General features: G+C 38.9%; 3 protein-coding genes across 5 annotated transcripts; all 3 read left to right on the top strand.

The window, feature by feature from the left end:
- The first annotated feature begins 12,772 nt into the window (after nt 1-12,772).
- Nucleotides 12,773-15,788, top strand: LOC143859608 (Ran BP2/NZF zinc finger-like superfamily protein). 2 transcript variants are annotated; one of them, XM_077370270.1, is made up of 4 exons: nt 12,773-12,929; nt 13,494-13,877; nt 15,200-15,310; nt 15,394-15,788. In XM_077370270.1, exons 2-3 carry the CDS (start codon nt 13,507-13,509, stop codon nt 15,276-15,278), a joined length of 450 nt encoding a protein of 149 aa, XP_077226385.1. In that variant the 5' UTR covers nt 12,773-12,929; nt 13,494-13,506; the 3' UTR covers nt 15,279-15,310; nt 15,394-15,788. The 2 variants fall into 2 exon arrangements, with proteins under 2 accessions (XP_077226385.1, XP_077226389.1); XM_077370274.1 differs by lacking the exon at nt 12,773-12,929 and adding an exon at nt 12,957-13,103.
- A 20,779-nt stretch (nt 15,789-36,567) lies between these two features.
- On the top strand, nt 36,568-39,701 carry LOC143859600 (zinc finger CCCH domain-containing protein 12-like). Of its 2 annotated transcripts, none has more exons than XM_077370262.1 (3): nt 36,568-36,763; nt 36,966-37,784; nt 39,241-39,701. In XM_077370262.1, exons 2-3 carry the CDS (start codon nt 36,983-36,985, stop codon nt 39,486-39,488), a joined length of 1,050 nt encoding a protein of 349 aa, XP_077226377.1. In that variant the 5' UTR covers nt 36,568-36,763; nt 36,966-36,982; the 3' UTR covers nt 39,489-39,701. The 2 variants fall into 2 exon arrangements, with proteins under 2 accessions (XP_077226377.1, XP_077226381.1); XM_077370266.1 differs by having other exon boundaries at nt 36,907-37,784.
- Nucleotides 39,702-40,988: 1,287 nt separating this feature from the next.
- Nucleotides 40,989-63,067, top strand: NUDX19 (nudix hydrolase homolog 19). Its single transcript, XM_077354968.1, has 6 exons — nt 40,989-41,618; nt 42,771-42,911; nt 43,029-43,133; nt 45,738-45,837; nt 59,578-59,670; nt 62,488-63,067. Exons 1-6 carry the CDS (start codon nt 41,160-41,162, stop codon nt 62,772-62,774), a joined length of 1,185 nt encoding a protein of 394 aa, XP_077211083.1. The 5' UTR covers nt 40,989-41,159; the 3' UTR covers nt 62,775-63,067.
- The last annotated feature ends 419 nt before the right edge of the window (nt 63,068-63,486 follow it).

Below are 63,486 nucleotides of genomic sequence, written 5' to 3'. Positions count from 1 at the left end.
AATACGGCTGTGTTTCCAGATATCGCCACCTGTCGTCCATGCATGACCAGAGCCCAATCATCATGAAGAAAGACGTTGGAAAACGGCAAAGACCACACAATCATGACACGTGTCACCCTCCCGCCGCCCAAGCCTCATCATCAGAAATTATGGAAGGAAATGACCGCCAAAGCGGTGCGCCTCCTCGTACCCCGGAGCCCTCGTAAATATCCTCATCATGACTTCGCCCGAACAAAACGTTACTCCCTTGGCCCATTCAATGGACCAAAGGAGTAAGGGGGAGTTATGATAGGACACAAATACGGCTGTGTTTCCAGATATCGCCGCCACCTGTCGTCCATGCACGACCAGAGCCCAATCATCATGAAGAAAGACGTTGGAATACGACAAAGACCACACAATCATGACACGTGTCACCCTCCCGCCGCCCAAGCCTCATCATCAGAAATTATGGAAGGAAATGACCGCCAAAGCCATGCGCGCCGGCGAAGCAGGAGGACGGCCCAATCCTGCAAAAGAAGATTTTCTCTCCATAATGATGAAAGGGGCCGCGCGCCTCTCTTTAAAAGGGAGGAAGAGGAAGAAGGGAGAGAGGCCTTTTCGCTAAAAAAGAAGACTTCACCCATTCTCCACTCCGGACACCGGAAAAAGAGGCGAGGCAACAACAGAGGAGGCTAGGAACTCAATCCTACTCTCCCTGCTAGTCCCCTCCGACCCACTCACTCACGCACCTAGAAAAGATTCCGCACGTTGCCCCTGGTAACCCTGATCGAAACCCCTTCCCCCTCTCGCTGTTATTTATATTGATTGGTCGAAGGATCTGACTTGGGAGTCGAAGTGGTCGTCCGGGACCCACCCCGAACCCCCTGACCCCTCTGTTTGTGATTGCAGACCCCGCGGAGGCCCTCTACCGACCGCGCAGTCGCAGACCCGGATTCAGACGCCATCACCAACATCATTACTGTTCTTAGCAAATGTTCCTGTGATCAAACTCTAAATGATTAAATCTCCCCATCTCACAATTATACTGCAACGGATCTATTGAATGGTCCTCAATCCATCCTTCTCTACAATAAGATTAGTATAAGTTGAAATCATTGTGGTCCGAGAAACGGCATTACGATTCAGACATTTTTTCAAACAGTTGGCGTGCTTCCTCTTTTAGACCTAACTTCATGTACATGTTTATGAGATTGTTGATTATAAAGGATTTTGGTTTGAACCCATGTAAGAAAAGGTGTTGATGGACGAGTTTCCCTTGTTCAATTGCTCTATTTGGATGCAACATTTGATGAGTTCCCAGTAATGTGATCACGACTGTGTGCACAAATTATGTGGTTTTGGAGGGATTTTATGGCGTTGATGGCCATGGGGAGGACCCTTGGGTGACAGAATTTTGTGAAGTCGTTGATCAAGGTAGAGGGAGCTTTGGGTTGATTGATAGAGAGGAGAGTGTGAGAGAGGATAATCGAAAGTGCTTTGAAGGATTCCAGGAGACATCACATAGGGGACTGAGAGATTCTGAAATTTTATTTCTTTGTAGAGAGAGACCTTGAAGCTTTGCAGCGAGAGACGTGATGCAGAGGAGAAGCTGAGGGTTGCGGGATTTGGAAGCGCGAGAGAGATCGGAGGGGGTTCAGTTGAAAGGGCATTTTGGTCATGTTTGGAACAATTCTTCCATTGTAACTTGCAACCAATTTTAGCCGGTTTGAGAGTGTGAAAGCGGGTGTCCGCAGAATTAAGAGGGGCGTAAATATCAGCTCCCTTAACAAATTCGGGTCTCCGCCCCCCTCCTATCTACAAAATGGAATAAGTTGATTAGTTTCCTTAAAGAGTACAAAGATATATTTGCTTGGTCCTTTTGTAATTATCCTAGGGTTAGATGAACCCTGGGATAATTAAACGTGTCCCAGGATTCATCTAACCCTGGGATAATTACAAAAGGACCAAGCAAATATATCTTTGTACTCTTTAAGGAAACTAATCAACTTATTCTTGATTTCTAACGGGGTTCATATTTCTAGGAAAGATGGGCAGGTTAGTGTCTCTATATAGATTTAAGAAACATTAATTAAGCATGTCCTGTGTCTAGCTAGCCGTTATGGTCTAGATCAAACAAATTTGTATTTAACTTGAAGGAAAACAGTTCTAAAACAAGATTTTGTATTGAAAATAAAGATGAAAGCGGAATTGACCAACTATTTTGTCTTTTCCAGTGTTTTTTGCACTAATTCCTTGATCGGACTTCAAGCTAGGGAAGGTCTTAGGCTTTGAGTTCCGAGTTCTTTAAGTTCCGAGTTAAGGTTAAGGTGAAGACTCATCTTATCCAATTAAAGAATCTATTATGTAATGTAGTCAAGTCCAATCCTTGCGGTCAACATTCCGTGGGAATTCAAGCTCACTTCCTTGTCATCTTGTGCACGAAGCGTCACACCATAGAGTTTTGTCTTTATTTTCCAAACCAAATGCCGTTTTTCTAGCAGCCCTCTAACTTTAAATATTAAAGTAAAAAGAAGACAATTGTAGGCTTAAACAATAAAAAAATATTAAAATATGAGGTCCCCAAACTAACAGACTTTAGTTAGAGTTTAGAGAGGTCGCAACTTATTGGCCGTGTGGGCTGTTTTCTTTTTCATACCTATCTCTTTGTTTGGCATAATGAATTGACTCAAGCTTGCCATTTTGAACTTCTTATTCCCTAACTCTTTGAATTGAGATGTGCCAAAAGTTTGACGCAGCAGGTTGGCATGTAGTTGTGCCTCTCTTTGTTGGAAGACCTAGGAGGAAACAAAAGATGTACTCCTTTGCCAGAGCAGTTACTGGAGTTCGTCACTCGCATTATTGATACATACCTTGGGATGGTTCATTTTCGGCCACCAGGCGGATCGGGAGAAAGGTGGCCGGGCTCTGTAAGCTGGCTCTGATGCGTACTGGCTGCCAAAAGTCTCTCAAATAGGCCCCTCCTTTTGAAAGCTCATACAACTTCCTTATCAAAGTGTTATGAAAATCCACCAGGCAAATATGATTCGATCGTGCACAAATTAAAGTAAAAGTGAAAAAAACAAGCAGACCACAAGATGAACACCACGATTTTACATAGTTCGGCCAAGCCTACATTCACGAGCTATAAACACTGTCTTCCAATATGAGAAAAACAATATATAAGGATTACAATGGATTAAGCCAGAACCCACAAGCCTGCAACCCTTTCCTTGCTTCTCTCACCCAAGGTGGTACACAAGAAAAACCCGAGTAAACCAAAAAGGGAAAAAAGCCCTACGTTATTCTTTGCTGTACTTGGCATAGATTTTTGTTTGATAGTAGCTATGTCCTACTTGCTAGAAACATGGAAAATGTTTGAATAGTCATTCTTTCTATGGCTGCGGTTGACCCAACATTCAAACCACGTGCAGAGAAATACTCGTTAGGGCCATAGACAGTGTGTAAGGGAGAATGACCTTCCACGAGTCCTTCTGAGAGTACTATAAATTATTGAAAATTTCAAAAATGCAAAATAATTCGAATGTGGGTTCTTACAAACTAGTTTTATACAGCCCAGATATTATATGGTGTGTGGCAGTATAGTCTAGTATTTCTTAAAAAGTACAAACCGTCCATTTGCTCGGCCACAACCTAGCTGCATGAGTGGAAAAATAAAACTCTATTGGGTTAACTTGTCTAGTATACATATATCTTTTAGAAACCCCTCGAGAGGAACTTAAGAAACCCGCTTCCCCTTCTCTGTCGTTTTCTCTCTCTCTTCCATTCTCTTGTTTTGCCGCATAAGAGAAATCACATACTCTCCTTTTTATACCCTAGGTTCTTCCTAATACCTAAAAAAAGACTTTCTATTTTTGTTCCCACCGCACAAGGGTATGGGGAAACAAGGCAACTTTCCCGACAATCTCCACCTTGGATTGTTTTCCAGCCACCTAAAGATTTTTCGTTGATATCGCCACGAGTCCGTTGTTGATGTAAACCATTATTGGCCTTTCAATGTACCAGCTTCACACCCTCGAATCATCTTGATTCAGACTCTTCCTGATTTGATCAACATGGCCAATGCACATGTGTAGCTGCCAACCCATTGACTGACCCGGTCAACCTTGGAGGGAGATCTCGATCAATCCTGCCCCAAAGCAGGTATTGTCGCCTTCTCAGTATTGTCTGCAACTTGGAAACCCATCTCTGCACAAACTGCGAAAGAGACCTTGTGCATGCTCGTGCAACTTTATTTCCAACTATCCATTGCAATCTTAGGAACACTAGTCACAATGTCCCCGACCGGACGATATAACCTCCAACATTTATCTCCTTTCATCAGAACCATACACCCACGTGTGATTTTCATGGCTCCACCTGCAACTGAAAACCTGCAATCCATAGACCCCAACGGGCCAAGTGACACTAAATTCTTATGTATCTTTGGGACATACGTCACACCACCTAAAGTATGATCTACTCCTTCGACCATCTTGATCTTCACCAACCCAACTCCCATGACGTCACTAGTATACCCGTCACCCAATGATACTACACCTGCCCTTGTCTCCTATAACTTATCAAAATATTCCCTCCTGGGGCATACATGAACAAAACACCCTGAATCTAAAATCTACTAATCATGAGGATAAGTGTGATTACCTATGGAGACTGAGAGAACATCTCCAACCTCTTTGCTATGCATCCCTTACGATCATCACCGTATTTGTAGCACCATTATCTGACGGGTTTGCTCGCTTCGGACAATCCCACTTGATGTGGCCATGTTCCTTGCAACAATAACATTGCACGCCTTTCCGCTAACCCTGGATCTTCACCTGCCTTTCCATAATCCCCTGTCAGACGACCTTCCTCTTTAATTTTCACCATGAACAACCAACCCATGCTCTTGACTCCTATCAAGAATATATTTCTTCCACATCTCATTCGATATGTATGACGCTATGACTTCCTCTAACTTTACTGTATCCTTTCCATACAATAAGGTCGCCACCAGGTTATCACAAAAATTAGAAAGCGAAGTAAGAGGCAAAAGGGTCTTATCTTCTTCCTTCAACTTTTCATCAACCTTGTGGAGCTGATCCAAAAGCCAATTGAACACAGTAATGTGTTCCATATGATTCGCACATTCCTGCATTTTCCTCCCATACAACTGTCACTTCAGATACAACTGGTTGGCCTAGGTTTTTGACATGTAAAGCTTTTTCAACTCCTCCCATAATTTAGGCGCTTCATCTTCTTTCATAATGTCATCTGCCAGACATAACCGAATAATGCTGATCGCTTTCGACTCAATGTCTTCCCACTTGGCATCCAACATCTTCTCCGGCTTTCCATCATTTCCCTTCAACACCTTAGCCAATCCCTATTGAACTAGGATGTCCTTTACCCTCATCCACCGTAGAGTAAAACTGCCTTTTCCATCAAACTTGTCGTTGTTGAATTAGGTAGAACTCTATTTTACTACCCTCAAAGATCGCTCTAGCCATGATCCAAGGATCACTCCACCGGCCTCGACGATCTGTCCAACCACAGCTCTAATACTACTTGTTCAGCAAATCCAATGGGCAAATCCTATCCGATCGTGCACAAATTAATGTAAAAGTAGAAAATAAAACAAGCGACAAGACGAACACCAAGATTTTACGTGATCCGGCCGTGCCTACATCCATGGTTTTAAATTTCGACTCAAATCCGAAATTTCTAAAACTTATTAAATACTTTTTTGAAATTTCAACCGAAATTCCCCAAAATTTGGCTGAAGTTTGGGATAATATAAACTAATTCTATTTAACGATTTGGTCAAATTTCGACCGAAGCACCTTCCGAAACTGAAATTTGAAACCATGCTTACATCCATGGGCGAGAAACACGATCTTCCACTATGAGAAAAATATTATACAAGGATTACAATGGATTGATCCAAAATCCACAAACCCTCAGTAATGATGACTGGGTCTCTTTTCATACCCAGGCCGATTGAAGAGGAAACACTGAAGAACTCAGGTCAAGGTATTCATTATCACGCTAAAACGAATAGAGTAGTGCTCACATGAAGAGCAGTAATGCCGCGGGCCGGGGCACGTAGTCATGAAGAGTGAAGTAATTCACTATCTTGAAAGACTAAAGCTGTGCATCCTCAGGGTAAAAAACTGGACATTGGCCGAAGTATTTGGGTGGTAGTTCCCAGGATGAGTTGAGCATGGGTGATGCTCTATCAAAGACCGTGGTACAACATGATGAGCTCGTGTGATGCACTAGTTGTTGGCTGGTCAACCCGTTATACTAGCGAGTGGAGTGAAGTCAATGAGTTTCGACCAATTTTATTTTCATAGCCTCACGGGTCCCCTCGATGCCAGTACACAATGGTCCAATTGAGAACATCTCACGGAGGGGACCAATTAAAACGCACCATATTCCACTATGCTTGACCATAGGTGGGCAGCTGGCCCTAGATTACACACCAAGATTTAAGTGCGAGGGAGATTTAGGGCGTGGGCAAAAGCATCCTATGCGTAGGGTATATAAGAACCACAGACCATGTAAATTGTAGACATTTTATGAGCAATGCAGAAATGGTTGCGCCTAAAAAATGTAGTATTGGTGGGGTAGAGAACTGTGCCAAGAGGGTGACATAGAACACCTTCGAGCATAAAAAGACGGGGACAAAAGAAATTAGATGGGCCAAAGGAGGAGGGAATTTTATGATTGTCATCACGTCATCAACAAATCCACTCCCTGTCACGTGCGTACAAAATATATATATATATATACATACGTACATATATATACATCCCTTGCTGGGGACTTTCGTACGTTGGCATTTCGTGGCTGGCTGTTGCAAGAGAGAGAGAGCCCACAGCCACAGGCTCTCTTGTCTTATTTATTTAATAATAATTCATCTGAGATGCCTGCTCTCTCATGCAACAGCCAGACCCGAAATGCCTTTCTGCGAAAGTCCTTAGCAAATCCCATCAAGTAATAATAATAATAACAATAATAATATGGAAATGATGAATGCGCCCCTTTTCATTACTTGGGAGTTGGGACACCCAAGTGCACTTTATCTATGATTGCAGAGAGGCAGTTGTACCTCACATGGATGGGTGTCCCAAGCATGGTTTAAAATTTCGGTCTCAATAACCGTTTCGGACCCAACCGAAATTTAGGTGAAATTTGAAATTTCCGTCCGAAATTTGGTAATTTGGTTCAAAATTCTGGACCGAATTTCCGAAATTTCAGACTGAAATTTTGTAACTCTTTTTTTTTTAATAAATAATGGCATTTAATCGAAATTTCGGACCGAAATTACCAAAATTTTGGACCGAAATCCAAATTTTCAGTCCGAAATTTGGTAAATGGCGAAAAATGAAATTTCGGTAAATTCCGGTTTCAGTGGATTTTGGTCGAAATTTAAAACCATGGCCCCAAGTAATGAAAAGGGCCGCATTTATCATTTCCCTAATAATAATATATACATGTAAGCACCTTGCAAATTATTCCATGTCTTTTAAGAAAACAGACATATATTAAAATAATAAGATTATAGTATACCTGGAAGATGTTGCATTATAAATGGATATGCTTCGTGTTTGTGTGAAACATTTCTTTTGATGATGATATTATTTGAAGGGAAATGATTTCTGCGCTCTAATGTTTTGATAAACATGCCCTCCAATTTTTTGTCTTGTAGTATTTAAAGGGCTGTAGGAGGAATATTACGGTTCTCAAAAATCTTTTAAAGCCTTTAAATACTACACGACAAACATGTGGAGGGCATGTTTATCAAAACATTGGAGGGTTGAAATCATTTTCCTATTTAAAGTATGTAGCAAGGGAATGTAAGCCAATATTAAAAAAAAAAGAAAAAGATCTACTGATATTCGCACTAGCATTGCAATTCCCAAAAAGCCCTTTGCAGCCAACTAAAAAGAAAAGACAAGGTGAGTTCACTGCATTATCCAAGCATGGTAGTGCCAATATCAGTAGCCTAATTAAAAAATATATACATACTTACGTATATGTATATCTTTCCACATTTGCATTAGAGAGAGAGAGAGAGAGGGGGGAGTCATATTTAGGAAAAGGAGAAAAAGAAGAGAGAGAAAAAGCACGTTAGGTCATAGAAACCTTGTTGGAGTTTGGTCATGGTCTTGCATGGAAGCATTTCCCTAGGAGAATCGAATCTATCCCTCTCTCTTTTTCCTCTTTTACAGTTTGCCACGGTCCTTTACCGACCCCCGAGAAAATGGAAGGCATATCATCTTCTGGTTTTGAAATATATTGCCATGAAAATCTTTGGCTTCTTCCTTTTTGCAGAGGAGGAAAAGTAAAAGCAGGCTACTCAAATGCATATACAAGGGTCAGAAAAGGGGGGCGAGAAAAAAATGAGAGAGAGAGAGAGAGAAGGAAAGAGGAACGAGAACAAAAGACGGTCAAAACCATCCTCGAAGACTTCCATCATCAGCGCTTCTGTCTTTATCGGAACTCACCATTTATTTTTTTCACTTTTGAAGGTTTTATATGCGGAATGAAATGAAAATAACAAACAAGGACACCAAATGATGCTCCTCTTCAAATTTCATGCGTTCATTCAAGATGTAGCTATAACAAATACCCATAAAGCCATGCATATCATTTTCTACCTTACAAATCCTATAAAAAAATATCAAGTAGAGAACTATCTTTATAGAAAGTAGTGTTAGAACTCGATTTTTTCTCTTTTGAGGCAAGAAGGATCTAATCTGCGACATCAGTTTATCACAGAGGAATTATATCTATATATATATATATGGTGTCTACAGATATTTTTCCTATGAAAAAGTAGTTTACCGCATAAGTATATGTGGCGTCTAGTGGTTTGATGATCCAAACATTCATCTGCCTTGCTCCTATAACAAATAGATCAAACGATCTTATCCCTCAGATTTGCCAATAATTTCATACCCTGTAATAATAATGGTTAGGATCGGTCACTTGAAAGAGATTTGGGGTTTGGTGAGGGAGCAACAAGATTTGGATAATTTAAAATGATTTGCCCCACCCCATCAATGCATGAGGTTTAAAATGGAGGACCCCACGATATGGATGATCTTGGGTGGAGATTGTAGGATCCACCTCATCAAAATATGAGGTGTAAAATGGTGGGCCCACGTGATGCGTAGGCTTGGGTGGAGATCATGGGACCCAACCTATCAAAACATGAGGTAAAATGGTGGGCCCCAACAGTTACATGGGCTTGAATGGAGTTGGTGGGACTCCCACTATCAAAGCATGGTACATAATGGTGGGCCCTCTCCTATACATGGACTTGGGTAGAGATATTGGGACCACTCATAGGTTTAAGATGGTTGGACCCACCATATGCATGGGTTTGTGTAGAGATGGTGGCCCCTACCATATTAAAACATGAGGTGTAAAATGATGGGCCCTACCCATGCTATGCATGGGTGTAAAATGATGGACATCATCTCTTTTTTTTTGGTAGGTATGAGGGGCTTTATCTCATCAAAACATGTTTTATGAAATGATGGGCCCCACCCATGTTGTGCATGAGCTGTTAAAAATCTACCATAGAAAAAATTTCAGTACATAAAAATGACAAAGGAAAGAAATGAATAAAATCCATGGAAGGAAAACTAATGACAGAGGAAAGAAATGAATAAAACAAAATCTGTTGAAAAGTGAGCTTGTGTGGCTGCTCTCTCATGCCGTAGCAGGATGCGAAATGCCTTTCCGTGAAAGTCCCTAGCATATCCCTTACTAAGTATTATAGATGTTTTATGTGTGCGGGATGTGTTTATGCACCTATGTTTGTATCGTCCAAATAAAAGAAAGTGAGTGCATAGAATTTAGACAGAGTTATGATAAATGAGGAGAAAATAATGGAAGAAAGTGATAGTTACTAAAACAACCACAAAATATTATCGACATGAATTCCCATTTTCACACATTTACGGCAAAAAGGGCTATAAAGGCTATATTGATCAATGCTACTTTTGTCAAGTTGTTAAATTAGGGTGTTTTTTTATACCCTTTTGACCTTAGACGGTTTAGGGAAATTTAGGCAAGCAAGTACCACAAGGAATATTCAAAATTGAAAAGTAACGGCTATTTTTCCCGGGTAGTGACCGTTAGGATGTGGGTTGTGAAAGTATAGTGGAAAAGAAATGTGATAGTATCGAAAAACAAACATTAGAGATAAGAATAAGGTGTGGGTCTGTGTTGAGGTTTCATTGTGCGGAATGTTCAATTTGTCTGGTAAGAGGATAATGAATGGATTCCTTCTCACCCAATCATGGCTCAAAATGCAAGTAACTGTGCCACGTTGTGTGCACGTGGACTCAGATTCTTTTTACCACGTTAGCAAGTGTGGGCCCTCTTGCCATGGTCAAAGGGTCGTTCTAAAGCCCACTGATAAGATGGGTGAGGACATCTCATATTAAATGTGTTCTACTGTGAGGCTGCAATCTCTACTGCATTGCTTTATGGTGGGGACTGGGACATTGGCCTGGCTCCGTTCAAATTGGCTTGGCTCAAACCCCTTACTTATTTAGTGTTAAAGAGATAGAGTTTCTTTGGAGAAGAAAGCTCACTATATTACCTTTTTATCAAAACTAAACCGTGTGCCTGCCTAAGGCCTAATTGAGACATTAGGAGCCAAGCAAACTGTTGGCTGTGCAGCTATATATAGACATGTTGTTGAATTATTGATAAAATAAAGAAATACAGAAATATGGGTGTGGATTGCACTTAGGAGAATAAATTGTAGGGCATTTTCACAAGTGCCTTTGGTGTCGAACCTGACCCACCTCCAGTGGAACATTGTGAACCTAAACTTCAATTCGAACTACTCGGGGAAGGTAGATGCGCTCCGTGTGCATGTGTGTTCGAGGAATCATGCACGTGTTATGTACAATAATCGTATGTGTTAGTGATAAGACTCAACAATGTGTATGTGTATATGTGCATGTATAGTGCAAAATTGGCCAAAGTGGTGGGGCCACACAATTGGGAAGGGGTGTTAAACAAAGTGAATGTCCTAAAATGTCTCAAAAACACCTACTATGGAACCACCAAATCAGCATTGATATCCTTTCCCTGACAGAGCAACACAATTTCAGTCAGAAATGGTCATATATTTCTCCATTCTTCCTTTCTTGTAACTTGGCTATGTAGGACCACTTGTCATTCAATAGAAAATTTATCAAATTTCTATATAATATGAGAAAACGGTTCCTACACACATGTGTAGATAAGTTATCTACACACTAGCTTAAAATAGAGTGGGGGCCACATTATTTGAGTGATCCAAACCATTCATTTTTAAGGCCCTCACATAGATAGGGTGTCCACGAAAAATCAAATCCATTGGATCATCCTAACCATTCGAACTGTGGAGGCAAAAAATGGACTAATTTGTGAAGGTTTAAAGACATCCATTTTACCTCCACAAATCGTAGGGTTGGGATGATCCTATGGATCTGATTTTTTGTAGACACCCTATCTATGTGAGGGCTTTTAAAATGGATGGCTTGGATCATCCAAACAATGTTGGCCCCCACTGTATTTTAAGCTAGTGTGTAGAGAACTCTCTACACATATGTGTAGGAACCATTTTCTCATATAATATATAGTGTTTCAAGTATCGGCTTTGGAGCAAAACACGGGTCTTAGTAAACTTTGTTGATGGATTTCACTACCATATTTTGGTAGTGGCAGTACTCAATCGTTTTACACTTTTTAATTAGCTTCTTATATTTAAAATCAAAGTGAGTAGTGCGATTATCAAAATATAGCAATGTGAAGAAAGATTTGAAGGGAGTCATATAAATAGAGGTGAAATTACGTATGAGTGTGATTGCATGAACTTAACTGTTACGTGCCTAATCGACCGTAACAGAATTAAACAAAAAATAAAAGAGAGAAAAGGGGGAGAGAGGTTGATTCGAGGCAACCGGACCTCCTAGTGGTTCAAATCGAGATGAACTATGACTCTCCTAAACAAAGTTTCCCTTGTTTGCTGTAATTTTCTTCTCCTTTCATTTCATTGAATCAAAGAACTTAAATACAAGTACAAAAGTGTGCCACATCACTAACTCATTTGCCCACTTCTATAACCCACTACCACAAGCTTTACCGGCCACTAACATGGCACATAATGAAACTAACACCAACAACCTTACATAAGTAACTACATAATAACTTCTTTGCAACTACAACACATACACTGTAAAGAGGTATATATCATTAAGGGTGGTGTAGCTCCTCCTTGGAGATTTTTGGCGTTATTTGATGAAATTGAGGATTTTGTTGCGGGTTCGGCTATTGTCTTTAATCACGTTTGGAGGTCGGCAAACAAAAAGGTGAATGTGTTAGCCAAGCAGGGAGTTGAGAGGGAGAGTATTCTCTGGTTCGATCATCTTCCCCGTAATATAATTTTGTTATTTTTATTGTATCTTTTCTTCTTCTTCTTTGTTTCTTCTTTCTTGTTTTTGTTCTCTGGGTTGCCCCTTCTCGGGTGCTCGGATCCCTTGTCATTTTATTCTAATCAATACAAATCGCTATTTCAAAAAAAAAAGGTATATATCATTAACCCTCTCTACATGTTCCAAAAGAAGTGTTATTGCTTTTTATTTTTATCTTTTTTTTTTAATCTTTGGAATCCTTATGAAATTTCCTTTTCATTATTCCTTGTTTTAGATTTTTGTGCCCTTACTGTTCAAAGGAGAGCGGGTGAAGAACACGAAAAAGAACATCCATTGCCCTCAACAAGCAATCCCATTCTCGATTCTTGAGGCCGAAGCAAGTATAAAAGGCAACCCAACCCACACACCAAAATCACACACGTCTTCTACAACCATATCTTCCTCTTACTTACCCTTCTCTCCATTTCTTGCTTCCCTAGCTACATTTCCTTAATTAAGGTATGCTCCTTAGCAATCCCTACTTCTTTGTTTCCTTCAAGCTACTTCCCATGGGCCATTAATCTCTAGGCTAGAAATTTGTTTTTCTGGTGACGCACCCCTGCTTGTGACTGCCATAAAACAAGTTCAAGCACTACAGTGGTTGTTCTTTGTTGTTACTTTTTCCTACTTCAAGTAACTTCCAGTGAACCAGCTTCTTATCAACTTTCTATTATCATATTTTGTTTTTTACATTTGGTCTTCCTCCTCTTTCTTCATTTTGGGTCCAGTGTGTGTCTACCATGATTGGGATATGATGTTTTGTTTCATCTGGGTCATCCTTTGATCTTTAGCTTTGTGATTATTGCCTTAGCCCAAATATCTTGTTAATGAAGTACTAGTCTTGAAGAGAGAGAGAGAGAGAGAGAGAGAGAGAGAGAGAGAGATTAACCCAAATTCAACGACCTTACTTGAATTTGGGTGAATCTTGCTAGTATGTTTAAAGAAGAAAAATAAAAAAAGGAAGTTGTATATTAATTGTAAAGAGGAGAGTCTGTAACATAGTACTTTCTTTTGAAATTTCAGGGTGAGAGAGAAGATGAACAGGCCAGGAGATTGGACTTGCAGGTCATGCCAGTACTTGAACTTCAGCAGGAGGGACTCATGCCAACGTTGCGGCGATCCAAGGTCCGCTGAGACCCGCGAATTTGGGAGCTTCGGCGGAAGGAGTACCGGGTCCATATTCCCATTTAGTGGGTCGGACGTCCGGCCTGGTGATTGGTATTGCTCGGCAGGTAACTGTGGGGCCCACAACTTCGCAAGCCGATCAAGCTGCTTCAAGTGTGGTGCATTCAAGGATGAGTCGTCGGCTGGTAGCTTTGATGGAGATGCACCTCGATCGAGAGGCGGTTTTGGCGGTAGTGGGGGTGCCCGCTCCGGATGGAAATCCGGTGACTGGATTTGCACCAGGTAATTCTCATTTTCTGTTTTTTTCTTCATTTATTCTATTCTATTCTCGAATCAGAAGAGAGGGATCTCATAAGAGGAATATACAAACTGTGCATGCTTATATATATAAAGTATATTAGGCCACGCTTGGATACCTCATGTTTTTGTATTTGGATTTGGATTTGAGGATTGGATACAAAATACATCAATCACCCTCATGCTCATGTTGTACAAGAGAGTGATGCAGGGGGGACGTCTTGTTGTTGTTGCAGCAAGGTCGAGGAGCAGTGAGGGTGAAGATAATAGTCACAAATACAGATTTCCAAATCATGTCTCGCAAAAAAGATTTGAAAATCAGATTTATTTTTTCTTCACTGTTGTAGCTGATTTGGAAATCGAAGGATCCAATCTAGTTCCAAATCTCAACTACAAATGTGAGAAATCCAAATCTAAATCTTGTGGTATCCAAACGTGGCCTTACTGAATTTATTTTGCATGGCAGTATCCTACTAATTTTTTTTTTGTTTTTGAAAATGGCAGTATCATACTGATTAATTTTTAGTTTTACCAATGTTTATGGACAAAAGATACTGGGATATTGCGAATGGTAATGTAAACTTATTGTTTTCTGTTTACTCCTTTTGGTTTGGTAATTATTTTACTGTTTTAGTAGTTCTTTTATTTCTTATATGGCTTTTCTTTTCATCTTTTATTTTCTTTATTATTTCTAGTTGGGTTTTGCTGAAGAGATTAATCTTTTTTGAATATTTTTAAAGCAAAGATGAAAACAAGAAATACATACAGAGACACTTCATGTGTGGACACATTAAATATACTCATGAGTACTGCCTAAAATACCGTGCATGATACTTAATGTTCACATATTGCCTACACGCACTTCTCTATCTCTGTGCGCCCATGACTATTGTTTTAAGAGTTTTATATTTCCACCCAATTGTTTGATATTATGCCTTGATTTTAAGCTCTTCTCATTGGGAGTTACAATTCCCAAAAGCTACCAATAGTAAATCCAAGAAAATTACGGAAAAAAAAAGAAAAAACAGAGGAGGGGACAATATTTAGAGAAATTATATGGTGCCTTTCCCTGAAGTCCCATGTGGGTGGTACAATAAAAGTACCACCCTTGATGTTTGATCCAACAGTAACTCACTTTAAAAAGTGAGCCGCTGTTGGATCAAACATGTACCGCCTTTTAAGTGAGCTGTTGTTGGATCAAACATCAGGGGGATGGCAGTACCGCCCGCACGGGACTTGAAGATCTGGCACCATATAAAAACTCCAATATTTAATTGTGAGAGCTTATATTCCTGCATGTTCCATAGGTCGGGCTGCAACGAGCACAACTTTGCAAGCAGGATGGAATGCTACAGATGCAATGCACCTAGGGACTCTCGAAATTAATCTTCATGTTCACCATATATCACCATTTTTGGGTAACTTTCTATATTCTATAATGACGTGTTTCTATAATGTATTCATGTTTAGATTCTAATAAGATTCATGGCTTCCATTTCAGGCATTGCAGTCTGCTGAGAAAGCCAAAGGGACAAAATCATATAATATCTCATGTTATTTACTTCTTTTGCTACAGTCGTTCGTTTTTGTTTTTTTGTTGTCCTTTTTGGTGCTAGGGAATTCTTTGACCATGCATGGTTGAAGACCCATCTTCCACATAGGTTTCTTTTCCTCAGCATTCTGTTCAGTTTGACAGTTTTACCACCATTCTCCCCTCTCCCTCCCTCTTGTCAACTAGCATAGCTATGTAGTGGTGATCCAGATGTTCTTAATCTACTTTCAAGTGTCTTGTATGTGGAGAAGGGCTTGTCGCTTATAGAAAAATGCAGTGTATCCTTAGCAAAAGCTTATGAAAGACCCTTCTCTTCACTATTAATAGTAATATATTTTGCTTTATCTTGAGCTTCAAAAGATGTTGCATAAATCTCTCTTTCTTTCTCTGATGGGATTTGTTCTAACATCCATAATTCACAATGTCTTTTGTGTGTGGCCCAGGGAATGTTTGACAATGCCTTTTATGTTAAAAATGTCAAGCAAAGTTGCACACTTCTCCAAAGCACTTAAAAAGAACCAGCTCATGGGCCACCATTAGACCTTTGGATTCAACCAATGCAATATAAATAATAGATCTAAGATTCAAGGAATATCTATGAGTAGCTTTTACTTGAAAAGGGAACTGGGAGAAATTAATAATGACTCCCCTAAGCATCAAATCCCTAACAGAGAACCCATTATAAAGATAAGAATTGATGGGTTGATTGAAAAGTATGTGACGCAATTTTCGTTCCAAAGTCGAGTGAAATTCATAATTTTTCCAGTTTTTCTTTTATTTCTGTTTTTTTTTTTTGGGTGGTTAAGCAAGGATTCTGAGGGTTCATCAAATGCCTTCTTAGGGTGTTTGAAGCTAAGATGAAAATATCATTTCTCGGTTTGTAAGACCATGAGGCCCTTGTATAGAATCATGAAGAATGAAAAGGAAAAAAATTAATTAAAGAGCTATGCAGAAAACTCATAACACACGCGGCTAAGTGCACTCAAATAGTTGCTTACACATGCAACCTCAGCATTGGTTTTTGGAACCGTAATTTCTCATTGCTTGGGATGGTGTCAACTAGCTAGTTCTCCACCCTTTTCTGTGAAGCTGGATGTAACCAACACCCACTAGATTTATATTTTCATGTTAAGGGTTCCACACGAAAGCGAAGATCCCACATTGGAAAAGTGAAAGAGATGAGGATAGGCTTATAAGGGCTTGGGCACCCTCCCCTTAACAGCTAGCTTTTAAGGGTCAGTTCCACCCGGGTCATAACATATAGAATTACAACATTTACAAAGTGGTCAGGGTTTTACTTTTTAACTGGTTTTGGACTTAGTCTGTTCACATAATCTTAAATGAATAGGGCCTAAGAGTAGGGCCATATATGGAAGGTGATCCTGCTTTTATCATTAATGTTCTAAATGTTGGTTGGAATTTTAGGGATTTCGGATTATATGGATTATACCTTTGAATTTATTGAGAGTATTGTAATATGTAGAATTTGATAATAGTGCAACAATATATATCTGTTGAAATAAAGAAACAATAGAGAGTGACTTATCAATGAGTTGAGGCATGAATCTTAATTCGTTGTCCTTGAGACAAGTATCGCCCCCACATATTACGAGTCGCGGTGCTGATTGGGTACTCTAGCATGTGTTTCCAGGATTCAATAACTCCGCTCTACGGGTGTGCACTCACACTACTCGAATGCCTAGCGAATACGCTGAGAAAAACGACCAGAAAACTTTGCAGGAATAAACAGAAACAGAAAGAGAAAACCCATAGAAGAAGGCACTGTATCCATTTGGATACCTCTTTGTTTCCAAAATGTCTCTTAAATAGACACTCAACAGACACACCTTTTATTAATGGATGCGATTAGGAAAGATTTTAGAACGTTTCCTAACGGGCGCACTTAAGATGCGGTTATCAAAAATGAAATAATGATAAAAAGAAAATTCAAATAAATAATAAAATAAAAAGAAAAATTTTACACACAAACACGCGTGCCATGACTTGACCCGGCACAACTCGGCGCGCTCCGTAAAGGTTTTCCGTCAAATTCCATGCTTTTTTCTCTAGGTATACCCAACCTTTAGAGATCCAACTCCAATATGCATGCCCCATTTCATCTTCTCATACTTCCAATGTGGGACTAAAAGTCTCCACCAAACTCAAGAATAATGGAGGGATATTCAAATTTGGGCTTTAAAAACCATAGAAGCTCAAAAGTGCACAAGGGAACCAAAAAATAACAAAGAAGCAAAAAGACAAAATAGGGCATATATTATAATTTTGAATTATAATAAGACTTTCTCCTTTATCCAAAGGAACAGTCAACACTAAATGATAAAGCTGCCTATGGATGGAAGTTAGAAATTTAGTATTAAGTAATACATATCATGGAGTTGTTTAATGTTAATGTCCGTTTTTTTTGTTTTACTCTGCACTTAGTTTAACCCACATTATTTTCATCAAAATGGGTTATTCCAAGGCTTCTATTCTTCTAACAATATAATTGTAATGTTACTCAAGACATTCACAACAACATTGGCATTGGATTCTGTATCCATTGAATTAGCCTTTTCAAGGCTTCCTCATTGACCTCATGGCTATCTTATATCCATATCTTAATGGTCAAAAAGCATTGCTACATTCAATAGTGGTTCCTCATTCACTACCTTAGCTTTATCAAGATTCTGGTATTCCTTTAAGCTGGCTTTATGTTACTTCAATTGCTTTGTTAATGTTAGTCAAGTACCTCATTCAAGTGAAGTAACTCTATAGGTGTAGGATTGGCGTATGGGGTCCAGTCCCTTGGACATGATGTCCTAATAGTTATTGCATATGTAAAGAAAGAAAGAAAAAAGGAAAGGAAAAAAGTGAAGTACTTTTTAATTACTGATATTTTCCATTTGCACTACCAATGTCGCTTGATGGAATCTGATGACAGGAAGATCAAATCAAGGTTCATTTTGGCTTTCTATTTTTATGGGAAGGAATCAATATATATCTTGAGATAGAATTTACTGCCTAAGTAGGGTATAAGCTCTGCTTGGATTGATCTATTGAGAAGATTTGATTTGGCTGCTGTTACTCATTGTGGTTCGTGGTTGTTGTTGTTATTGTGTTGTGCAACCATTATATCGGAGCTGCAAGCTCGTGATAGCCTTTCACAATTAAACTCAAGCCCAAATCTTATAGTAGATTAGCAAAGCTCGGAAGTCTTTAAGAATTTGAATGAGGAGGTGTGTTCGGCAACTATTCTTTTACCGGATTTTCCTCATTTTTAGGGGTGGAGAATGACAAAAGCCAAAAAAATCTCAAAAATCATGTTCGGCTGCATGACCTGCTAAGGTCCGTTTCAAAATTTTCTGCTACTTTTTCGACTAAAAAATAGGATTCCTCGAAGCGATAAATAATCGTTTCTAAAATTTCTCATCACTCCGTTTCTGCCCGATTCTTTAGGCGAGAATGAGAAGTGTTGCTGAAATCTCGAGTAGAAAGCTGGGAGAATTCTGTATATGTACTAGTAGTGGCCTAGAAAACTCCACTATAATATTGGAGAGTAAATGTTCTACACAATGGAAAACCCGGACCTACTTTCCTCCTTGGGCATCATGCTAGCACTACTTTTTGAAATGAAAAAACTAATAAATAGAAATCCTTTAGCCTTTATCGTTGAATACACACACACACACACACACACACTAGTGGGACAACCCGTACGTGCATCGAAAAACTTGGCTAGAGAATGGTTGACAACAGCATGAAATTCCCTAACCCGTAACCTTAACTTAGCAGAAGAGAAATGGAAAAGAAAAGCACAACACATCAGCATCCTGAACAAAAACCATAGAAATTTTAAAGATCTTAAACCCTAACCTGAACTTAGCAGAAGAGAAATGGAAAAGAAAAAAACCACATGATCCAAAAACCCCCTAATTCACATTTATTTATTTTTGAGGAACTCAAAAGTCGCATAGACTGGAAAAAATGTTCAGACTAGAAAAAGACATAAAAAAGATTGCCACCTTCGGCCATTTTATAAAAAAAGATTACCACCTTCAAACCTTGTTAAAAATAGAAAAATTATGACAATTAAAAAAGAACTGAGGAAGAAGAAATACTTACTCAAGAGAAGTCGATTCCGATAGAATTATCTCAAAAAGTTGGAGATTCCAAGAATGATTAACCATCATAGTCGTGTTCATGTCCTTTTCTCCTAAAATGTCAATACGAACGATTAGATGTAAATTAATGAAAAAGTTGTCCAGAAATTTTAAACATGGTTAGAAAATGCATAATCGTGTCTGGCCCTATAACCTTCATTTATTACAAAAAAAAAAAGGAGTAAAAAAATAATCTAAGAATGATGATACAAATTGTTCCTAAACATCATTTTCCCTTTTTAACTATCCCAATATACATACATGTATCATCATCAACACATGAATCATACTTTCATAGAATTTTTCTTCCTAACATGAGAGTTGATGCCAAGAAGAGTTTCCAATGATTTGGCTTTCTTGTTACTCACTCTGCCTGCTTCCTTCAATAACTCAGCCAACCTTCTCTTCTGAATGTTTACATCAGAATTCAGTTCCCATGATTTTGCTCAATCATCCCAACGACATTGTCCAAGATATTGATTAAATCATCTAGTCTGCACGGAATTATGGAGATTAATCTATGCAAGAAAGAATCAAGAAACGGGAAAACAATGAGATAGGTATAAATTTGTTTGGAATATACTCATCACAACGGAGAGATACACTAAAGAAAACTTAGAACTCTATTATGAAATATGGGAAGTTCAAATTGCAATACCTTGGAGAAAGTGCTTCCATTCATGTAAATGAAAATAAACCCATAGCAGAGAATATTTAACATCCATTAAAAGCAAAAGAATAATAATCCCTAGTAGGAAAAAGTGTTTCAATTCTTGTAAAAGAAAATAAGTTTTAGTAGGAAACTTGAGAGTACATGTTGTTTCGAATTGCTCAAACTCATTCACATCACACATGCTGAACAGAGTACTTGTGGTTTCTTTTTAAAACTAAAGCAACATGCTTGTAAAAACTGAAACAGCATGCAACATCGGGGAAACACAATTTTGCAGTTTTCATGCAAAAAGCCCGACCCATATTGTTAACATCAGATTCTAGTGTTTGGATTAAGTAGTCTTGAAGAAAAGTGAAGTTTCTTTTAGATTAAGTATCTTAATCAAGATTGTGACAACTATAAACCGAATAATGTAAAAACATTAAACTCCATCTAAGCATGTGAATTGCTATATAATATCCGTATGAATTGAAAATTTTAATGGAAGAGTATAAAATTATATAAATAGACCGAAATTATGTCTCACGTGAATTGCTTGGATGCACAATTTGAGAACTGACCCACTGGAAAAAGGGAAATGGGATCATTTGAGAAAGAAGAAGATAGAAGGGTATTGAAAGCATCTAGAGAAGAACACAAAGATGCGACCTTATAAACCCAGAATCCTTGTGCCCGGTGCAAAGACATAGGTGAGTGAGCTCGTGGTTTAGAGAGAGAGAGAGAGAGAGAGAGAGAGAGAGAGAGAGGGAAAGAGTGTGAAGAATATGTAGAGAGGTGGAATAGATAACGAATTCAAAGCAGTATGATGCCAAGAAAACGTGGAGGGTGGGATATTGAAAAGCAGTTTCAATGTGTGATAGTAAGAAAACTTGGAGGCTTGAAATACTAAAAAGTAATAGGAAATTATGTAAGGAAGAAACAAAATTGAGTAAATGGTAAACGGAAATGATAGGAAGTGGAAGAGTTATAAGTAGAAATGTTTTATTCATTGCTTAATTCTCAATGAATTAAATGGAAATGGACGTTTTGAGTAATTATCAAATTAAATGGAAATGTTGCCACACAAAAACAGAAATATGAGCTTTAAATAGAGGCATAAGAAACGTCACCTTTGGATTTATAAGTAGAAATGGTTTTTTTTTATCTTTAAATTCTAAATGCCACGTGTGAAATTATGTGCCACGTACGTAGACTTGAGGGAGGAAGGGGAGGGCCGCCGGCCGGAGGAACACGCGTTAACTCCAGAAACATTAAAACCTAACGATTTCTGTTAAAATGAGGTGTATTCTTCTTTCAAGGGGGTGAATTTATCACTTCCCTAAAAGAATCGCTAAAACTATTTGAGAAAAGGTAAATTAAATGAGTGATAAAACGATATATATATATATATATATATATATTAATTGAAATAAAGCAAACCATAAAAGGAAAAAAAAAAAACAAACGAATATTGACAAAGGCCTGACCCCAAACCCACCAACAAACTTGTAGAAACCAAAATCATAGATAAGAAACCTCCAAATAGAAAATCCAAAAATCCAAATGAAGAGAAGAAATATAATCCAATTAAAAAATCCTCATCAAAACATCGACGTGGAGATAAAGGCAAATAAGCATCAAGACTTTGAAATTCAATATAGCCAGCAAGAAAGCAAGATTGTTAAAACACCCAAATATTTGTTCTTTGGGAAAATGACCAAATAGAAGGGGTTTCTACTGACTATGACATTTGAAGAGGGGTGTTTTGTAAATCACCAATCAAGAGTGCATATGACTAAAATGGCCTTGATTCTCTCTCTCTCTCTCTCTCTCTCTCTCTCCCTATCAAATCACCTTTTTGAAATGATTACATTTAGAATACAAATCCCAAAACCCACCTTTTTCTCTCTTCTTCTTCTTCCTCCCACCTACGCACGTATGAAAAATCCGAAAACCTCCATTTTTGAAACCCAAAAACCTCCATTGTTAGATGCCAAAAGCTCCATTCTATTGCTGAAAACCTCATTTTTAGATGTCAAAGCCTCCCTAACCCTTCATTGCATTGGAAAACGCCTCCATTTACAACAACTATTGCAAAAAAACGTTATTAGATTTCGAAATCGCAAAAATCTTCATTAGAAACCATCATTCCATTGCACAAAGCCTCCATTCAATTGAAAGGTGTGTATTTCTAGCCCTCCCTTCTCTTTCAATTATAAGACATGTTTATAAACTTGAATGAAAGTTTTCCATGTTAAACTACTGTTTTCCACTTTATAATCATTGTTATTTTACTATAAACCACTAATTTCTTAAGTTAAACTACTATTTCACTACGATAAACCACTATTGAAGTGGGTGTTTATAAGTGGTTTATATAGCTTCTTTGGTTAAGAATCCTCAGTAGTGGTTTATAATCATAAGTAGTGGTTTATTAAGGCTTACCAGTGGTTTAGAGTTTTTATAATTGGTTTATAAGGATTAACAATGGTTTAAAGTGTTTATAAGTGATTTATACAGGGTGAGCAGTAGTTTATAGTGTTTATAAGTGGTTTATACAGGCTTATCAGTGGTTTAGAGTGTTTACAACTGGTTTATATATGGTAAACAGTGGTTTATATAAGCCTATCAGTGATTTAGAGTGTTTATAAGTGGTTTATATAGGCTTATCAGTGGTTTAGAGTGTTTACAACTCGTTTATATAGGGTAAACAGTGGTTTATCTAAGACTTTAGAGTGTTTATAAGTGGTTAATATTGGCTTATTAGTGGTTTAGAGTGTTTATACATGGTTTATACAGGGTAAGAAGTAGTTTATAGTCTTTATAAGTGGTTTATATAGGCTTATCAGTGGTTTAGAGTGTTTACAACTGGTTTATATAGGGTAAACAGTGGTTTATATAAGCGTATCAGTGATTTAGAGTGTTTATAAGTGGTTTATATAGGTTTATCAGTGGTTTAGAGTGTTTATACATGGTTTATACAGGGTAAGAAGTAGTTTATAGTATTTATAAGTGGTTTATATAGGCTTATCAATGGTTTATATAGGCTTATCAGTGGTTTAGAGTGTTTACAAGTGGTTTATATAGGGTAAACAGTGGTTTATCTAAGCCTATAAGTGGTTTAGAGTGTTTACAAGTGGTTTATATAGGCTTATCAGTGGTTTATAGGTTTATACATGGTTTATACAGGGTAAACAATGGTTTAGAGTGTTCATAAGTATTTTATAAGCCTGACAGTGGTTTAGAGGATTTATAAGTGTATAATATATGGTAAACAATGGTTTAGAGTGTTTATAAGTTGTTTATATAAGCCTAACAGTGGTTTAGATTGTTTATAACTGGTTTATATAGGCTTAACAGTGGTTTAGAGTGTTTATAAGTTGTTTATACAGTATAAGCAGTGGTTTATATAGGGGTAAGCAGTAGTTTAGAGTATTTACAAGTGGTTTATATAGGGTAAACAGTTGTTTAGAGTGTTTATAAGTTGTTTATACAGTTTAAGCACTGGGTTAGAGTGTTTATAAGTGGTTCATGTAAGCCTAGCAGCGGTTTAGAGTGTTTATAAGTTGTTTATATAAGCCTAACAGTGGTTTATAGTGTTTATAAGTGGTTTATATAGGCTTAACAGTGGTTTAGAGTGTTTATAAGTTGTTTATACAGTGTAAACAATGATTTATAGTGTTTGTAAGTGGTTTATATAGGGGTAAGTAGTGGTTTAGAGTTTTTACAAGTGGTTCATATAGAGTAAACAGTGGTTTAGCGTGTTTATAAGTTGTTTATACAGTGTGAGCAATGGTTTATATAGGGGTAAGCAGTGATTTAGAGTATTTACAAGTGGTTTATATAGGGTAAACAGTTGTTTAGAGTGTTTATAAGTTGTTTATACAGTGTAAGCAGTGGTTTAGAGTGTTTATAAATAGTTCATGTAAGCCTAACAGCAGTTCAGAGTGTTTATAAGTGGTTTATATAGGGTAAGCAGTGGTTTGGAGTATTTACAAGTGGTTTATATAGGGTAAACAATGGTTTAGAGTGTTTATAAGTGTTTTATATAAGCCTATGAGTGGTTTAGTGTATTTACAAGTGTTTAATATAGGGTAATCAGGGGCTTAAAGTGTTTATAAGTGGTTTATATAAGCCTATCAGTGGTTTAGAGTGTTTATAAGTGGTTTATATAGACTTAGCAGTGGTTTTAGAGTGTTTATAAGTTGTTTATTTAGGATTACCAATGGTTTAAACAACTGAGAGGGAGAGACTACCAACCTGTGAGAGGAGGTTCATTCAGAATCAGAGGATACCGGAGAGAGGTACACGAACCTGCGGGGCATTATGACCCTCTAATGGACGGTTGGGATCATCCCATGAGAGAGAAAGGGGCATTGTGGCCCTCTAATGGAAGGTTGGGATCATCCCATGAGAGAGAGGGGACATTGTGGCCCTTTAATGGACGGTTGGGATCATCCCATGAGAGAGAGAGGGGGGCATTGGGGCCCTCTAATGGACGGTTGGGATCATCCCATGAGAGAGAGAGGGGCATTGTGGCCCTCTAATGGAAGGTTGGGATCATCCCATGAGAGAGAGGGGGGCATTGTGGCCCTTTAATGAACGGTTGGGATCATCCCATGAGAGAGAGAGGGGGCATTGGGGCCCTCTAATGGACGGTTGGGATCATCCCACTAGAGAGAGAGGGGGCATTGTGGCCCTCTAATGGACTGTTGGGATCATCCCATGAGAGAGAAAGAGAGAGGAATTGTGGTCCTCTAATTGATGGTTGGTATCATCCCATGAGAGAGAGAGAGAGAGGTGACGGTATTTTAAAAATGAGGGTATTTTTGTCCTAAACCCTTGCAAACCAGTCACCATCACTCTAGATTGGTTATTTCCAAGTCTCCCCTCTTCAAATGTCATAGTCAGTAGAAAGCCCTTTCATTTGGTCATTTTCCCTTGTTCTTTTAAGTGGTGTTTTTCCTGAGAAAGAATCAAATACTTTAAAGAACCAAACAAAATACACACAAAAATAGTAAAAGTAAAGTTTTTATTGAACATCAGCTTAAACAGAGGGAAAAGATTGGAACATGAAATCCAACATTCTGAAAAATAACACTGCATATTTTCGCACAAAAAACAAATGACTAAGATCCTACAGAGAAGAAAGTCTAATTTACTTGGCACATGATAGATTTATCTTTGGTCACTACCTCACTTTAGCCTACATCCTAATCAACCATAAAAAAGTACTAATTGGGCAAACGGTTGTTAAAGATGTGTAAGGTTCTCTTATGTAAGAGCACAAAACTCATAACAATAAAGCGGATCACAGTGAAGCTTCCCTTCATGGATGAAAATAGTCCTTTGGAATACCACGTATGCCACAATTTAGTATTACAGATAGGATAATTAGTCACAAATCTTAATGAAAAATTATGGCAACTAATCATACGGAAAATCTTAGCAATGGTTTACAAAAAAAGATGAAAGGAAGAAAAAGAAACAAAGAGACTATAATCAGGGAATGTTGAATCCTGTAGGCTAAAAATTGCAACATGAGAGAAGAAAAGAACTGAAAAAACACCTGAACATAAAATGAAAAGACGCGAAAATGCAATACGATTCATGATTAGTAGCAAAATTCATTTAGAAGGGATAATGAGAAGACTCATTTCTTCTATTATTCCAATTTGTGAGAAGAATTTCAAGTTGTCAGAGTTTTTGTAGGAAAAATAGTACATAAATGGGAAATAAAATGTAAAAGCTTTCTAAAATTTCCCATTTCCAACAGTCAGCCAGGAATTTCAATTAGATCCATATTTTCAAATAAAATAATTTGGAGAATTGGAACCCAAATTACCTTCCCATTAAAAGCGGTTATAAAAAGCTGCCTCTGCATCCTCCCATGAACCGAAAAATATAAACCCATATGCTGTGAATGAAAGGGGAAGAAAACCCAAACAACTTTGGATCAAAATTAATTCTCAAAAAGTAAAACAAACAGGGCCTAAATGAATGACAGGAGAAACCTCCAAACAAAACTGAGATGCAAAAGTTAACCATTTGTGAGTAATTAGTCAAATTAAAATTAAAATTTCTAGCAAGGAAATAGCTCAAAGGAAAAACAAAAAAACAAAACCTATCATGCCAGTTGCTAGGAGTCCAAGGCATTTCCTTGAATCGACCTGCATCAAAAACAAAAAAAGAAAGGGAAAAAATTTCATATGAAAAACAAAAAAGTTACAAAGAATACTTATCTTTATACAGCATTAAAGGAAATAATAAAACAAACACCCACTTTAAGAATACATGCTGTTACATGTTCAAAATTTTGTTACGATCAGAAAATTTCTTACATGACAAATTTACATGCTCTAATATATGAATTGCACACACCAACAATTGAGAATAAAATGAATCCTAATAAAATATAGAAAAGAAAAAGAAGAACAATATAATTTGGTATGGGTAGAAATGTGAAGAGATATTACACCGTAAGCATTTCGTCACCCTTCTTCTTTCCGGACACTGCCTTCCATGCCCTTGGATTGCACCTTGGGTTTTTGAGCTTTTGCTAATCATGAAAAGTAAAAATAATGCTGCACAAAACCCACATCCAATCCAAATCAAAAGGTTAGAAAATCAATTCCTTAAAAACAGAATAAAGATTAGATCCTCCCTAAAAACCCATTAAAAATATCACAATTTTCCCTAAAATATAATGTCTCAGATATAATGGTTAAAAACAATAAACTTATGCATATTAATTGCAGAAAAGTACAATTGGTAAAGGAGGTGGAGATAAAGATGTAGAAGAAAACCCAAATCAAAGGTTTTGCATAGGAGAAGACCGTTTCTTGGGTTGGACACCGCAATACGGTATTTCTCATCGGGGATGTTGATGTCATTGCAAAGAGAAAGAAAACCGGTAGAAACGAAAAGAAAAAAAAAGATCCAACCATGGTGTTAGCAAAATTAAAAAAAAAAATTAAGGACTGAACGTATGAAAACATGAGGCAAATTTATCATTCAGTTGTCGGAAACCTTGTCATATCAATTTATCACACTTCGAAGGGTTCGATACCCACCAATACTAACATGGAATATTCAAGAAGCCCTCTTGTGACCACTGCAATTTCTTCCAGTGGGGGGACAATACAAATTTATTTTGTGATAAGAAGCGTCGTTTTAGAGGTGAATTAGAAACATTGGAGAATTAGCCGAAAGATGATTGGAGAGAATTAGAAAGGAATCGTCGTGAAGATATTAATTGCTGATTTTAAGGGATTCTAAGCACGTTAATTGCTATTAAGTGTCGCACATATTTTTCACGCTTCTATTATATATTCAGAGATTGAAGGGAGACAGGTGAGCGATTTTAGAGAGAGATTGGAACAAATTAAATACGGGGAGAGAGATTTAGGAGGGATAGTGGAAATATTTCCTACTATGAGTAGAGTGGAGAGAAAAAGAGAGAGAGAGATTTTAGGAATATCTTTCCTCGTTTAATGGTTGATTTTAGGAGAGTCATTTTAGGGATATGAGTTTTAATTGTCGACTTTTTAGAAATACAATTTACATTGCGTTTTTCTAAAGAGGGTGCCACGTTGGATTGAAGGCTGGATGGGGGAGCTGTCCACGTTGGCGTGAAGAGTGAAACTCCCATCTTGCTATATTATAATAGATATATCTAGAGAGAGAGAGAGAAGGGTTTCTGCGCTCGAGCGCAGAAACAGGGATGGGCCACATTGGGGGGGATCCAAAGCATTCATTTGATGGGCCCTTTCATGTATAGGGTATCCACAAAAAATTAGCTCCATTGGATCACCATATGGTGTCTATTTGTGGGGTGAAAATGGGCACCCTATCCATGTCAGGGCCTATCAAATGAATGGTTTGGATCACCCTAAAAATGTGGGTCCACCGTGTTTCTAGCCGTCACCTCATATAAGCTTATATGAGGGGCCACTCATACTCACTTTTCCCATATATATGACTAGTGGGAAAAATGAAAAAAAGGCATTCGAAACCTTTCACACGGAAAAATAGTCTTCTCAAGACATTGAGGTTTTGCGTAGCCATAAGCGCGAAGAACATGTCAGCATTGATCACTATCGAACACCGACGTAAACCTTCTGTAAGAACCGGTAAAATAGATATATATATATATATATATAAATATAAAAATGGCCTCATAGGTGGGTAATCATCGGCCATTACTCATTTTCCCCAAGTTAATCGGGCATGAGGACATCTGGCATAATGGGGCGTACACGATTCGAACCCAAGTCTAAGCTAAGATTGAACGGCTTCCTACCACTAAGCCACCACCCCAGATGTCAACAAAAACGGAATAAATATATATATATGTTAAAATTTCCAATAGTCACTATTCACAATTACTATTCACAATAGTCACTATGCAAGATTACTATGCAGAAATAGTAACTATGCAAGATTACTATGCAGAAATACTATGCAAGTTCACTATTGAGATACACTATTTAAAAGTATTATTCACAGTAGGACCCACCGAGTACTATTTACAAACGGGTCCCACCATCAGTAGGTCCCACATCAGCGGGCCCCACACCCGCAGGCCCCACATCAGCGGGCCCCACACAAGTAGGTCCCACACAAGCGGGTCCCACATCAGCGGGTCCTACCAACAGTAGGTCCCACAACAAGTAAGTCCCACACAATAATTCAAGTTACTATTCAAGCAAATAAACTAATAATATAATAATTCAAGTTACTATTCATGCAAATAAAATAATAAATAAAATAATAATATAATAATTCAGGTTAAGGCTATAAATAGAGGCTCGCAGACGAGGAGAAGGAAAAAAAAAAGAGAAAGAGAGAGGAAGAGAAGAAGAAGAAAAAGGAAAAAGAAATCTGAGAGAGGAGAAGGAAAAGGAAATCTGAGAGAGAAGAAGGAAAAGGAAATCAGAGAGAAGAAGGAAAAGGAAATCTGAGAGAGGAGAAGGAAAAGGAAATCTGAGAGAGGAGAAGGTAAGTCTGTCAATAGTTATTTATTTACACAGTGAAATATCGGTGATATGGTTGGTTCTACCACCTATGGATAAAGCGTGCATATGAGGCGATAACTCGCTATCGATTATGCAAACTTTATCATCATATTTGAACGGTGAAATGCTCGCATAGTAACCGTAAAGTAAACTGTAAGCAAAGAAAGGCGAACTGCTGAGCATAGTAGCCAAAGAATGGTGGCCCACATGAATAGTAACATGCGGGGCCCACATGAATAGTAACATGCGGGGCCCACATGAATGAGTAACATGCGGGGCCCACATAAATAGTAACATGCGGGGCCCACATGAATAGTAATATGCGGGGCCCACATGAATAGTAAGATGCGGGGCCCACATAAATAGTGCATACTGGACAGAAAGGACATGAAGTTGATAAAACTTAGAATTATTTACAGGTTAATCATTCCTATTCTTGTTGGGACTTTTCGGTTACTATCTTCACTCAGAAATTAAAAAGGCAGGTGACAGCTAGACCTTGTCTTGTAATGGTATTCAATATAATTGTCTATGCAATGTAGCTCTGCTTATAAATTGCCTGATAAATACCTGCTTAGTGAATTTATACTCGCTTGCCTGGAATCAAATGAATTGAAATGAATGCAGGAAGAAAGGCAAAAGTAAGTAATTGCATACATGTTGCATACATGGGGGAGAGTGAAGGGGAACATAAGGGTGTGGTGGAATCATCCTGGGACCTAAGGTCCAAAGGCCAACGCGAGAAGCGTGTACTGCCTTTCGTTGGCAAACCAACCAAAAAAAGGGAAAGTATCCCCGAGGGATAGTATCCCCGGCTCGGCAAATGCGAGACCGTAATCCAAGTCCATAACGTCACTACCTTCAGACAGGGGTAGTGGGTAGCCGTGCGGCAAGGACACCGGCAGAAAAAAATAAAAGAAAATGAAAAAGTCAGAAAAGAACTGACAGAAAAATAAATGGGGGAAAAGCCGGATGTACCTGGGGAATGTGCTGTCTCATAATTGTTGCATGCATAGCATACATTGAAATTATTGTCATTGCCATGGGCATTGTAATCTTTATTATATTGCTTCTAGACATTATTGAAAATGTGGATTATATTGTATGCACTGTTTATATTGTCTCTTTTACTCTGCTCGGTCTTTGGATGACCCTGCTTTGACGTTGATTCCTCCACCACAGGGGTTGAGGCATTAGATGGCGGAGCATTTGCAAATGAAGGAACCATGGGATAAGGGACTGTGTGATCAGAGAGTTTGTTCCTGAGTTTTTACATTTTGACGCCTTGCGTCATTTACCATGTCTATCAATACTTTGTTATGATAAGACATCTTTCAGTTGTAATAAGATTCTATCGTGGTTGATGCTTGTATAAAAAAAAAAATAGTTACATGATTTTTGCTTTCTTTTGCTCGTAGCGACTCGTCGGAAATCGGGTCGTTACAGTTTTGGTATCAAAGCCCGGGTTTACGGAAACCCTGGTGCTTGTGGGTTGTGTCGTTAAGTAGGGTTAGATAGCTAATAGGTGACATATGATGTGTCACATTTCAAGGGTAAACTGGAAAAAAAAAAAAATTGATAGTGGTCCACCATCAAAGAACTTGTGCCCCCACTGTGGAAGGATTCACGTTGGGCAATGCTGGAGAAGAAGGGATTGCCCTAAGGCACCAGCCTTCATCCAAAACCGCCCACCTCCGCCACAATATCAACCGGTGCAAACAATCAGCAGAACCAGGGAAGAAGAAATCAGTACCGCCCTCTGACCCAAGATAAGAACGCACAGCCAGGAACTGAAAAGCGTTTCTTCGCCCTAATCAACGAGGTACAGGATGGGGCAACAGAAGGTCAGAAAACTTATTTATAAATTATGGATTATGGGAAACAAGGGAATTCATAGGAGTAAAATGTCTGCCTAGAATAGAAGATTAGTAGTATTTAAGAGGCAGTGCAGATTATGATGGATTTCACAAGACGTTGAATTCTAATCAAAATTAAGATTTACAAAGTAAAGGAGATGATCTTAAATTATCATGTGTCGAGATTCTGATTATCAAGATATCTAGGTTATGGGCGTAGGAATTTCGGGGACGAAATTTTTTTTTTAGGGGGGTAGAATGTAAGAACCGGTAAAATAGATATATATATATATATATATAAATATAAAAATGGCCTCATAGGTGGGTAATCATCGGCCATTACTCATTTTCCCCAAGTTAATCGGGCATGAGGACATCTGGCATAATGGGGCGTACACGATTCGAACCCAAGTCTAAGCTAAGATTGAACGGCTTCCTACCACTAAGCCACCACCCCAGATGTCAACAAAAACGGAATAAATATATATATATATGTTAAAATTTCCAATAGTCACTATTCACAATTACTATTCACAATAGTCACTATGCAAGATTACTATGCAGAAATAGTAACTATGCAAGATTACTATGCAGAAATACTATGCAAGTTCACTATTGAGATACACTATTTAAAAGTATTATTCACAGTAGGACCCACCGAGTACTATTTACAAACGGGTCCCACCATCAGTAGGTCCCACATCAGCGGGCCCCACACCCGCAGGCCCCACATCAGCGGGCCCCACACAAGTAGGTCCCACACAAGCGGGTCCCACATCAGCGGGTCCTACCAACAGTAGGTCCCACAACAAGTAAGTCCCACACAATAATTCAAGTTACTATTCAAGCAAATAAACTAATAATATAATAATTCAAGTTACTATTCATGCAAATAAAATAATAAATAAAATAATAATATAATAATTCAGGTTAAGGCTATAAATAGAGGCTCGCAGACGAGGAGAAGGAAAAAAAAAAGAGAAAGAGAGAGGAAGAGAAGAAGAAGAAAAAGGAAAAAGAAATCTGAGAGAGGAGAAGGAAAAGGAAATCTGAGAGAGAAGAAGGAAAAGGAAATCAGAGAGAAGAAGGAAAAGGAAATCTGAGAGAGGAGAAGGAAAAGGAAATCTGAGAGAGGAGAAGGTAAGTCTGTCAATAGTTATTTATTTACACAGTGAAATATCGGTGATATGGTTGGTTCTACCACCTATGGATAAAGCGTGCATATGAGGCGATAACTCGCTATCGATTATGCAAACTTTATCATCATATTTGAACGGTGAAATGCTCGCATAGTAACCGTAAAGTAAACTGTAAGCAAAGAAAGGCGAACTGCTGAGCATAGTAGCCAAAGAATGGTGGCCCACATGAATAGTAACATGCGGGGCCCACATGAATGAGTAACATGCGGGGCCCACATAAATAGTAACATGCGGGGCCCACATGAATAGTAATATGCGGGGCCCACATGAATAGTAAGATGCGGGGCCCACATAAATAGTGCATACTGGACAGAAAGGACATGAAGTTGATAAAACTTAGAATTATTTACAGGTTAATCATTCCTATTCTTGTTGGGACTTTTCGGTTACTATCTTCACTCAGAAATTAAAAAGGCAGGTGACAGCTAGACCTTGTCTTGTAATGGTATTCAATATAATTGTCTATGCAATGTAGCTCTGCTTATAAATTGCCTGATAAATACCTGCTTAGTGAATTTATACTCGCTTGCCTGGAATCAAATGAATTGAAATGAATGCAGGAAGAAAGGCAAAGGTAAGTAATTGCATACATGTTGCATACATGGGGGAGAGTGAAGGGGAACATAAGGGTGTGGTGGAATCATCCTGGGACCTAAGGTCCAAAGGCCAACGCGAGAAGCGTGTACTGCCTTTCGTTGGCAAACCAACCAAAAAAAGGGAAAGTATCCCCGAGGGATAGTATCCCCGGCTCGGCAAATGCGAGACCGTAATCCAAGTCCATAACGTCACTACCTTCAGACAGGGGTAGTGGGTAGCCGTGCGGCAAGGACACCGGCAGAAAAAAATAAAAGAAAATGAAAAAGTCAGAAAAGAACTGACAGAAAAATAAATGGGGGAAAAGCCGGATGTACCTGGGGAATGTGCTGTCTCATAATTGTTGCATGCATAGCATACATTGAAATTATTGTCATTGCCATGGGCATTGTAATCTTTATTATATTGCTTCTAGACATTATTGAAAATGTGGATTATATTGTATGCACTGTTTATATTGTCTCTTTTACTCTGCTCGGTCTTTGGATGACCCTGCTTTGACGTTGATTCCTCCACCACAGGGGTTGAGGCATTAGATGGCGGAGCATTTGCAAATGAAGGAACCATGGGATAAGGGACTGTGTGATCAGAGAGTTTGTTCCTGAGTTTTTACATTTTGACGCCTTGCGTCATTTACCATGTCTATCAATACTTTGTTATGATAAGACATCTTTCAGTTGTAATAAGATTCTATCGTGGTTGATGCTTGTATAAAAAAAAAAATAGTTACATGATTTTTGCTTTCTTTTGCTCGTAGCGACTCGTCGGAAATCGGGTCGTTACACCTTCAAACCCACGGAGATCAAATACGGAGAAATAGGAAATTTTCTTTTCTTTTTTTTTTGATTTCACAAACAAAGTGAAATCATGTAGACTTTTTCAGTATATACTAGGCAACACTATATGAGCTTTTTCGAGCCCTATTGGGGTTGCTGATTCCAATGAGATGGAGATGAGGGCGGTGCACAAAGGAATAAAAATGTTGGAGCAAGTTTGTTTAGATAAACTTATATCGGGGGGGGCGAGTCCTTAAATGTGATAATGTGGTTATAGGGTAGTGTTGGAGAAAAGTGGTGGAGATATGTAGAATAGAGATGCTTCAAGGCGTGTAGTCGCTTTTCTTCAAACGATATTCGTCCCCACCAGTAGTGTGCAAAGGGGACCATGAACTCGTCTCCAAGATACAATGAAGCCCGGTTCCTAACCAAATGTTTGATGACGTTCTACACTAAAAGGCAACAAATGTGAATCACCTTTGAATTTTTCAAATATGATACCTGAGAATCATAATCTTTATAAGGAACAGCTTCTACGACGATAGATAGGAGTTGGGCTCCTGGTTCGAAACTGAAATCTTTTACCAACTTGTGGGGGCCTACCTAACTCTATGGCGAACAATGGGTGCCATTGCTTGTTGGAGCTTTCGAAACTAAGCTAAAATGCTTGAGTAAATAGTCAATTAAATGCTTTCAATGAAAGTTCGTTTGTTCCTAAGCTTGAGAGCCAGGTGAGTTAGTTATTTCAAAAAGACAGTAAACAACAATGTTGTAGGGAATTTAACAGAGTGTAAGAGAAAGCTTGAGAGCCAGGTGAGTTAGTTATTTCAAAAAGACAGTAACAACAATGTTGTAGGGAATTTAACAGAGTGTAGACTGTAGGAGAGTGAGATAAAGTACGTGGAGTGCAAAGTGCGTCGTTAGCGCCCTACTGCCCACGCCACGCGTGCAGATGTTGCGCCCGCGGTTCCTCACATGGCTAAAACTCATTGTGCAACAAAGCAAGAGAGTGAAGTGGGTAAATTTTTATATACCCATCTCCACTCTTCTCCAATTCCAATGTGGGACTATCTTTCCCACCACATTTCTACTCTCTTTACAAAAAGTTTAGAAAACCCATTTACAAAACTATATTTTGACCAAAAAAATCATGATTTTGACAATCAAAATCTCTAACAGGTAGATAATCTCCTCCTTGGAGGTTTGCTCGATGGATTGATGAAATCTCTGACCGTGTGGAGGGTTCCACTATTTCATACCATCATATAAGGAAATTGGAAAATTCGGAGGCAGGTATACTAGTCAGGGATGGTTGCTTGAGGTCGGATTTGGAAGTGTTCAATTTCTTCCTCCTTGATGTACATTCTTGTTGTGGTTTTCTTCTTCTCTCTTGTATTGTTTTGATCACATCTTGATCGTTGCTGGGCGTCTTTTCTTCATTAATAAATTCTTTGCCATTAAAAAACAAGGTGTAAAATCATTTAACAACCTTTGCACATAGTTTTAATTATAATTTTATAGTTTTTCCATTCCCACTCTAAATAAAACTCTTCACATCTAACTGGAATCTAAATATATAGTTCTCAATACTCCAAATAAAATTCAACATATATAATTAGACTCTAACTACCCAACCCTTACACTGAAAATGAGGAACCTTCCCCAACTTGTCCTAAACTTTAAAGTCCCTAAAATCCCAACTCACAGAATTAGCAAAATCCTGAGATGGCTTAGGGGTTTTTCTTGGCATTTGGGTGCCACATTGGCAGAACTCCTTGTTTGGTTGCCAATATAGCATTGAAATCCACTGAGACTCCAAGGAGTGTCTCTTGGTTAATCATTGCATGTCTATTGATGTCCCTCCCTATAATATCCAATCCCAAAACCACAAAAAAGGTTTGTTTGGATTTCCTGAGAATGATGCTCTCTCTCTCTCTCTCTCTCTCTCTCTCTCTCATGGCACCCCCTACCACAACTCTATGACATTGACAACCAAACACTACTCACTACTAGTGTAATTACGACTACCACTCTTTTAATTTGCACTAGAGGGGGTTGTCCCAAGTAAAAAAAAAGGTGAATATATCACTTCCCTTGTTATATTTCCAGGAATTAAAAATATTACTTTTGAGAACTTACTAGTCAATAGAAGCCTTTTAACCAATTGAATGGAAGTTATTGAATTTTGATTAAATTTGGTTAAAATTTAATAACTTTGTTTTCTTTTCAAATAGTGGCCATCTGATCTATTGCATCATCAAACTGAAAATCTTGATCATGTTAGTCAAATGACTTTTGAAATCTTTGTTTATTGGCTAACTTTGTATCTTTTCCCAATTTGTTAGGGATAAATAATAAGAAATTATGGACTCAATCTAGATAAGAAGAAACACCACCTATCTCCATTACAATTCTCTAGATTTGGAATGGACCTATATAATAATATAAAAAGGGGACAACATTTGTGATCTGCCCTATTGGATGTTGCCATTTAGGCAAGGTGCTCTACCTACTCAAGATGAGTTTTAATTTAATCATTTATTTTCTTTTTACAATATCATTTATTTTAATTCAACAGATCAGATATTAGAACAGTACCCTAATTTGTCTTTTGGATTGATTGAGAGTTATGGATACTTGTTCTGGCCGCTTGGGCCCGTTTAGTCTCATGGGCCTGGGCCTGGGCCTTGAAAAGCCAATTCCATATGATCCGCTAATTCCCACCCATGGAAAGCGCGGGAATCTATACGGCGCACGTTAGAGTGACAGCCAAAAATAGTAACGGCCAAGGGTAATTTAGGCATTTAAGAATAATAAGAAATCGCCTTACTTAGTTAGGGTTTTTGGGGGGTTTTTTATAACTGCAATTAGGGTTTTACGGGGGCCTTCTGGTTCTTCCTAGACGGCGGGATAATATAATATCTTTTGGTCTTCCAGTTTTGGATTTTGCGGGAGTAAGGGGGTTTGGGCTGGACTGTAATTACGGTTTTGGGTTTCGGATTTTCCTCACCCGAATCGCATTACTGTGGATCGGCTGTGGGTTCCGAGCTTTTGCAGGGATTGAGGTTTTTTTTTTTTGATTTGATAGACTCAATTTTATTCTGCATATTCTCTGTAATGAAGGTTTAATTTTCCTGTTTAGATTCTCATATTCTGTTTGGTTGTTAGCCCGTGAATCTGGGTTTCCTTTTTTTGTTGAAATCTGCAGTTGGATTTTCGTTTATTGATCGTCTGGGATTCTTGGTTTTTGACTTGAATCTCTTGCAGAAGTCAGTGCGGAAGTGATGAGCGCCCCTGCCCCTGCCCCTGCCCCTGCCCCTGCCCCTGCTCCTGCTCCTGCTCCTCCTCCACCACCACCCCCATTCTTGTGTCATGAAGACAATGTTGGATTTTGGGCTGAAAACCCTCTTCTTGACCAAGAAGAAGAATTCAACCCTATTGAATTCTCTCCCTTCAAAAAACCAAGAACTTATCAAGAAGATGTATCCTTGAATCCTCCTCCTCCTCCTACACATAACCCACCATCCAATTCAAGAATGCCAATAATGTCCCCTCAGAACCCTCTGATTAACAACAGAGGGATAAGCAGAATGTTTTTCAAGACCAAACTATGCACAAAATTCAAATTAGGCACCTGTCCTTATGGAAGCAACTGCAATTTTGCTCATGGGACCGATGAGGTACGGAAGCCCCCACCCAACTGGCAGGAAATTATAGCTGCCAATGAGGATGATCGGGTGATTGGGAATTGGGCAGAGCAGCTCAGAATCAATAGGCTTAAGATCTGCCGGAAATTCTATAATGGTGAAGGGTGTCCATATGGGGAGAGGTGTAATTTCTTTCATGAAGATCCAGACACCTTTAGGGCAAGTGCGGCTATCAGCATTAGGACAACGCCAACAACAATGGGGTGCAATGGAAGCATGTCGGATAATGCGGAGTGTAATGGGTTTGTGAGTTGTAGCACGGATGGTAATGAACAAAACCAGAAGCCCGCGTTTTGGAAGACGAGGATCTGTAACAAGTGGGAGACAGCCGGTTATTGTCCTTTCGGTGAGAAATGTCACTTTGCTCATGGACTAGCAGGTACACTTGGAGAAATTTATTTGCTTTTCTTTCATGTCCTACTCCTTCATTCTTATGTATCTTTATATGCCAACTCGTTCGAAATCTTCTACACTTAGCTTTGAAATTTTTTTGCATTCGTCTTAGATCTGCTTATCATGTTTTTCACCTGGGTTCTTTGAAAATCCTATTCTTGAGGTTTCTATTTATGAAGTGGGTTTCACTTGAAATGTATTTGAGTAACTCATCTTTGTGCTTTCGGGTTAAACTACCCCATATATTAGCATCTTAAGATGAAGAAATTAATCAATAAGGAAGATATTGTGGCTCTGTCAGTGTCGAGTTTGCCCCAAAAAAATGCTTAACCCTACATCCAAAGTCAAAGTCAGCTCATATGCAGTGATAAATTATGCATTTAAAAGGAGTATGCATATTAAAAAAAGGTTGAAGATGCTAAAAGTGACAGTGTGCATGCGTAGTATGGCAAGGGCACATAACCCATGATTAGCATTTGTGCACTATAATCATTGGCTTATGTGATTAATCATGCATTAAAACTGATTATGCTTATAAAAAAGAAAGGGATGCTACTATTTGCATGCTAAAATTTCATTGCTCAAGTAAGCTTCAGTCAAGGGACAAATATGCCCATGAAGTGGTGGTTGTGTACTGTTTTTTGTAGAATCGGTCCAATTTAGCCTTGGGAAGACCCATGCCATTGAATGCTTGTTATTCAGTTGTTCTCAACGGATGCCTTGATGCTGAGGAAAAATTCTTGATCTCATTTCAAAGCACAACAAAAAGCATCCAAGGGAAAATTTCCTATTTGATCTGAACTGAATTCACTTCTTTATGAATGTGGAAAATATTGAACACGTCGAATAGGCAGGGTAGCAAAAAACTTCAAACATGGCTATGAATCCAAGAGGCATCAGAAGCAATTGACCTATGTGACGACGATGTTGGAGGAATCTATTCTAAAAACTAGTTACCTCAAACCCAAACTCATGCACGACCAACTCAAGTAGCCAAAGTGTTGCATGTTTCCCTGTAACATTAACTATTATATTTGAATGTCATAAAACAACAAGAAAATACGTCAACCGTTTGTATCTGCAGCCTTTCTGCATGTTACTTTTATGCCAAGCTCACTACTTATCCATGATGTAGCCATGGTATCCCCCATTACATTGTGTATAATGAATTTTTTTTTTTTTTTCTGAATGATATAATGAAAATGTTCCTGCAGCTGCTTGGATTCTAAATTCTCTCATGTCATGAGTGTTATTTTGGTTTCTATTACCATATGTTCCTCCAATATCTTCAATTATAGATGGTATCCTGTGTTATAATACGTAAATCAATTTTATATCTGTTTCTATTCAGTTGAAACTCTTTCTATCCAAACCACTGAAATCTCTCTACTTGGGAGTACATTGCTAGCTAGTCATGGCGTTAACTGTTGTTTTGTTCACAGAGCTCCAGAAGTCTTGGGGACACAGAGAAGCAGATAACGGGACTACAAATTCAGTTCCCTTAAAACCTCCTCCTGATTCTACCAGTGATATCTCACCGAGTAAGATGGCTGCAACTTGCAAGCAACAAGGGCTGGGTAAGAGGTGCCACCTGAAATGGAAAGGTCCTGAAAAGATCAGTCGCATCTATGCTGATTGGATTGACGACATGCCCCTCTTCAGCAGCTCTCCAAGCAAAGTCGAAAGCTGAATTTGAATTTATCACATTCTTTGCTGGAGTTTGAATTCTTTACATCTGAATTTGAATTGTATCACATTCTTTGCTGGAGTTTGAATTCTTTAAATCATTTTTTTTGTCAGATTAGGAGATCTTATGGTTGGGTTTGGTTCCCCATGTGATGTTTTGACAGCCTCTCACTGGTCTCAGCCTTGTTTAAAAGCTTGAGGTTGCATTCTTTTCCAATTTGGGTTTTTTGTGGTGGTTATTATAGGGCATTCTTCAATTTTAGATTAGGAATTCTTGACTGGGTTTTGTCCGCCATCTAATGTCTTTGCCCATCAGGCCTTCTTCCAAGGCAAACAATGAGTGAAAATGGTTCTTGTTTCAATCTTGTTTGTTGTTTCTATTAATCTGGAACATGATCATTTGAAAATTAACTACACTGATTGCCTTTTACTTTTGGAGGAATTATATTGTCTTTGGCTCTACATTTCTAAAGAAATTTAAGAGTGGTAAGGCTTCTAAATTAGAACAGTTCGGAAGGTAGGATGAGGCAACGGTGCTAAATCTTTACAAATTAAAGGGTTAGGATGGCCTGATGCAAGAGAGTTTTGGAATATACTGCCCATCTGCAGTTGGGCCGGGTAAATGGTTTTCTTCTCCGTTCTCAAGTGATAGCCGTGGCAAGGAGCTCAAAGACGCAGCCAAGACCCAAGATTACTAAGGGTGCAACTCGGGTTGAGTTGGGTCCAACCTGACCTGATCCTAGGAACCCATTTTTCCAACGCAAACCCGACCCGATGAGGTTCAACCTGACCCGAACCCATTGTTCCAACCCGAACCCCAGTTCATCACGACCCTACCTGACCCTTTAAGCTTACTAAAATAAAAAGGGAAACGATAAATGTGCTGCTTTTCATCAGATGAGACACCCAACTGCAGGAAATGTGGCAATCAAATCCGTTGAATTCTTCGGACATGTAGTACATCAGCCCCTCTTGATACACTGCTGTTAGGTATCCCAAGTGATGAAAAGGCATTTATCATTTCCCAAGAAAAAAAAAATGCCGGGTTTCACTCGGGTTGGGTTGCCCAGACCCTCAACCGGAACCCCACCCGAACTCAACCTGGGTTAGGAAAACTCAACCCGACCCGAACTCAATCTGACCCGACTCGAGTTGCACCCCCAATTAGATTACAAAGTGATGGTTAAAGGGCCGAGATAGGTGGAAAAAAAAACAAATGGGGGGCAAATATATCATCTCCCTGTTTTAATCCTAGTTGAAGACAGGAAAGGAAACTGCTTCAGATCTCTCTCTATCCTTTTGATCAATAGACTTTTGGCTGGATAAGGACCCAAGACAATTTTTGCTTATGAAGAACATCCTATCAGATGAGGATGGCTAAGATCAATTGTGTAGTACGGTTTCCATAAAATGACCCAACGGTGGGCCCCTACTCCGACCCATTGACAATGAAATGAATGAATCAAATGAAATGATATTAAGATGTGAAATTCGGTCCCACTTAAAAAGATACGGGTGTCTACTCTGGGTCATCAGTCATCACCTACCGCCTCTTCCTCACAACCACTAACCACGGGCATGGAAGTAGTGATCTGACATGCCCCTCCTCCCCCTCCTCTCACATACGCAGCTACGCCTTGCTCCCCTAATAAGAGATTGAAAATCTCTACCAATCATGTCTGCCCATTTCCAGGTCCACTCTTTCGCCGGGAACCCTTTGAGAACCCACAACTCCAAGCCAGATGACCCTTCTTCAGCCCTTCAAACCCTAAAAAATCTGATTTTGGAAGATACCCATGCGCCAAATTTGAAGGTATTGCCCTTCAGGAAAGGCAGGCCTTTGGCCTCTTCCTCAGTTTCTGCTGCTGGTTCCACACCAGTTTGGCATCTGGGTTGGATAAGCTTGGTTGATTGCAAGGATTTTCTCATGAAATCAGGGATCATTTTGGGAGAGGATTCGCTAGTGTATCTGGGATCGGATGGCATCTCTTATTGGGCGATTGACGTTTCGGCGGCAGGTGATGATATGTTTGGTAACGAGCGAAGTTTCTGTTTCGTGGAGCTGCGCACTTTGATGGTCGCCACTGATTGGGCCCATTCCCAAACCATGACAGATTTGGCCATTGCCGGTCATGTAAGTCCTGCTTAATTTCCAATCCACCTCAACTCTTATGTTAGGCTTTTTTCATATCATCTGGGACTAGTTTTACTTTTAATATTGTTCAATTGTGAATTGATATCGAATTATCGACTTGTATTTTTTACCCCCTTGAAGCTTCAATGGAGCCTATTAAGTGAAAGACTACTGGTGGAAGTAATTGAAGTCAACATACCCTTTTTAATGGAAGTAATAAAAGCTTCTTCTTCTTCTTTTCATTCACTAAAACTGAAGAGCAGCTTAACAGATTTTGGTATTTTATCAGCTACCTATACTATAGGAAGACAGAATTACATTCCACAGCTGAAATGGTAAGTGTTAAGAATATGAAAATGCTCTTTGGAGTCGTATAATCATTATGAGATTATACTTCTGTTTATTGTTTGAAGAGATTTGTATTTCTATCCATTTAACTTTGGTAAAAAAGAAACAGGAACTTTTCATTTTGAACTTTTTGTTTTGTTCACGTAACGTTCCATCCATTCTGGACGAAGCAAAACAGAATCAATAACTAGGATATTATTTTAAAAACTATGCATTGTATAGGCTAGCACCTATCTCCTGAAGCATCCTAGGGCTGTCTTGTAGGTCTCACCCAGTGCCTTCTAACACATTGCTTTAGACATTCTCTAGTAAAAAACGTCTTTCTCAAAATGTAATTACTTTGTGTTTGGAACTATGATACCAACAACAAGTACGGAAATTGATATGGAGGATCTTGAGAGTGGGCGAGGGGGTGCTATGTAGTTGAGATGTGGTTTGTATTTTCCAAAATCTTGTATAACACATACCATCATACCATGTAATCTCAAGCTAGGGATGATGCAGTTAAGGTGGCTAGTCCTAAAATCTTCTACATTGGCTCAGATAGGGACCTTGCCGCTTATACCAACCAGCTGTTCTGGTTAAGGACCTTCACTTTTGAGTCCTGATTAGTAGGCAATTGAAAAGATATTTGTGCGTAAGTTTGTGATTAGATACATTTTCAATCATGAAGTTGCAGTCTTTAAATTACAAATGGTTGACTACTGATTTACCTAAATCTCTTCCTTTTCTTCTTTTTCTAATGGTGTGCTTGAAACCTTTATTGAAGTTTTACATGGCTTCTCTTGTGTTGCACTAGATCAGGCTCGGGCATTGCTAGAATGGCACAGCATTTCACGTTTTTGTGGCTGCTGTGGGGAAAGGATGTTACCTATTGATGCTGGGAGGCGCAAGCAATGTGTAAATGAAATGTGCAAGAAGAAAATTTATCCTCGTGTTGATCCAGTATGCGGCATTACCCTTCTCAGTGTGATTTTGACAAGCATTTAAAGTATTTATTGGACTGAACCGTTATAATAAGATTTAGTTAATTCCATCCATGTGACTAATGACATTGAACAGGTTGTCATTATGTTAGTAATCGACAAAGCCAATGATCGTGCACTTTTGAGCAGACAATCAAGATTTGTACCCCGTATGTGGAGTTGCCTTGCGGGCTTTATAGAGGTATGGTTGCTTCGTTGTCAATTTACATAGCATAGTTACAGTTGGGGCTTTATATTTTGCAAATAGTCCAAAATTCAAAACAAAGTGGCACACAAAAAATCTTTCAACTATTGGTTTATAAAACTCCGAATTTCTTTAACAAGTTCTGAGTTTTTATTGAATGGTTGTTTTTTTTTTTTTTTTTGGTGTTACGCAAGAGACAAATTCTTTGAAGAACACAAAATGATAACTTGTGCTCTCAAGCCATCTCTATTTGTTTTGTGGCATGTTCACGGCTTTGCAATCCTTCTTTTCTAGAGTTGAATTTGTTATTTGCTTCTATATCCATATTTATCTATATGTATAATATATAGGGTAATGATATTCCCATGACCAAAAACAATAAGGACACACAATAGCTTGTCCTTTTGTAGGGTTGCACAGACTGGTATGGTAAAAAATTGCCCTAGGATTGCTCTTGTCGTCATCTTCCCATTTCAATTCCATAGAGGACAGCTGCAGGACCATTTTCTCCCAAGTACCATCATTTTACTTTGGGCTGGAGTCAGGGAACCCAAATGAGGGCTTCCCGAGAGCCAGAGTGGTTTCTGAGATGGGTTGAGCATCTTGTTGATCTTCACTACACTACTCTTGGGACGTCGCCTGGGAAGAGGCTTTCCGTTGGGGTCTTCATTGGCTTCCTTGAGATGGGTTCACCACATTGCTTGAAGGCTCTGCAATACCTTGGAAAGACTAGCACTCTGTGAGTACTGAGTCGCACCTCTCGAATGCTGAAACCATTCTCATTGAGCGCAGGGCTAGCTCACACAAGTCCTCTTCCTCTTGACCTCTTCTACTCTCAAATCTGACCCCAATCTTCAAACCTATGCTACTCTTCTCCAGGTCTGTGCTCGACACAGATGCTTCTGAGGGCCATGCCACCCCAACCTTTTGGATCCAACCATCTCATCAAAATGCGCGAGAAATGAAGCTGCTTGGAATGCTCACACCGTTTGTTCAACAAAAATTACGAAATACATCTCAAAAACCTTGTCTCATGGACTGTGCTTGTCATTGGTTTTGACCAAAATAGCAGACCCAAGTCACCCAACAACTGTTTCTGACTCTTCGCCCACATGATTTCCTTCTCTCCAGAAAGAATTTGCCTTCGCTAGCATCCTTACCTCTTCTCAGGCTTCCAACAATAGTGACAGATGCAGGCAGGTACACACACTCATCATAAAAACCTCTTTGGTGCTTATTTTTTCCTAGGGAACACAGTAATTACCATGTTTTCTAGCTGCATTGCCGATGACAGTGATGAGGGTAGGTCAGTTTTCCAAGATCAATTATGGCTTTGGAGATGCAATGTGGGAGAGAAAAAGCAGGCTTTGTAAAACTCCGTCTATCCAACAAGATGGTAGGGCTTGTGTGATTGGGAGCGATGAAAAAGACATCCTATAACCATAGAAAAATCTATGAAGAGGAGGAAATAAGGCACCAAATTTATCTGCTGCATTTTGCCTATGTGATCTTGGATCTTATTATCGAGATCTGGTCGTCGACTATAGCTGCTCATACATTGATCTAATTTCTTCTTCTTTCACTTGGATTGGTTATCTTATGGCACAAGGGTCTCTCTAGGGGAAGGGGGAGCGGAGATGAGACCAGTTGTAATGTTTTTTTTTTTCCTTTAATGCCTTTTTCCAACTAGTCGGGCAAATTTTTACCTTCCCTGCTTATGCATCCCTAGAAAAGGACAAGTCATTGCGTGTCCTTATTCATTTTTTAATCAGGGAATATCAGTTATATATATAGGGAGATGATATTTTCACCCCCCCTGCATTACATGCACAACCCCGTTATAACCTGATTTGACGTGAAAAGTGGGCAACTTTATGTCAAATCACGTTATAAGTGGGGTGTGTAAGTACTGCAGGGGGTTGAAAATATCATCACCCTATATATATATATAAGACATATATATATCCCACTGCAGAGTCACCATTGACTTGTTATTGTTATGGTAAATCAGTGCTTCAAAATGTCAGTCTGAGATTTTATTTTGGTTTGATATATCCACCCTGCAATTGGTTCGAATTTGACCATGAGGTATATAGAAACAATATTTGATTATTTCTTCATTCCAAATGTTCCCTTATTTTTTTTTGATTCTATGTCTCTGTCTTTTGGAAACTATGAGACAAGAGGGTGCATATATCAGTAGCCTCTCTCTCTTTCTTGTGCGTGCGTGTGTGTGTGTGTGTGTGTGTGTGTGTGTGTGTGTGAGAGAGAGAGAGAGAGAGAGAGAGAGAGAGAGAGAGAGAGAGAGAGAGAGAGACTATGCCAGCCAAAGTCAGCATTAGAAGTGGATGGTAAAGTTGTTCTGCACCAAAACTGGCCTCACTGGACCATTAGACCTGCTGGTCTCTGACCACAGATGTCCATTGAACATTTTATGAACTTTTAAAAAAAAAAAAATCACTAAAGTGGCATCACATTCTTTGCCGAAGCAGAGATAGTTAAATCATAAATGAAAATTTAAGCGGATTATGCATTTTATGTCCACCCTTTTTACTTGAAGCTATTACTATATTGATTACAATTTTTTTGCCTGAAACTTAGCCAGGAGAAAGCTTGGAAGAGGCGGTGAGGAGAGAAACATGGGAAGAGACCGGGATTGAAGTTGGAGAAGTTATCTATCATAGTTCTCAGCCTTGGCCTGGTACGTTTCGTATGATACTCTGTGAGCAAACATGTATTGGGTTTCACTTGGCTGCATTTGACAGTATCTCTTATGAGAATTATATATATATATATATATATATATATATATATATATATATATATATATATAGAGAGAGAGAGAGAGAGAGAGAGAGAGAGAGAAGTTCTTACTCCCCGGAGTAGATAACTTAACTACTTCGTGGGCTTAAAATACACGGGGCACATTGTTTGGGTGATCCAAAGCATTCCTTTGATGGGCCCTCACATAGATAGGGTGTGCCCAAAAAATCATCTCCATAGGATCATCCCAACCCTTCGAACTGTGGAGGCAAACATTGTGGACACCCTATCTATGTGAGGGCCTTTCAAATGAATGGTATTGGTTTGGATCACCCAAACAATGTGGGCTCTCGCTATATTTTAAGCTAGTGTGTAGATAACTTATCTACACAAGTGTGTAGGAACCCTTTTCTCATATATATATATATATATATATATAGATGCAAGGGAGCCCTTGCATAAAGAGCTAAAAAAGGGCCCTTGATTGGTTCCACGTGATTAAGTGTAACTGTTTCAAATCAGTTGAAAAAGTAAATTTGGTTACACTTAATGACGTGGAACCAATCATGGGCCCTTTCTTGGCTCTTTATGCAAGGGCTCCCTTGCATCTATCATTGCTCTCTCTCTCTCTCTCTCTCTCTCTCTCTCTCTCTCTATATATATATATATATATATATATATATATATATATATATAGAGCCGGGCTATATCCGGCCTAGTACCGGAAATGGGTTAAAGTTTAAGAAATCTTTGGTGAAGAGCCCTTCAAGGCATGTTAGTCCTTTTCGCACTTAGTCAAGGAAAAGACGCTTTGCAGAAGTGAGGAAATATTTAGGTATTGTCAGAGAAAGATCTACCTTATCCCTTCCGGAAAGTGGCAAAGGGGGTTGCGTGAAGAATCCCCGGATAAAAATGCATGATGCAGACTTTCGTAGGGGATCCCTGCCCAAGAAAAAGGAAAAAGTAGTAGGGTTCCCCTTGGATTCATTGGGTAAGCCCGCCCTGCATCGTAATCCCCTTGTTTCTTTTAGATGAGGAGTCATCCTATTTGGTAGATAGGCTTCTTATTTGGTAGATAGGCCTCTTAGTTAAAATTTTGGGGGTGGTTTGAGTAAGCTAGGAGTATATACGGTATTATCTTGTGGAATGAAAAAGGATAACGACACTTGCGTATTGGTAGATGGGTTTATGGTGATGGCCCATTTTGGCGGTGACGGCTATTTTCGTTGATATTAGGATTTGCCTTGTCTGGAAAGCAACCTAATTTTGTAACAACTAACTATCGAGAAAAGGTTGTGGGCCAAGGATGAGAAGATATGGGCTTTATTTAATAAGAGAATAGGTCAATTTACCAGGTCTGTTCGTATTCTTAAGCAAAGGTACGCTTCTACTGGTTAAGAGAATGGATGCTCCTTCCTCTCTTTCATCTGTACCCCGTACCTATAAAAGACTACGAAGAGAGATTCCAGATTACACGGAGTGATTTCAACATGGTCAATGGGTTCGTAGCCTGCAATATAATTTTGCCAAAGCTTCGGTGGAAGCTCCCACTATCGCGGAACAAGTTAAAGGGATTATCAAGCGACAGTGGAAGCAATTTCAGGAGGACTACAAACTCATTGCCGAAGAGTTCTTCCCCCTAACAGGTACACTCAATTTTAAGGAGTTTTGTACACCGGTGTACAAACTTCCTTTTTTCCAAGGCTGGTTGGAGTATACCGATATCCTGCTACGGCTTGAATGAGAGGCAAATCAAACCCTATGCATTTGCAAAATAGCAGAGCTTATAGCTATCCGGAAGAACCCGGTGGAAGAGGTTCCCTATCTACAGTTTGCCTCAGATTTTTTTGCTGCTGATATGGAATTGAAACTAGACATTGGGATCCTAATGGTAGAACTCAACGAATGTGCGTGATAGTCTCAAGCTAAGGTTGGCTTTGTTAATTTGTTTTTGAAAATTGATAGATGGTTTTTTGGAAGTTGAAACATAGAAAAAGAAGCAGAATGAGTCTTAGGTAATAGTTTATATGGATGCTACACTTGGGGAATTTTAATTTTGTTTTTTTGAAGAAAGAACGGATTGGTGGGAAGCCCGGGTGGGGTCCTAATACTGGAAGAGATATGGGTGCAGGGGTGATAGTTCCACTACTACTTTGCTAAGTCAGGGTATGCCCTGATTTGCCCTTATAGATGCTATATAATGTTACTAGGGACTTCTTGTCCCCTTTGTATCTTTCATGGTATCGATAAATATATGTCGCCTATATATATATATATATATATATATATATATATATATATATATATATATATATATATAGAGAGAGAGAGAGAGAGAGAGAGAGAGAGAGAAAATCGTTGGTATGCTTAAGCGCACCAAGACTTCGTGTGCTGAAGCCTTTTAAGTGAGACATCCGATTTGTCATGGCAAGTGGGCCCAACATTTAAAGGCTAGATAAAGAAATGAAAAACAAATGAAAAAGAATTTCGTCTCTATGCCTCCAACGAAAGTTGGGTTTCTTCCTAAAGGCTAGGGTTTGTGCAACTTTCAGCCGCCTCTCTCACCGCTGCTTCTCCCCCTCTCATCTCTCCTTTCGACGACAGTGCCTCCTCCCTCTACGACGGCAAACTCACGGCGGAGCTTCCAGGTTAGTACCATTTTCTTTTTCTTTTTTCCATCAACCCCTTTTTTTCCTTCTTCACTAGGGTTTCAACATAGAAAGGATGATTTTTCTTCTTAATGGAGGGGTTTTCTTCATTTTCTTCTTTATCTTCTTCTTTTTTCTTCACTTTTCTTTGTTTCTGATATATATATATATATATATATATATATATATATATATATATATATATATATATATATATATTTTTTTTTTTTTTATTATTATTTTTTTTTTTTGGGTTTCTTCCGGCTATAATCAATTGGGTCTTCTGGCTTTAATTTTTCTTCTTTATCTTTTTTTGGGTTTCTTCTTTTTTTTTGGGTTTCTTCTGGCTTTAATTTCTCAGACTCTCACTCAACTCATACTATAAACCCATCTTTTATAAGGCCCAAAATTCACAGTGTAACTATTGGTTTTGTAAGTGACATCAAATACAATGACATCGTTAAATGTCATGTAAGCATCTCTAGCCCTGGCGTCAGCCCAGAACATAGATCGGAAGGTCCTATCCGTATCCAACTCCATCGAGAAAAAGAAATTCGGATCTTCTGATCGCTTCTTTTGGAGAAGGTTGGCCACTAAGACAGCTTCTTGGCCTATATTGTTCACCCTCTTCCTTCTCAAATGGGAAGCAACTTGATTTGGTGTTACCACACCTGATATTCCATCGTTTGTTGAATTAATGGCTTTTGCAATCCTCGCAGCCGGCATCTGCGTCTCATCGAGACAGTCAATCAACGTCTTAACACTTTCGCTCCTACTGAATCTATTATGTGAACGGTGCATTTGCCTTTTGAGTGGGGAGGTCAGAATGTGAGAATGGATGTCATCAAAGGTCGTCACTACCCACTTGTCTTCTCTTAGTTTTATGATCATCTTAGCTTTGCAATCCAATCTGACCGCTCGTCGTTCCCTCGTTTCCTTACCATCATCCACTTTCTTTGCCTTATACCTTTTCACCCCCTCTCTATCACACACAAATTTTCTTCAGTTCAATTCATTTGTTTTTTTAGAAGTATTTGTACTAGATCTTCGTACTCCAAAACCAGTAGCCAGTGCATAGGAATTGTAGAATCCTTATGCAGACATCCAATCATCAAACACTTGGTTCAGAAACGACTTGTTCACACTACTATTCTCAGAAGCAGTCTTATTGGGCGTACTACCACCCTCATCTTCGTCATTCGTATCAGTATCTGGCCATTCTATATTATCTTCATTTAGATTAACCCCATCATCAACCACAATAAAACCATGGGCGTCAACTTCTTCAATACCTAACTCGCAGGCTTGCGAGAAAGCATCATCAGCAAAAGCAGACGGTGTACCGTCATTATTCTCAGTACGTAACCCACACGGCTGCGAAAAGGTTTGTTCCATGTTCCTAATAACTGAAAGAAGAGAATTATAAGAATTTACCCAGATTCTTAAAAACAACCATAACAAAAATGGAACAAGAACCACGCACATGATAAACCATAGTGGAATGTACCCGCAAAATCTGTAATACAGACCATTGAAGTAAAAAAAAACCTTGGACTTCCGGGGGGTATTCGCTATTTTGCAGGGGTAGGTTCAAGGTTGGGTTTCCCGTGGCGCAGTGTCGAATCCATTGGATTTTCCAACAAACCGTCTTATGTGGGAATTCCCGGGGGTATTCACCATAAAGGGTTTTTTTTTTTTTTTTTAAGTTTTTTCGAGTTAAAACTTGAAGCAAGCTATATAAGCCAAAGCCAACTCAAAACTCAACTAAAGGATAAAATCTTAGCTTGCTCAATGGTTAAGAAAGTTACCTTGGTGAATTTTGGGCCTTATAAAAAATGGGTTTATAGTATGAGTTGAGTGAGAGTCTGAGAAATTAAAGCCAGAAGAAACCCAAAAAAAGAAGAAACCCAAAAAAAGATAAAGAAGAAAAATTAAAGCCAGAAGACCCAATTGATTATAGCCGGAAGAAACCAAAAAAAAAAAAAATATTAGAAACAAAGAAAAGTGAAGAAAAAAGAAGATAAAGAAGAAAATGAAGAAAACTCCTCCATTAAGAAGAAAAACCATCCTTTCTATGTTGAAACCCTAGTGAAGAAGAAAAAAAAGGGGTTGATGGAAAAAAGAAAAAGAAAATGGTACTAACCTGGAAGCTCCGCCGTGAGTTTGCCGCCGTAGAGGGAGAAGGCACCGTCGTCGAAATGAGAGATGAGAGGGAGAAGCAGCGGTGAGAGGGGTGGTTGAAAGTTGCGCAAACCCTAGCCTTTAGGAAGAAACCCAACTTTCGTTGGAGGCATAGAGACGAAATTCTTTTTCATTTGTTTTTCATTTCTTTATCCAGCCTTTAAATGTTGGGCCCACTTGCCATGACGAATCGGATGTCTCACTTAAAAGGCTTCAGTGCACGAAGTCTTGGTGCGCTTAAGCGTACCAACGGTTTTCTCATATATATATATATATATATATATATATATATATATATATATATAGGCTACTGTATCTGCGCGATCATGTTTTGATAATGGGACTTTCATCCCATCATGAAAACATGTTCATGCAGATATCAGTCCACACACACACAGCACATCACTCTTCTTCTTATACTTCTCCGCTTGACTATTGATAGTTTTCTGGGCATTTTAACCGCCTTTAACGGCTAATTAGAAAAATGTACAGTAAAGAGAGGAGCACCATCACTATAACACTGGAGTAGGACCATCTGTATAGGGTTGGGATGCTATGGTGATGGGTATAATTGGCCCAGCTAACCACAGTATTATGTAGGTTTTTTGGTAGATGGAACCCACAAGAAATGATAGCTGCATCCCCTTGTTGTGATAATGGCACTCTAATTAGAGAACTATAAAGCAAAGAGAGAAGCACCGTCATTACAAGATGAGGGTGGGAGCATATATAAGGGTTGGCCTACTGTGGCCGTGGGTCCAATGGGCCCAATTAACCATAGTAATACATGGCATATTTTTGGGAAGTGAAACGACAGACATTAGATGGACCCTCCATCAATGGTCCATGAAATCTCACTAATTGTGAGACTTTAAATGTCCATTCAAGGACATTGAACATTAATGGCTGACAATTGTTAGCAATTGATTGGACCCCTAGGTTCTCAACGCTCTGAAATGTCAGATCTTGAGAAATCCGTGCTGGGGCCCATCTATTGGTGCAGGTCCCACATGCACAACCATATTCTACATGTCTGTAATAGGAATCCTAGACTTATTGGACTCTGGACTACAGTATTCATGCTTATCTATAATTATATATGTGAAAACAACCAATTACTCCCAAAGCTTAAGCTGTTGGAGATGGCGTTATTTAATCTTTTATACTCAACACTCCCCCCCCCCCCAACCCCCGACGTGTGGTCCCTCTTTTTCAGGGTTGGCCTACACCTGGCACATGTGGCCCCTATTTTAGGTTTGGCCATTGCATGTGGATTTTTACTATTAAGGAGGTTTGAACTCAGAACCATCACTTTGATACCAGTTGATACCGGTGAGACGACCAATTACTCCAAAAGCTTAAGCTGTTGCAGAAGGTGTTATTAATTTTTTATACTTTAACGCTCCCCCTCACGTGTGGACCCTCTATTTAAGGTTGGCCTACACGTGCCGCATGTGGCCCCTCTTTTGGGTTGGTCATTAGATTTGGATTTATAATATCAAGGAGTTTTGAACTCCGGACCTTTGGCTCTGATACCATGTTAAACTACCAATTACTCCAAAAGCTTAAGCTATTAAAGCTGTTATGGTGTCCACAAAAAATCAGACCCATAGGATGATCCTAACCCATCCAACAGTGGAGGGAAAAAATGGACAGACATAGTTTGTCCACAAATCTGCCCATTTGTCCCTCCACTCTTGGATGGGTTAGGATCATCCTATGGGTCTGATTTTTTGTGGACACCCTGTCTAGGTAAGGGACTTTCAAATGAATGGTTTGGATCACCCAAACAATGTGGGCCCCCACTGTATTTAACCCGACCGAGTAGATAAGCTTAGCTACAAGACCGAGTAGCAACACTTTTCCGATATATATATATATATATATATATATATATATATATATATATAGAGAGAGAGAGAGAGAGAGAGAGAAAACGGTTCCTACACATATGTGTAGAGAGTTCTCTACACACTAGCTTAAAATACAGTGGGGGCCCACATTGTTTGGGTGATCCAAGCCATCCATTTTAAAGGCCCTCAAATAGATAGGGTGTCTACAAAAAATCAGATCCATAGGATCATCCCAACCCTACGATTTGTGGAGGTAAAATGGATGTCTTTAAACCTTCACAAATTAGTCCATTTTTTGCCTCCACAGTTCGAATGGTTAGGATGATCCTATGGATCTGATTTTTTATGGACACCCTATCTATGTGAGGGCCTTAAAAATGAATGGTTTGGATCACCCAAATAATGTGGCCCCCACTGTATTTTAAGCTAGTGTGTAGATAACTTATCTACACATATGTGTAGGAACCGTTTTCTCATATATATATATATATATATATATGGAAAAGTGTCTCTGTGCTATAGCTCAACCGGAGCTATAGCTCAGCCTGAGCTATAGCTTATAATACACCATCTCCCATAGTTGTTTGACTCATCCAACCCATTCATTCTATAGGTTTATGATTAGGGTTATGATTTCTGGTTATGGTAGGATTGTAGGTTATGGTTAGAGTTATGATTTGTGGAGGTTTAAAATGGATGTCTAGAAAATGGTCTTCTATAGATTGAGTGGTTAGGATTATGGTATGGAGATGGTTTGTTAGGGACAGGCTATCTATGTGAGGTCCTATAGTATGAATGTGTTGGATGACTCAAACAACATGGAGATGGTGTATTCTGAGCCATAGCTCAGGAACGCTGCCCCCATTTATGGAAAAGTGTATGTATATATATATATATATATATATATATATATATATAGAGAGAGAGAGAGAGAGAGAGAGAGAGAGAGAGAGAGAGAGGAAAGTGTTGGTGAGCTTAAGCTCACCAAACTTATGGTGAGCTTAAGCGCCCAATCACATTGGGGCCTACTTTGTTAGGATGATCCAAAGCATTCATTTGAAAGGCCCTTACATAGATGGGGTGTGTACCAAAAATCAGCTCCATAGGATCATCCTAACCCATCCATTTGTGGAGGTAAAAATGGACAGACATTATTTGTCCACAAATCTGCCCATTTTTGTCCTCCACAAATGGAGGGGTTAGGATGATCCTATGGAGCTGATTTTTGGTACACACCCTATCTATGATAGGGCCTTGCCAATGAATGGTTTGGATCACCACAGAAAATGTGGGACCCATGTGATTGGGGCGCTTAAGTTCACCAACACTTTCCTCATATATATATATATATATATAGGGGAAAGTGATTGTGAGCGGCCCCTCATATAAGCTTATATGAGGTGACCGCTAAAAACATGGCGGGCCCACATTTTTGGGGTGATCCGAGCCGGTCATTTGATAGGCCCTGACGTAGATAAGGGGTGCCCAAAAAATCAGCTACATAGAATCATCCCAACCCTTCGTACTGTGGAGGTGAAAGAGGGGGAAAATGGACGGGTAAGTTGGCAAATTTATACCCGCCCATTTTCCCCTCTTTCACCTCCACAGTTTGAAGGGTTGGGATAATCCTATGTAGCTGATTTTTTGGGCATCCTCTATCTAAGTCAGGGCCTATCAAATGACCGGTTCAGATCACCTCAAAATGTGGGCCCACCATGTTTTTAGCGGTCACCTCATATAAGCTTATATGAGGGGCCGCTCACAATCACTTTCCCCATATATATATATATATATATATATATATATATATATATATATATATATATATATATAAACACACACACACACACACACACACACACACACACAGAGATGGGTTTTTCCTAACAAACCATCTCCATACAATCATCCTAACCATTCGATCTGTAGAAGCCCAGTTTCTAGCCGTCCATTCTAAAACTCCACAAAAGATTAAATAACACCATCTACAACAGCTTAAGCTTTGGGAGTAATTGGGGGTTGAGTACAAAAGATTTTTATACCCATGCACAGATAGCTTATCTGTGCAGTTGCATATACTTCATTTCCTCTCTCTCTCTCTCTCTATATATATATATAGGAAATGGTTTCTATGCAGCTGCACAGATAAGCTATTTGTGCATGGCTGCACAAACCATAGTGGGGGGCACATTTTTTGGGGATCCAAAGCATTCATTTGGAAGGCCCTTCCATGGATAGGGTGTGTACCAAAAATCAGCCCTATAGGATCATCCTAACCCAATCAAAGTTGGAGGGGGAAATGGATAGACACTGTTTCTGCCCATTTTTTCCCTCCACAAATGGCAGGGTTAAGATGATCCTAAAGGGCTGATTTTTTGTACACACCCTATCCATGGAAGGGCCTTCCAAATGAATGCTTTGGATCCCCCAAAAAATGTGGCCCCCCATGGTTTGTGCAGCCATGCATAGATAGCTTATCTGTGCAGCTGCACACAAACCATTTCCTCATATATATATATATGTGTGTGTGTGTGTGTGTGTGTGTGTGTGTGTGAGGAAAGTGTCTCTAGTCGGTCGGCTAGAGAACCTTCTCTAGTCCGCCGACCAAAAACATAGTGGGCCCCACGGTGTTTGGATGATCCAAATCATTCATTTGATGGGCCCTGACATAGATAGGGTGTGCCCAAAAAATCATCTCCGTAGGATCATCCTAACCCTTAGATTTGTGGAGGTTAAAATGGACACGTATAAACCCTATAGATAGGGTGTTCCCAAAAACACAGTGGGCCAACGTTGTTTGGATGATCCAAGTCATTTATTTGATGGGCCCTAACATAGATAGGGTGTACCCAAAAAGTCATCTCCATAGGATCATTCTAACCCTTTAGGTTAAGATGGACGTGTATAAACCTCTACAAATCTGTCCATTTTTAACCTCCACAAATCCAAGGGTTAAGATGATCCTATGGAGCTGGTTTTTTGGGCACACCCTATCTATGTCAGGTCCCATCAAATGAATGCTTTGGATCATCTAAACAACGTGGGCCCACTATGTTTTTGGTCGGCGGGCTAGAGAAGGTTCTATAGTTGACCGACTAGAAACAGTTTCCTCATATATTATATATATATATAGAAAAGTGTCTCTAAGCTATACCTCAACCTGAGCTATAGCCTGGCTAGAAAATGGTCTTCTATAGATTGAGTGGTTAGGATTATGGTATGGAGATGGTTTGTTAGAAACATGCTATCTATGTGAGGTCCTATAGTGTGAATGGGTTGGATGACTCAAACAACATGGAGATGGTCTATTCTGAGCTATAGCTCAGGAATGCCGTCCCCTATATATGGAAAAGTGTCTCTGAGCTATAGCTCAGCCAGAGCTATAGCTTATAATACACCATCTCCCATAGTTGTTTGACTCATCCAACCCATTCATTCTTTAGGTTTATGATTAGGATTATGATTTCTGGTTAGGGTTAGGGTTATGATTTTTGGAGGTTTAAAATGGATGTCTAGAAAATGGTCTTCTATAGATTGAGTGGTTAGGATTATGGTATGGAGATGGTTGGTTAGGGACAGGCTATCTATGTGAGGTCCTATAGTATGAATGGGTTGGATGACTCAAACAACATGGAGATGGTGTATTCTGAGCTATAGCTCAGGAACGCCGCCCCCATATATGGAAAAGTGTATATATATATATATAGACACACACACACAGGGAGAGAGAGAGAGAGAGAGAGAGAGAGAGAGAGAGAGAGAGATGGGGAATGATCACACACATACAATTATTATGATTGGGTGTTCTTATGTATCCGATCAAGATCCATAGAAAGAAAATACATAATATGAATATATAATGGTGCCAATTTAGTGGCCAATAAAAGCACTCAAGACGTGGTTAAAATGGTTGATTTTGGGGAATGGTTGATTTTGGGGCTATAGCCAATCTAAGGTGTAACCTACAATGAGAGTGGTTCATCTCAATCAAGGTGTAATTTACAATGTGAGTGGTTCATCTCAATCAAGGTGTATCCCATGTGAATGATAGGACTAGGAAGCACGGTAATATGATGCATCCATAAAGCCATGAATATATATTTTTTTTAAATCTCAAGCATGGGTAGTTAGGTCATTTTGCCGTTTCCTTTTACTCTATTCTTCTATGGCCTCCTTTGCCCCATCACGCCTTCCCCGCCGATGACTCCCACGTGACCTCTTCCTTCCCCTCCTCAGCGACTCTATTCAACTACCTCCTTTTTCACATTTCCATCACCTCCTTCACGATGCAATTCCCCCCCCCTCTTTCCTCACGGCTCCTTCATTGAAAGATTTGCATATATTGTATTTGAGGGTTTTGAATCTAATTATAGGGAAAGGGGAAGGAATTTATGCCAAAGAAGGTCATTTATTAAAGAGATCCCACTTTTAGGGTTTTGGCTGTTTCTCTTCAACATTGAGATTAATAAGCCCCCAGTCCCACTAGGCTTTACCGTCTTTAAAGTCACCCTTATTTGTCACCAATTGACTTTTTTCAGCTATTATATTTTATCGTAAAGTATGAATTGAGTTGCGAAGATACAGTGTAAATATATATTTAATATCCATATCTCATTCAAAGGGTTGTCTCTCCCTATTTTCCATAATAGGGAGATATATTCGAAAATATTTTTCATTGGCTGTAAGAAGTTGTACACTGGCAAATGGCAATGCATATTTAAATTTATTTTTTTTAAATGACAAATTTCATTAATATAAGTTGGCAATCGGGACCGGTAGTCCCATCCTGCAATTACAAAATATTAAGGCGGACTGGACCGACAATCCGGATCGAGTCCAAAGTGATGAGTGAATCATAGGTATTGGTTGGAATACATCCCTGAACTACACAAAAGGAATCCCTATCCTGCACAAAAGACAAAAAAACCATATGTTGTACATCTTCTTATGTCCACAAAATATGGACCACCTAAAACAACATGAATCCACCACACACTACTTGACCATCCTCTAGGGATCTTGGAGCATCATCTCGCAAGGCTGTGGTAATCCCCCAACTGGACTGAATTCTTTCAAGATCCTCCCTCCCCAAAAAAACTATGAGAGTGATCATCATATTCTCATTGTAAGGGATTGACTCCAGCATCTTTGGTTAGATCATTCTTAGTTCTGGCTTCCACTCGTCCTACGACCATTACCTTAAGAAGGGATCAGTTTTACTAGGGGTTTTTTAACATCAAATTATGGGTCATCCTTTTGGCTATCTCGATTATGCCCACTGCAGATCCCGCTTGCATCGACCGGAACATTTCTCTAGTCTTTCCTATGTTTTCCTGATATGACATCCCTAATGCATCACCCATTGTCAGGAAGTTATCAAAACCTTGCAGTTCTGGGTTCCCCGATTCACCCTCAGTGCTCAAAACCAAAATTCCTTTTCTTTTATCTAACTTAGCCGGTGTCTTAGACTGTTGTAGCTGACCCTGTTCATCCCTTGGACTTCCTGACCCTAAACCCTGAACATCTTCATCCAGACTTGTTCACTTTGATTCCAAGCTAGCAATCGCTGATTGTTTTTCCTCCTCCCATAAACTTCTTCGCGTTCATCTTTCCTTTTCCAGTAACTTACCGCAGATGGGCAGATTGCGAAGGGGTCTAGGAAGTTCCTCCTCACTATTCATGGTAAGCTGGGAAGAGCGGACACCCAAGCTTTGAGTTACTTCTTTTTCTTTCAACCATTGCTTTTTCAGTGGAGAAATTAGCACCTCAGTTGGCGTGGGAGATTCCTTGCCAATTTTTCATTATATTTTAAAGCTTTTAGGAGTTCCAAGTCTTCGTCCACCAAAGCGGGTCCCCCCCCCCAAAAAAAAAAAAAAAAAAAAAAAAAAACTACTAGGGCCTTCGCAACAAACTTTTTCAGTCATAGCTGGACCAGAAGAGGGTTGAAGGATATTCAATTCGTCAAGGTTTTCTGAATTAGTCTTTTTCTTCCTAAGCCCACTTTTGGGATGTACACCAGCGAGTTTCCAACCAAAAGATGAAAGGCCGCCACGGGTGGTCAAGACACGAAAACTCGGTCCAGAACCCTTTTTAGGTCTAAATTTGCGTCCACGTGTAGATTTAATATTCAGGCTCAGGTTTGATCTAAAAAATCTATTTTTCAATTTGAGTGCTTTCCGCTCCCCAACCGATTTAAAGCTAGAAGATTCCACAATATCATTTCTACCCGCCTAGCCCTGTGAGCCACGTGGCACTCCCCTTTTTGACTTCGTAGAATACGGCAAGGTCACGGGTCCCAACAGCTGGGCCTTCCTACTCCCTGACGAGGCAATGATAGGATCTGGGAACCACAAGGGTAGGTAGGAATTTCAAAAGTTGAAAGTGGGGCCACCGAATCCAATTCACGTCCAGTGACCACAGCCACAGAATCAGGTAAATGAACCTCTGCCGGAGAGCCTTTATCTGAGAGAGATTGTTCGATATTCCTAAAAAGGGGAAAATTGTCTTTTCTACTAATCTCTCCCACTGCCAACACGGCCAAGGAATTAATACGGTCTTCGGACACAACTTTGATTCCCACCGAATAAATGGTGGAATCTACCCTTAGATTAATGGAACGAGGGATAGCATTCCAAACAGGGGAAATAACTAGAGCAGAGGCAAAGGTCAGACAGTGAGAGTGATTACCGGACACAACTTTGATGCATATTTAAAAATTGTTCATTCATATTTTTCTAATGCTTTGTTGAAGTCTTTCTTTAAATTGTTTAATACGGTCTTCGGACACAACTTTGATTCCCACCGAATAAATGGTGGAATCTACCCTTAGATTAATGGAACGAGGGATAGCATTCCAAACAGGGGAAATAACCAGAGCGGAGGTAAAGGTCAGACAGTGAGAGTGATTACCGGACACAACTTTGATGCATATTTAAAAATTGTTCATTCATATTTTTTCTAATGCTTTGTTGAAGTCTTTCTTTAAATTGTTTTCAGTTGGACCAAGTAGCATGCCATGCCAGTTAATGGTGGGATTCTTCGCATATGCTAAATCGTTTGAAATACATGTGGACAAGGAGGAGTTAGAAGGTATGAATGACCATCATGATAAAATGAATGTTGCTAATTAATGGGGTGTTGCTTACTTCATGGCATGTACAAGTTGATGTTTTAAACAAATTGCAAAATGATGCATGAATACTTGCATGATATGCGTTGTTTTAAGAATTTCTCGTGCACAGGGACATGCATTTGTATTTGAGCCCATTGATCTTGTAGACCATCATGAGGCAACTCGCATGGTCCTATTCCCATCCTGAATAGACTTCCTGTCTTGAAGATAAAGCCCTACAAAAGTCAACCGTTGAGTCTTTTGGCGGAACCGTGAATGATTCTTGATGTATCAAAGGGCTAGGATTATCCAATCTAGGTGGGGTCAACACAGAGCTTGTGGTTGGCAGTCGGATCACCAGGCCCTATCTCTTCCACTTTTTTTTGTTTTTTTTATTGGCACCCTATCTCTTCAACTTGGCATATGTGGGATCCGAAAAATGGCTGTTTGGAAAGAGCGCGTAACAGTCAAAGTCATTTTAACATTTTCTTTTCTATTATTAATCAATCATTCGCTTAGAAATGTTTTTTCTTTTTATCTAGAGGAAAAAACTTTAAATTTGAGAACCATTACAATGAGTGATGCGTAGACAAACAAGTGTTTTAAAAGTTCACGGCATGATTCCACATTATCAATGAAGAATTCCACACCAAATTAAGCACTAAGAGATGTTTTCATTTGTCCCCCCTGAGTTTCAAGTCTGGAATGATTCATTTATTCTCTTTGCTACCCAAGTGTCAGCATGGTTGTTGAGTATGACTAGGGTACATGTAGTTGGAAGCACAAACCTTCAATGATGGGAAAACTTGTGTAGATGAGGATTTCTTTTCTTTTCTTTTCTTTTTCTAGGCAATTTTGTTAGTTTATTTACTTTCTGGGATTTTTTTTAATGTCTTAAATTGACCATTTTTTTTAATTTTGTGTTTTGGAGTTAGTTTTATCTTCGAGATTGTAGGGAGATTTAGTTTTATCTTCGAGATTGTAGGGAGATGAATAGTTTTATCTTCGTGATTGTAGGGAGATGAATTTGAACTGCTAGTGAAGATATCATACCAAGGTTAACCATATTATAACATTCCACATCTGTTCTCTATGTAATGAGTTGTATAAGGATCTAGACCACTCAAGACACTGTAAAGTTAGTTTTTTTCTTCAAGATCGAAGGGAGATGAAATCAATTCGCAGGTAAAGATAGCATCCTAAGATTGTTCATGGGAGGATGTCAGACTAAGCCAGATTAGGGTCGAGCTTAGGGAACCCAGGTTCTATGGGAGTTGGCGGCCTTCTTCGGACTTTGTATGCTACGATTCGATGGGCTTCATTCAGAGCCAATTGGTGTTGGTGATTCTAAGAAGGTGGAGTTCTAGCCTTTGCTCAGGGGGAATCAGACTCGTCGACCAAGATCCGCTGCCCCACTTATTGTTGATGGAGACTCCACTCTCTCAATGTGAGCCTGTGGATTAAATATGGTGTTTGTTACCCCTGGAGATTTGTTGATGTTATTGATAATATCTTGGACACAATTGAGGCGCTTGATATGGTAATATTTTTTAGATCGACGAACGGTGAGGGAGATCATCTCAAACTAAAACCAAGGTTTCAGGTTTCGGTTTTGGTCATGATGGAAATGGAAAAATGTTAATTTTGGATGGAAATTTCTGCAAAAATCCTGTAAAATCATGGAAAAGTATGGAAACATATGCAAATGACGGACATTTAAGATAAAACTTCAAAATGTGCTAGAATAAGCACAAATGCACACTTCAAAACCATAACATAAGCAAAAAAAATCATACAATGATTTCACAACATCAAACACCAGTCACGTGCGCAACGCGCATGACTTATAATTTTCAGTACATGCTACATTTCACATGTAATTTATACAAATATATACATATTACATGCGCTGCATTTCACATGCAATTCATGTAAATGTAATTATGTAACACGTGCTAGAATAGTATATCACCAAGACACTTACAGTTTTAGTTTCAATATGCATTTCAATTTCGGTATGCTTTTTGGTGGTGATGGAAACAGAACCATTTTGGTCGTTTCATTTCAGTTTCAATGGAAATTTATAACCATGATTAAAATTGGGCTGGAGCGGCTTGTCTATGCAGATATTTGATTATCTCCCCTCTTGTTGTCTTTCGTTTTGATTAGACTTAGCTTTATTTTGTCATTTTATTTTTTCCTCTTGTTGTTTTGGTGTTGCTTGACCATCTCTGTCATGGTGGCTTTGCTTCCTTCTTACTAAATTCATCACTATTCAAAAAAAAGAAAAGGAAAAAATAGCATACCAAGATCAACCATATTCTAAGAGTCCATATCAGTTCTCTATGTAATGAGCTGTACAAGGGTCCGACCACTCACGACACTGGAAAGAAGTCACTTTTAGAATGCATGCCTTACCTGCAAGCCCATTTAATCTTCTTTTGATCCATAAGATAAAATCAATTCAACCATTCAAAAAGAAAAAAGAAGGATAAAATCAATTCAAGAATTTGTCAGCAAAATGGAAGTGATGAATCATACAATTCACGTTTTCTCTTTATCTGGTTGCAGGTGCATAACAGCCCTATTCTATGGGATGCAAATTGTAAATCACGGGATGTTTGTGACAATATATGCATGCTTATGTGTGCACAAATGACTGTTAATTCTGTAGTGCAATTTCTGTATACTTGTAGGTACCTTCATATGCAAGGGACACACATCCACATATGTAAATCCCAGATGATTTCTTTTGACTTAAAAATATAATGACATTGGAATTGATCTCTTTCTAGATGCTCAGTGGCACAGTAGAGAAGATGTTAAGAAAGCATTGACATTTGCTGAATATGAGAAAGCACAGAGAACGGCCGCTGTCAAAGTAGACCAGATGTGTAAGGGTGTCGAAAAAGGGCAGAACTTTTCCTCGGATTTCAACGTGGAAAGTGGAGAACTCGCCCCAATGTTCATCCCAGGACCCTTTGCCATTGCCCACCACCTGATCTCATCATGGGTTAATCAGGCAGTACCAGATGACACTGAATCACCTTCACAAGGATCGAGCTCTACCTCCAACTTATAGCTCTTATAATTCCTATCATCAAATTGAAATGTTGTTGATTCTAGAACTAGGAATTATTGTATTGTTTGAGTACTAATAAGAAGGATCCTACAATAAAATGCTGAAGTAAACTCATTTCTGAACTCGGGATTACAAATGAGTGGTGTTGGTTTTATCAAGGCATTTTCTGTAAAGAAAGGAAAGAGGGTGGAAATAGCATCCCCCCATATATGTTATTGTACTATAAGCATTTGAATAATTCCTCAGTTTTTTCAATGGAATGAATTTTGCAAAAATTGAAATTTTGAATAGAAGTTTGTCAAGGTCTCATATATTATTTGTAAATCTTGTGGGAAATTCAAAATTATTGAAAATGACGTAGTCATGAAAACTGTACTCTCACTCTAACCTAGTAGACATGTACTTAACCTTCATTCCATACTTCTTCTTGTTATATTGTTTAGAAATAGAATTATTTATATTGTAGTTAATAAATACTAAAACTCGTGCATTTTCCCAGAACAGGTTGTTTCAGGTCGATACCGTCAAGAATTCCTGACCATTTCATGAGAATAGATTCATCCTCGAGGCTTTTTTCCATTCCAATATTTTTCTCATTCGCTAAAGTAAATAGAGGGAATAGTGCATTTCAGAGGATGTTTTTCCACATTGATACGAAATCTCCAAAGATTCGTCTTATAGTTCCCCGCAAACCTCTTTTTTTTTTTTTTTT

The sequence above is a fragment of the Tasmannia lanceolata genome, unplaced genomic scaffold, assembly GCF_043159265.1.
Source record: "Tasmannia lanceolata isolate RefF3 unplaced genomic scaffold, GAP_Taslan_0.1 ptg000003l, whole genome shotgun sequence".
Classification (NCBI taxonomy): Eukaryota; Viridiplantae; Streptophyta; class Magnoliopsida; order Canellales; family Winteraceae; genus Tasmannia; species Tasmannia lanceolata.
The sequence above is the reverse complement of the archived record's forward strand: the minus strand, read 5'-3'. Positions and strand labels throughout refer to the sequence as shown.

Bases quoted from the DNA above. Each gene is read 5' to 3' on its own strand.
- LOC143859608 (XM_077370270.1), top strand. From the start codon at position 13,507: ATGAACAGGCCAGGAGATTGGACTTGCAGGTCATGCCAGTACTTGAAC. The intron at 13,878-15,199 runs GTAATTCTCATT...CATGTTCCATAG, and splicing joins GGTGACTGGATTTGCACCAG to GTCGGGCTGCAACGAGCACA.
- LOC143859600 (XM_077370262.1), top strand. From the start codon at position 36,983: ATGAGCGCCCCTGCCCCTGCCCCTGCCCCTGCCCCTGCCCCTGCTCCT. The intron at 37,785-39,240 runs GTACACTTGGAG...TTTTGTTCACAG, and splicing joins CTTTGCTCATGGACTAGCAG to AGCTCCAGAAGTCTTGGGGA.
- NUDX19 (XM_077354968.1), top strand. From the start codon at position 41,160: ATGTCTGCCCATTTCCAGGTCCACTCTTTCGCCGGGAACCCTTTGAGA. The intron at 41,619-42,770 runs GTAAGTCCTGCT...GCACTAGATCAG, and splicing joins ATTTGGCCATTGCCGGTCAT to GCTCGGGCATTGCTAGAATG. The intron at 43,134-45,737 runs GTATGGTTGCTT...CCTGAAACTTAG, and splicing joins GCCTTGCGGGCTTTATAGAG to CCAGGAGAAAGCTTGGAAGA.